General features: G+C 41.8%; 1 protein-coding gene across 1 annotated transcript; it reads left to right on the top strand.

The window, feature by feature from the left end:
- Positions 1-40,288: 40,288 nt before the first annotated feature.
- On the top strand, positions 40,289-58,966 carry LOC112253799 (pseudouridine-5'-phosphatase). The gene is made up of 4 exons (XM_024425793.2): positions 40,289-40,449; positions 41,057-41,275; positions 42,793-43,022; positions 56,602-58,966. The coding sequence occupies exons 1-4, from the start codon at positions 40,383-40,385 to the stop codon at positions 56,776-56,778; spliced, it is 693 nt and encodes a 230-aa protein (XP_024281561.1). The 5' UTR covers positions 40,289-40,382; the 3' UTR covers positions 56,779-58,966.
- Positions 58,967-72,089: the final 13,123 nt, after the last annotated feature.

The following is a 72,089-nucleotide window of genomic DNA, read 5'->3' as shown; positions in this document are numbered from 1 at the left end:
TAAAATAGAATAAAACATGTATTTCACAAGCTGCGTCTTCATACCTGATTACATGCCAATGCATTGATTACTGTGGTGTTCCCAAAATGACCCTATGGGGGGAATTGACTGTCTGACTCTCTAAAATCTCTTTTAGGTGTTCCTGTAGAGCAGTGGTTCTCAAACTTTTTATAGTCCCGTACCCCCTTCAAACATTCAACCTCCAGCTGCGTACCCCCTCTAGCACCAGGGTCAGAAAACTCTCAAATTTCGTTTTTTTTTTGTCATCATTGTAAGCCTGCCACACACACTATGCGATACATTTATTAAACATAAGAATGAGTGTGAGTTTTTGTCACAAACCGGCTCGTGGGAAGTGACAAAGAGCTCTTATAGGACCAGGGTACAAATAATGATATAATAATAATCTATAGTTTTGCTCTTTATTTAACCATCTTACATATAAAATATTACTTGTTCATCGAAAATTGTGAATAACTCACCACAGCTTAATGAGAAGGGTGTGCTTGAAAGGATGCACATAACTCTGCAATGTTGGGTTGTATTGGAGAGAGTCTCAGTCTTTTATAATTCTCCACACACAGTCTGTGTTTGTATTTAGTTTTCATGCTAGTGAGGGCCGACGACGCCAGGCTCTGTTGTAACCGGCCGAGACCGGGAGGTCCGTGGGGCGACGCACAATTGGCCTAGCGTCGTCCGGGTTAGGGAGGGTTTGGCCTGTAGGGAGGTCCTTGTCTCATCGTGCACCAGCGACTCCTGTGGCGGGCCGGGCACAGTGCGCGCTAACCAAGGTTGCCAGGTGCACGGTGTTTCCTCCGACACATTGGTGAGGCTGGCTTCTGGGTTGGATGGCGCTGTGTTAAGAAGCAGTGCGGCTTGGATGGGTTGTGTATCGGAGGACACATGACTCTCAACCTTCGTCTCTCCCGAGCCCGTATGGGAGTTGTAGCGATTAGACAAGATAGTAGCTACTAAACAATTGGATACCATGAAATTGGGGAGAAAAAGGGGTCAAATTCAACAACAAAAAAATAAAATCTAAATGGACTGTTTGAAAATGTGTATCACATTTGTATTTGGCGTACCGCCGACGGCATTCCACCTACCCCCAGTTTGGGAATACCTGACGTAGAGTAACTAGTTAGAATAAAGCCTCATCATTGTGGGAGAGAGTGGGTTCCACTATACTTTTGGATGTAATCTCATCTTTATTGAAAACAGTCCCAAAAGATTGGGTGCATATTAACTTCTATTTATGTGTAAAACAGCAGTTATATAGGCTACTAGTGGATATCATCTAATTTGACTATAAAAATACTAAACAAGACAATGCTCAGGGTATATCAACTTGTATTTTCCAAATGACAGTTCTTGGTGGATAAATGACTGCTATAGAAAAGAGGGAATTAGAGGTCGGAGATGGAGGATGTCAGCTCGTCCTCTCACTACAGCTGTTACAGAGAGGGGGAGAGGAGTCGGGATGTTCATTTGTCCCGTGTGGCTCAGTTGGTGGAGGACGTCAAATGCAACACCAGGGTTGTGGGAGCGATTCCCACGGGGAACCAGAACCAGAACCTCACTACTGTATGTCGCTCTGCATAAGAGCATCTGCAGAACAACTAAAATGTCAAAACAAATGTTGATGTTAGTCCTCTCTCTCATTTTCCTTCGTTTATGCGTTCCATATAAATGAGTTTTTTTTCTTCTTCTTCGTTCCCCTTCTCTGAGAGTGACTCATACAAGCCCTAGATCATTTTTAGAACATCACAACCCATTAGTGTCGCGGAAAGCCACGCCCACCTGTCACTGACTGGCTAAAGAAGCACAGACATTCAGAAAGGTCTTTCGAGTAGAGTGAGCTTTCGGATGCGTATAGACTACAGATGGTGTGTAAATGGATGGTGGACAGCCAGTCAGAATATAAGAGAATACCCAGGGCCGTGATTATCAGAGCTCTGCTGCTGATGCAACCGAGTTCACGTGTTCTGTTTTTATGAGTTGTAAAGCTATAGCTGAGGATGACCTTGAGGGGGGCAGAAAAGTGTGTGTGTGTCTGTGTGTCTGAAGAGTCTTTGGGTGTGTGTGTGTGTGTGTGTGTGTGTGTGTGTGTGTACATGTGTGACAATGTGTGTGTCCAGTTTTTACAGCTTCTATCTATCCTCTTTTACATAAGCCTGCCATGTTTGGACTACATACTCTTGTAGTCACGGCAACACAGGCAAACCGATGAGAAGTGCAGGCAGAATCCCTCATCTTTGGAGAGACATTTCAAAAACATATGTTGTTGTTCTACACTCTTAGATAAAAGGGTTCTTAAAGGTTCCTGCGGGTGTCCCCATAGGGTTCTCCTGAATGAAGCCTTATGAAGCCTTATTGGGGACAGCCGATGAAGCCTTATTGGTTCCAGGTAGAACTCTTTTGGGTCCCAATGTAGAGTCCTCTGTGGAAAGGGTTCTACATGGAACTCGAAAGGGGTTGTTCAAAGGGTTCTCCTATGGGGACAGCCGATGAACCCTTTTTGGTTCTAGAGAGAAAAAAAGGTGCTAAGCGTTTACATGCTCTTCTATTAACCAATCATTGTTCTTTCAGGTTACCAAGGACAAGGTCTACAGTATGTTGGGTTGAGCCCTTGTCAGTTATCTGGGTGCCTTAAGTCAGCTATGTCGTTAGCAGAGCCGTACAGACAGCCATTGAAATAGTACCATTTGAAACATTTGTTTACAATTCACGAGTTCACTTCATTTTGACAACTCGTCATGTAGACATAGTGTTGTTAAATTACAGTTAATGTCTCTCTCTCTCCGGTCCAGTGACCTGTGATGGCTCCGTTTCATCTTCACTACATAAAGACTGATGTTTGCGAACAGTTAACTCATCACTCCTTATCCGAGCGCATCTCCTGTAACCGAGATTAATTACAAGAGGCCCCTCGTCATCAAAACTAGGGTGCTCCAGTCACAAGTGATACATCAGCTATGTACATGCCAAATATGGCACGGCCATGACAGCATACGTCTCCCTTGTTTTCTCTGCACTACTCTCCTTCTTCGCTGCAGCAGATGGAAAACAAGTCTTGCGACGCAGTCAGTAATCCTGTTGTCTGCCTCTGTGCTGGTGTGCCAGAGCCTGGTGCTCACACAGAGGGAGATGTACCTTCAATTATTGATTGCGGCTATTACCGACCACACCTCTGCCGGGTTCTTTTGGAAACAACATGGGTTAAACAGGCCGCCTCCAAAAAGGACCCACAAGACCAGCTTGTTGTTTTTGAAGACATTAGCATTGTAGATTTGACCTCGGGGAGCCACCCTAACACCTGTCTAGTGATGCATTAGCACCTTGAAACAACATTTTTGTTTTTCAGAAGACAGCTACATTTTAATGGGTTTCTCACTCAAAGGCAAGCAGCTAGGTGCCAGGGCTCAGACTCAAGGTCATGCATTGGTTCAGCAGTCCATTTTATTCTTTTAGTTTGTATGCAGAAAATATCTATGCTCCAGCAAACACAGGCCTAGGGGCATCAGGTATGGCTTTTTTTCCTTTGCTAACATAGGAAGCAAACGCTCCATTTTAATGCTCCATTTTAGGCAATATTGTATAAATATGTTTTACTGTCCTACTCCTAGTTGCAAGGGTTTGTTTAAATAATGCTAGGAGATAGACAGTAGGAATTTAGAAGCTCTCGTAGAGGACAATGAATGATTTATTTATGATCGAACAAATTAGTTTCTTTGAATGCCAAACGACAACAGTTGCAGTCCTTGATGTCGCCTATATTTTTTTATTTTGCAGCTTATTATAGTTTAAGAGCTTCAATCTAGGTTTTTTAAAGGACGGGCTGGCCTGCCTGCTCTGCCCTGCATCCTCTGATGAACGGCGAATTGCAGGTTCCCATAGGCCATACCGTACCATCTGTTGTTCAGCCGTGGAGTGGAATGGGGGATGGGGACTGTACTACATTTTGCCTGCCATCATTTCAGGTCCAGCATAGCACACACACCCAACTCCAGTATGCCTATTAGGTGTGCACCGTGGTGTGAAACAAGCTTTTGCACCTGTCGAAGTGATGCTCCCCTCCATCTCCAACACCCCCCCTGGGACACGCCAAGGTGAGAGAGTCTCTCAGAGTCCTCCGGGAGTGAGCTCGCTCACAAAGAAAACATTGGAATACATTTGGAACACAGACGTGTAAGTTATTTCTTTATACGGCTTCTCCCCGCCTCCTTTGCCACCACCAGTACGTTGTACTCCTCCAGCCTACCACTTCCGCGAGTCAAGCAGGTTTGTTTTCTATGTCTAGGCTACCGCAGCAAGGTACCACCAGACTACTGTTGCAGGGCCTCTTCTAGCCCACCACCAAGCTCATCTTGCAGTCATGATACACCACATATCTCTGACCCTGATACCATCGTTGACTTGTTTAATCATTGAAAACAAAAGGCAAGATGGTTTCGAAAGGAATTCCGGAAGGGTGGGTCCCCCCCTCCAATCCATTTCTCCCCCTCCCCTCCAATCCATTTCTCTTTTTCTTCTCGCCAGACTGCTGGAGTAATGAGGCGTATTAAGTGGCTGTTCCCGATAAAAGGAGAACACTCAGAGAGCGTTTAAGATCCTGATCTCATTGACAGAGGGTTAGGGAGAAGTGTTGAGCCCAGATTTGGGATCAGAGATAAAGCTTCAGCTTTGATCTGGGGACGGGTCTTCTCTCTCTAAACTCTGGCACCGGTCGTGGAAGGAAGTAGCCATTTGCGACCACCCCCACTCACAACACAAGATGCACGCCACGCTCCACTATACTGAGAATAACACTGCTAGCAAGAAGACAGCAAGAAAGATTGACTTTGCTAGTATATTATGAGACTGATCTGACAGAGCTGTCTAAATGTGCCGTATCATTATTAATGATTTGTGTGGTTTTTACCTGACCTGAGGCCATGATATTTACCCATCAGATCCTACCTTTGGTCCTTTTAATTACTGTGTGTTCCAGTCTCATTAGACCCAAACGATCTCACACACCACCGCACATTTGTATGCACACATTATTGAGTGGGATAGGGTAACACTGCCATCCTAATTAGGAATCAGAGTGCACCAAATGACACACTATTCCCTTTGTATTGCGCTACTTTTGGCCAGGGCAGATAGGGGTCTGGTCAAAAGTGGTGCACTATATATAGGGAATAGGTTGCCATTTGGGATACAACCAGTGGCAAGAAGCCTTTAAAGTATTATAGATTTTTGTAAGTCGCTGCTGTGTCTTTGATTTCGGGGCTTGTCAAAAAATGCTGCAGAGGAAGGTTCCCCCCCCACGGACAAATCTTGTGAACGATGATCGAAGAAGAGTTCATTTATGCAAATAGTCAGTGGAATGCCTCACCTTAATTACTGTGATTGAAACAGTCAGTGAACCTTCTCTCTTCACTGTCTTTTTTGTGTGTGTGAGACCAGTGAAATATATTTACACAGCGTTAATGGCAGGCCCTAAGACAGATCAGTGAAGAAGGGTATTATTAACCTGTTGGCTTCCAACTAATCATATCACTGGTCTAACTGCACCTTTTTCGACACACTCAGGATGTGCATGCCAAATTGCAGCCTATCCCCCATAGGGCTCTGGTGAAAATAAGTGTACTATATAGGAAGTAGGGGGCCATTTGGGATGCAAACGTGGTCTTTTAACCCTCACATGTAGGACATGCCTTGTTTTACTACATCCTATACTACATGTTTTACTACATCCTATTTTGAAGGCCATTCCCTGTAACCTACACTTGCACTCAGTGAATACTCACAAATCCATTTAAATTGAGCCCAGTTCAAATTCAGGATGACACTCCCTCACACTGCCCCCGCATCCTAGAGTCCTGGCTAGCACTCACAATAATGACAGTCTGTCTGACACTTCAGTACACAGGATACACACATGCATGCATGCACACACGCACACACACACATACATTGCAAAGGGAGGATGTATTACTGGAAATGTTTAAAGTTTACCAGTAAACTACCAGAATTTTGGTAGCTTTCAAGTTTTTGGGAGGAATTTTATAAGATGGCAGTAATGACAGTTTTTGGTACTTCCGATTATCACAGGTGTCTGTAATTATCTCTGGCCCTCTGTGTGGCCTATCACATGTGACAATATAGACAATAATAAAATAAGATGATAAAAAGCTGTAGAACATTATCCTATATATAAACCATCAACTTAATGCATACCATTTTGTGCCTTTTGCACACAATGTATATAGACTCTTTTTTTCTACTGTGTTATTGACTTGTTAATTGTTTACTCCATGTGTAACTCTGTGTTGTCTGTTCACACTGCTATGCTTTATCTTGGCCAGGTCGCAGTTGCAAATGAGAACGTGTTCTCAACTAGCCTACCTGGTTAAATAAAGGTGAAATAAAAAAATTACAATTATTTTCTTTTTTTAAAACCATTGGGGTTTAATATGAAGGTTTCAGCATGGCATATCCTTTATATATATATATTTTTTTACACACTTTTATATATTTGTCTATGCCAATATGTCTTTCTTGTTCATGTTTTGACACCAAACTGGTGGCAGTTGTAAAAGGGTCAATAGTTGGAGGAGTTGCAGAGTCCCTTCAATATAATGCCATTAGATGCTTTTTAAAATATTAATTAGGCTATTTTCAATATAACAAATGAATAAATGTATATGCATGCATTTTTTAAATTCAAGTATACTTTACCAACGTTACCATAGATTACAATAATCATTACATGTTAATTACTGAAAGTGAAGGTAACTTTGGTAAATTACAGCTACCTTTGAAACCCTGCACGCACACACTCACACACGCACGCACGCACACACACACACAGTGTGTGTCTCTCTGAGTCATGGTGGGGAGAACTGTTACACTAAAGAGTTTGAAACTCAGAATGGGTGTGTGTTACTGTGTTACACCTCAGAGAGTTGGTACAGAAGCCAAAGCTGTCAGTTCAGACACCTTTTTACTTTCTACCGTTTCCACAGTGGCTGCCTTCAGTGGACATCGCCCAGGAAATGTATTTTGAACTCAACCTGTCTTGGCATATAGTAGGATGTGTGTGTTTGTTCGCACCCAATAAACATACCATCTGTGCTTCTATGGATTTCGACATTCAATTGTGTTTCCACAAGGGTAAATCAATGAATCATATGTACACACATTTTCTCCAAAGTGCCACTGCATTAGGTTTATCTTTTTTGACGTCGGCAAGGCGTTGGTGAGAAACACTCCGGCAGGCAGCGAGCCTTCACTTAAGTCCTCCTGACGTTCAGGCAAACAGGAAATTAATTCAGATGATCAATATTGCCATTGACGGCTCAGGAGAGACCTGTCGTATAATATACTGTATATGCTTTCTCCCTGCTGAAGCCGCCCGCCACCTAAACGCAACACGCACACACACACACACACACACACACACACACACACACACACACACACACACACACACACACACACACACACACACCATGCAGCAGCAGCATTGTGTAAAGTTGACAGCGTGTTTTTTACCCGGATGATGTGGCAGACAGATTGCATTCACTGCTGTAAATAGAATGTGGAATAGTGCAGCCAAAGCAGGCCTGACAGCCAGACCATCTCATGTCACTGTGTGGTAAAACACAAACACAGCCAGGCACCACCGGTCAATATCAGCAATACATAACAATGTAGTGTTTCAGACCAAATCCACTCACTTCTCCTCAAAACAGTGCAACTGCAGTATTGGAAGCATGTCCACCACAACTCAGATTGTAAGTGTTGTGGTTGAATGACATACGTTAAATGTGAAGTTACCTTACCTTTGGAGATCAAACTCATCTCGTATGCTAAGTGGGCTATTATGGGGTGTTTTTCACGTGGGAGGCGGCGTGATGAGGAAAATAGTGGCTGACACGTTGTAATGACATGACAGAGACTATCATTACGATACTTCCTGTGATAAATTAGTGCTGAAAGCATAACCAACAGAAACAAAAGCCTGCACGTCCATAGATTTAAAAAAAAAATTGTCTCTCAAGATCTTAGGCGTAAAAATCTGTTCAAAACCATGGGGACTATGGTGTGGGGGAGGAGGAGGGGTGGCAGGGAGGATGGGGATGAGGGTTGGAGGAGGAGAAGGTTTGTGGAGGAATAGGATGCTGTGCTATCTTGGCAACCTCTGAGATCACAAGCTAGCGAGGCCTTGGTGGACCTGTGTGCCCGACTGTGTTTCAGTTGCACCTACAGTATGTCGGACGGGCTTCCTACTGAAGGACAAGAGCAAAGTAGAGGAAGGACAAGGAAAGGGATATAGCCTTTCTCTCTATCTCTGATTATCCCTCTCTCCTTCCCACTCTCTTTTTCAAATTGATATTATATAATGGTATCGATCGTGTCTGGGACGATACCGTGTCCAGTCACATAACGATCGGCTAAATTTATAATCGGGTAAATAAATCATTATTACTAGACTGATTTGGCTAATACGAAGTGTCTGGTTCATTTAGTTCTCATTCTGTTGTATTACTTTAGACGTCAGAAAAGATTACCTGTACTTTCTTCTAATTGGTCCACCGTTCCTGTTCTGTTATTTGTGTTGACCTTGCAGCCGACGGTACTGGCAGTAACCAAACTATCAGGTGTAGACTATTTCTATTGGGAAATATATCATCTCTGGTTTTGCCACTAATACAACAAAGGATGTTTCTTGCATCAGATAAGGTACAAAATAGTATGTATCCAAGGAAGTCATATATTGAGCAAGACAAAGACCATAGTGTTATATTTAATCATTGATTGGCACTCCTTTTGGTCAGATTTAGTCCCCCCCCCCCAAAAAAAAATGAAAAGGCAAAGAATAATTAGATCTAAAGTCAAGACTGTCTTCTGTAGGCTGTGGATTATACACTTGTTTTTGGATACTGCAAGCTTTCCCTCTGCCTTTCTGAGAAGGAGCTGTGCAACTGCAATCCTCATTCCCTGGTATTTCCATCCCCTCCTGAATGAAGAGAAGATCCTTCAGCCTGTCCGTTGTCACGCCCTGACCGTAGACTGCTTTGTATGTTTCTATTTTTCGTTTGGTCAGGGTGTGACAGGGGTGGGTATTCTATGTTGTATATCTAGGTGTTGTGTTTCTATGTTTAGGCCTGGTATGGTTCCCAATCAGAGGCAGCTGGTTATCGTTGTCTCTGATTGAGAACCATACTTAGGCAGCCTGTTTTCCCACTATGGGTGTGGGTAGTTGTTTTCTGTCTTTGTGTGTCTGCACCAGACAGAACTGTTTCGTTTGTTTCCGCTTTGTTGTTTTTTTTGTTCTCGTGGTCAGTTTCTTTATTAAATTTACCATGAACACGTACCACGCTGCACCTTGGTCCTCTTCAACCTTCTTCCACCTACGACAGACGTTGCGTAGAAGGATACCATTGGTTCTGTGTCCATGGCCATATAGATCAAACTTATGGCAACTATAAATGCAACTGAGATTCCTAGAGATTCCTGTATTATTGACAGAACTTAATTTATTCTGTATCTACAGATCTTGCAGCGGAAGGGAAACCCTAGGGAGAAGAGTCCTTCATGTACTACATCATTCAGCTATGCAATGTTCTTGGCTCAGATGATCTGTCATCAAATATCTAATCATTGCCTCTTAATTCAGATGGCTCATGAAATATGCATTGCGGCAACTTTGGAATGGAGAGTGAAATGGTGCTCCCTGTTTGGCTTGAAATCTGGGCCAGATTTCTACAGCCATCTCGGCAAGAGCCAAAAGATTGAGCCTGCCTGCCTGCCAGACCAATGGACGTACTCTAGATGGCACCGACACACATCAGAACTTCTTCCTTCCTTCCTTCCTTTCTTCCTTCCTTTCTTCCTTTCCTCCTTTAGCCAATTTGTTTGTAACACACACACATGAATACGCACGCACACATACGCACACACTCACACACAACATTGTGTGCAGTGCGATGACATTGAATTAGGCACTGCTGGACTGCCCTCCACTGATGGTCTGTGGTATACATTCCTGTATTAGCTGTCCACCCCGACTGTAAATACAAACCTCTCCAAAGTCCGAGGAGGGATTATTTATCCATTCTCCGGGGTTGTGCCCCCAACTGGCACCCTATTCCCTACATATGGCACAACTTTTGACCAAAGCCCATATGGCCCTGGTCAAAAGTAGTGCACTATATAGGGAATAGGGTGCCATTCGGGATGTGGCCATGTGTTACATGGCCCAGGGCCCAGAATATGGACGCTAAATGTTGCTTCTGCTTTATTGTTGACGGATGCATAGTCACCCCCATGCACAGAAATCTGCAGTAAGCAGTGTTGTCTCACTTTATAGATGGCCCACTAGCTAATACATTCTACGATGTTCTCACTCAGTACTCTGAGGTTGTACAGAACATATCAAATTTAATTTGCAAAGCGTGGCTGGTAATTGGTTTCCTTCTACGCGCATCTATCAAATGTATCAAACTGCCCATGGCACACAACTGTGATATTGCATGAAAACATGGGTATGAAGCTTTAATATTGCTACATAGTTCAAGGGAAAACATCCCCAATTGGCTCAAATTGTGATTGTTAGATCCCTGATTCATTAGGTTCTTGTAAGTTAAGGAGGACGAGGATAACGATGTACCATTCTGAAAAATAAACCGTGTTTGAATGCTAGACGTAATGTCAGGCTAACAGCTGTACCGAACAGAGGTCTATTGATTTAACATAAGGAGCTTGGTGTTATCAATTAGTGGGTAGATCACTGGTATAAATAGCAGTTATAAATTCATCCAGCTTTTGAAATTCCAATTCTAATGTACGGGCCTATTTCTAATACCCTTGCCTATTGAGAATGGTGTGAGTAAGGCTTTTGCTAGTCACATTTCATCTTGAGATCCTCCATTAAATGTTAACGTGAGAGAGGGTTTGAGAATTCCTTGGCGCTGGTAATACTGCGTGTTCTATGATATGCTGTCCCTGGGATCTGCTCATGGTAATGTATAACTCACTCAGTCACCATGGGAGAGCTAGCTGGATGATCATATTCATGTGCTTGCATGCATGTTAAATACATTGGAAATGCGTAGTGTTGGGGGCTTGGAGCGTTGCCTATAAGTGATTGAAGAACCACCATGGTCGATTGTAATGACGTTTTATCTTAAGAGGGATTTTTATGTTTTTGTTTTTGTTGTGGAATTGCCTGTGCTTCAAAACCGAGCTTCGAGTCTAGGAAGTGTTTTTGTTGTGTACTGTATAAAGGCGATCCTGTATCAAAATTAAAACATTCATATGATACATTGACGAGATACATATCCCAACAGTTATCATCAGCTAGTTGCGTATGTCTCAAATGACTTAGCAAACTAACAGAGGGCGATGATATAATATATTGCTCACGGATATCTACACAGGCTATAGGCTTTTTCATCACACCTCAAGATGAGACCGCAGAACCAGAAGAGACTTGAGAAGGCAATTGGACTGGTGAGCGAGCACAACTAGGGCAACTGGCAGGCTATTTGCTATTCCATCGGTGGGGAGGAACTAATACAGAGAATAGTTTGGGAATAGGGAAGCACTTTAGAAGACCTGGTCCCTCAAATGAAACAACCTGCCCACTGTGTAAGTGGAGCTGGTTTAAAGTTCAGTATAGGTCGATAGCTAGCACAGTGCGAAATTACCTCCTCTTGCCACTGGCTCGCCTTGCACCACACACTGATATGTCACTTAGAAGTTAGCTGAAGGGAAGGGGAGGGCCAGGAAGAATCCTGGACGACGCTTGGAGGTCCCCCACACCCGTGTGATAAAGCCTCCTGACATTCAGCGCTTCTAAAGGAAGGCAGGGAGAGCATGAGAGTTCTTTTCGTAAAGTGCCAACGAGATTGAATGTCTGTCTGGACAGCACAGAGAGAGCCAAGTCAGTTACTAGAGGACTCTGGGGAGAAATGTTTTTTTATCGATTACAGCCATCCTCCTCTTCTCCTGACTGAAACCATGAGAGAATAAGAGGGAGCAAGAAATGGGAAAGAGAGAGGGGGGGGGAGAGAGAAAGAAAGAGAGAGAGGGGAGGAAAGAGAAAGAGAGAGAGAGATGGGAAAGAGAGAGAGAGAGAAAGAGAGAGAGATAGTGGTGCCACCTCAGCTCAAAGCATTGTAAATATTGTGGTTTTCAATGGTGTCTGCTTAGACTATACTAACTCAATAGCAGTGTATTGCTGTCATTTAATCTCATACCAGGTGGTCATGGGATGCCACTATGACAGGAAACACAGTACAACGTTTCCCTCGTGAATTTTTTCTTCTTTCTATAAATATGTTATTGGGAATGTATATATACATTTTTTATTTACAGTAATCCACCTAACGTGGATAATTGAGGATCTGTAATATATTGAGCTTAAACTATCCTGTAAACCTTTGTTTATAATATTAGTAAGAACTTTTATCTGTGTATCCCCTTTCATGCAGCAGGTAAAAGCGCTCTCTACACACTGAAAAAATATCACTGGATCAGAATGTACAAAATATATTTCAAAATGCACAAGCAGATGCTAATTGTTTTAACGTGGGTGGAAGTGAGGTAAGTGGCACATCAGTGAAAACATCAGCCACACAACACAGTGCGGGGGAGATGCAGGAGCATCACTGTTATTCATTACAGTAGCACTATCACATTAAGCCCACCGTGTTCTTTGTTTTAGAGGGAACTGTTCATATGGTACATTGTTAGTTAGGACGACTGTTCAAAATTACACTCATCTTCAAGCCTTAATAAGGTAATGGCAATGGACTGTTCTCGTGAGTATAAGTCTTACCATTGTGTAGAAAACCTGTTAAAGTGCAGTGGATAATGCTTACATCCTGACATTATTACTGAATTGAAATGGTGCCATTAATCAGTTTCTTTTTAACTTGCAGTACAAATGAATTAACCGTGACCTTCAGAAACACAGCACATAAGGAGTGGTTTGAGTGTGTAAGGAGGTGTCCCAAATGGCACCCTAATTCCTTTTATAGTGCAGTACTTTTGATCAGAAGTAGTGGACTATAAATGAAATAGTGTGCCTTTTGGGACACAATCTAAGTGTTTTCTGGGCCTCTCACCAGTAGCATCTGTTCTTGTTAATAGGCTACTATATAATTCACTATTAGCAGAGTGACCAGTGTATAGGGTGACAACCAGAGACCAAAACTCATGCACTGTCATGCCCTGATCTGTTTCACCTGTCCTTGTGCTTGTCTCCACCCCCCTCCAGGTGTCGCCCAACCTTCCCAATTATCCCCTGTGTATTTATACCTGTGACCTCTGTCTGTTTGTTGCCAGTTCGTCTTGTTTGTTCAAGCTTACCAGCGGGTTTTTCTGTCAGTGTCTATCGTTTCCCAGCCTCTCTTTCCTCGTCCTCCTGGTTTTCGACCTTTGCCTGTCCTGACCCTGTAACCCGCCCGCCTGACCTCTCGGTCCGACCCTGAGCCTGCCTGCCGTCCTGTACCTTTGCACCACCTCTGGATTACTGAACTCTGCCTGACCCTGACCCTAAGTCCGCCTGCCGTCCTGTACCTTTGTCTTACCCTGGATGTTTGACCCCTGCCTGCCTTGACCTGTCGTTTGCCTGCCCCTGTTGCTACAATAAACATTGTTACTTCGACAGTCTGCATCTGGGTCTTACCTTGATCCCTGATATGTTCGACCTCTACTCGGAATGTTAAATAAGGGCACAGGCTCCCCAGAGCAAATGAAATGGGCACACACACACACACACATACACACACACACACACACACACACACACACACACACACACACACACACACACACACACACACACACACACACACACACACACACACACACACACACACACACACAGCAAGTCAAGTGTGTTTGTACGTGTCCCACACACACACATGCACATAGGCAAGCAGGCAGGCGCACACACACAGAACTACATGCAAAGGACACACACGATACACATGCTTTGATGCTTCTCTCAAAATAGACTCGTACCCTACACCTTTAATATGCGGTGCTACATACGCAGACATCAGCAACATTCAAGCAAGAGAGAAAGAGAAAAAGAGAGCAAAGAGAGAGTGAGTGAGTGAGTGAGTGAGAGCAGAGAGAGAGAAGGAGAGCAGAGACAGAGAGAGAGAGATAGACGGAGAGCAGAGAGAGAGAGGGAAAGCAGAGATAGCGAGAAAGAGAGCGAGAGCTCTGTTCATGTTAATTGCTGCGGCTGGATGCTTGACAGTGACGTATAGCCCGGTGTAGGCCAGACAGGCCTGGGAACTGGGATTGTTGATGGTAATTAGATAAGACCATTATTATTATTATTGTTATAATGCTCATGCAAAGGCCCTGTGGGGCCACATACTGTACAGTCCAGCACTCACCATCATGCTTCAAATGACAGGCAGTATGCAGATGGACAGAAGGAGGGGGAGTGGAGGCCTGGAACGTTCATTTCCATCTCCTCACAATAAATACAACTTTTGCTGAGTGGTAGGCTAAGGATGCATCCCAAATGGCACCCTACTCCCTATATAATGCATTTCTTTTGAGCAGGGCCCTATCAGCCCCCGGTCAAAAGTAATGCACTATAAAGGCAATAGGGTGCATTTTCATAACTTGCCGATGACTTGTCTTTCTGAGCCATACATCCTAACACCTTGAATGCAAGAGGAATCAGCTTTATCCATGGATTGCTTGAGAGGCCTGGCTTTGTGTAAATGTATGTTCAAGTCTTAGTCTGGTGATTGATGATGGGTTGATGGGTTGCTGTTGTCCTCATGTATCTTTCATGCCATTTTTCAAGGAGAGCCTTCACCACTCAACATTCCCCTTGAGTTTATTTTATGGTCCTATTAATCACTCTCTCTCTCTCTCTGTGTCTATGTCCACCCTTAATCACACACACACACACACACACACACACATATTTACAAACACACACACACACACACACACCTCTACTATGCCTCTGAAACTCTATTACAGTTTTTCTCAATCGCTAAAACACTAAAACCCATTGGCTGAACAAAGTTCTCAGTTGCCTGGACTCATTTAGCTAATTATGCAGTCTGTTGTCAATACCTTAAACCATTTCACATGGTAAAACACAGTTTTCAGATCTCACTTAGACTTTTCAGCAAAACTCTAAACACATTCTCATTCTCAAAACACATTCTGCACTCTAATGCATATGTCATCCATACTGGTAAACACAAGGGGCAACAATCAAATACAAATGGCGAACATATGTCATTGATTGAACACAACCACTCAAAATGGATTGAACCTGTTTCAAATGATGCGACACAACCAATATAAGCCAGTTCAGAGAGCAAACAGGTTGTTGAAGGTGGGAAGGAGAAAGTCTGAGAATGGATACTGAAGTACAGTGCATTGTAGGCTGTATACTGTACAATGGACAAATTGTATGGCCCTGAACATTGCGCTTTCCATTTATTAACAGTACTGACTGCTCAATAGATTTTGACTGGTTGCAGGTTCATATCAACAAAGAACAAGAATTAACAGTATCACAGAGACAAAGGACAAGTTTGTGAGATGCAGGGTACAGTACTGTAAAAATAGGGGTACAAGGAGGAGGAAGAACAAAAAACAAAATTGCAAAGCAGAGTAGTAATTTCTTATTAATTTTGAGCTAATGTGATAGAACATGTTTTCATTCATCAAAATAAAAAAAATGTAGATTAAAAATGTACTTCTCCCTGAGAATTGTATGTTTTGAACAATGTGTTTTCTATTTTTCGGTATATTGTTTACTGACTGCTTGAGAGTGTATATCATTTTGATCACTTTGTTTATGATTTGACAGCAGTGTTGGATTTTGAACACAGGTAAAACTGTTTTGAGGCGAATGTTTCATTTTGCAAGAGGAGTCAGAGGTTATGTAAATAGTACTTGAAGATGAGCTTTTGTGTTTAATGTTTTCAGGAAATGGAGCAAGGTTTCAGAAATTGTGTTTTAGCAATTGAGAAAAACTGTAATATACAGTTGTCCTACCCCACTGGAAGGGGGGGGGTCACATTGTTCAATTCTACTTGTGGAGACAGCAGTGGCGATGTGTGTAATTCCATGTTAGTGTGTTAAGCTTTTGTGCCCTGGCGGCCGGCAAGGCAATTATACTATAGAATAGATTATATTTAGGGTGGAAAAAAAATACACTCCCATTATCATGTAATCTAGCTAACACAAGTTCCATTTACTCTAGGCATTAGCCATTTATCATATTTACAAATCCCCCTATGCTTTTTTAAAAGTAATTCATTAAATCTAGTGGTTTAAACACTTTGTAAGTGTCATGCCGTTTGTTCAATAGTTAAATAGAGGTTTTTTTTTCAGTTAATCTCTTTCTCTCTTCCATTTTCTCTTTCTTTTATTTAGGCCCCCTTAGCCAATGAAATGATCCACTTATGACAAGACAATGAATCTCTCCGATAAAAGATGCAGCAACGAAGATCTGACTCTGCAATGTCTAATCACTGAAGTGTAAATAAGTGAACTCGTGTTACCAGACTGATACATTTAGTTATGGTAGATGTAATGAGGCAGACGGGTATCAGATGAGGTTTTGTAGTTCCAGTTATTAAACAGTGGGAAAGAAATACATGGGAATCAGCTAATTGAATAGATTCTTAAAAATAAAATAAAAAACGTTTTAAAAATGTATCTAACACATGGCTGGTCTACTATACCCCCCCGATCATTGTATCTGCACATTCGTGATTGCTCTTTACAATAGAAGAAAATGATCACATCACTTATCGTAAATGGTCTCTGACCAACACATTTCTGAGGGACCATTATGTTCATTTGATGCTGTACATAATGTATATTAATCAAATTGTTGGTTATTATTTGATCCCTTACCTTCCTTCAAACACAATAAACATAGCCTTGCCTTTTGAGTTTTGTTAATCGTTTCTAATTAGAACCATAATATTATTATTCCTGCACACCACATGGGGCATAATTTCAACACATTACATTGTGCCCAAAAAACCATGGGCTATTGTGATTTCTCAACAAAGCTTTTGGACATCTATTTCCACCAGGACATTGGTCTGCGGCCGGTGTGCTGTTTATTTATTGTGAACGATAAAAGAGAGCGAGGGAAGTCAACGCTTCACGGATAGGCAAATAGCCAGGACAGATGCAATGACGTACGCTGGTGTGCCCAACAAAGATATGAATATTGGATTGGAGTGCTCAGGGGTCGGTGCATGTCATCCGTGACAGGCACGTAAATCAAGTGGACTATCAAGCAGACAGGGAATGTATTTGGAGAGCAGTGGACTGAAACCACTGTTTGTACTGTACAGAGTTAGCTGCAGTGGTCTCTCTCTCTCTCTCTCTCTCTCTCTCTCTCTCTTTCTCTCTCTCTCTCTCTCTCTCTCTCTGCAGACTTTCAATTAAGCAGCTTTCCCCTGCATTTGTAGTACAGTACATACCCACTACTCACTCTCAATGACGTGAGTCAGATTGTACACCATGTTGACTTGGCACAATTACAAGAGCCGTCATCTCTGTGTACCAGCAATGACTGGCAAGCTATTGGGACTCATCGTAGAAGCGATAACAATAATGTCAAGTGTGCTATTCCGACAACAGCAATCTCTGAAAACAATCCGCACGGTGGTTGTTACTCAGGGAAATAATATCTTATGCTGTTTCATGCAATATGTCTTTATTCACATTTTTGTATTTTGTTGAGAATGTAATTCAGCCCACATGTACAATTGGTAACTTCTCCCATTGCTTGAAACCAATAACTTCTTCTGCAATTCTGACCAATAGTGTTTAAGTGAGCCTTCGAAGCAGTGGTTTAGTCTAACTTTATAAAGGAAATTGACATCCTCATTGGACATATCCCTCTGTGAGATGTTTTTGTTTCAGTGACAGTTGTATTGATTTGGCTGCATTTTCAAAACAAAACACATACCTTGGTCTTTCATAGGGTGGCGTCTCAATTAACACCCTATTCCCTATAGGACACTACTTCGGACTAGAGCCCTATGGGCCCTGGTCAAAAGTAGTACATTACATGGGGGAATAGGGGCCATTTTGGACACAGTCGGGGGCTATTCTTGAATAGCAACATACTGTAGCAGAATCCACTATACTACCCGTGGCTCTATTAAGGAATGAAACAGGTTGCACAATAACTAAAGCCACGTGGGGAGAGTTCTGTTTACAGACATAATACACAGTCATATTATCCATCCTAGGGATTCCCCTTTGTGATTGAAGTCACCTCAAAGCGCTCAGGTCCGTTACAGGGCGGCATGTTCTGATTCCACATTGATTCAGCAAAACAGACATCATCACGTTTAATTCCCTTCAGAGTAGCATTGAGAGAGATCTGTGTGAGACGACTTCAGTCGACAGCACAATGGCACCGATGATCATACACTTACAGAAAAAATACAGGGATTTCACATGTGAATACATGTGAGGTATTCCAAAAACATATATTTTCACATGATTTCACATGTGAAATTTTATGTGATATCATGTGGCTTTTCTGTACGAGTAATGACTATGTCCAGCCAAAAAGACGAGGTACAATGTGACATAAATTAGTGGCGCTGTAGAGAAACACAGTGTTTACATCCGAATTTAAACCCTGTTCTCTATGTAGTGTACATAGGGCTCTGGTCAAAGGTAGTGCATTATATAGGGAATAGGGTGCCATTTGGAACACAACCAGTGAGAATTGATTATTGTCCTCTGAGAGATATAGTCAAAGGTGGGATTAATTTCTCGTGAACAATGTCATGTCAACTTCATGTCAATTGTTTGACTTTCCTTAAGTTTGGGAAGTATGCAATGATTATCATTATATGACTGGTTGATGTTGGAATGACCAAAATATAGACCTGCATTTTAGGTGTGCGGTTGATAGGTTAGCCTGTGTGGGTATACTTCTGACAACCAATATCAATGTAAACAATGGTTATTTTTGCCTGAGCAGTTACTATTTCAAATAATTTATTTTGTGTCCTTGTAGACATTGTAAACAGACAGGCAGCAGGGCATAGAATATTACCGTTGCAAGACTCGTCTATCTAAACTGAGCGTGAATACTTGGTCACACCAGCAGTTGAAGCGTCCCTCGAAGTTGAAACACTTCCTGTCGACACAAGTTGACAGGTACAGGCTTTCGTCTACGTCTGGCCAGAGTAAAGAAAATGTGAGTGCTTGATATCTCAAAAGTCTAAAGACGCTGGCAAGGATTAACTCTTCACCTTGAGGAACTGCCTTCATCAATAGGCTACATGACGTGGATCTCAGTGATGTGATGATGTAATAGCGAGTGATTCTGACTGTGGGCCTCAAAGTGTTAGAGTGTGTCAGACCTGGCTTGTAACCGTGGTAACCGACACTGACACCTATTTACTAAAGGGCAATCATCTCAGCGTCTCTGATCTAGGATAAGTTTAGATTCCATTGAATAAGATAACATGGACGGGGGGAGACCTGATTCTAGATCAGCACTCCTACTCTGAGATGCTTTATAAATACGGGTTTGTAACCAACACTGGCACCTGGGCTATTTACCTCAGAGGACGGGTTCTCTCTTCTTGATGATGCATTTCCTGGTGTGTCTACTGCTTCCTGATTTGACATTCGGGGGATCTGGGGAAGATCTGAATACTTAATTGCGCCGCTGTGAAGGCAACAGAGACCAATTACAGACAGTCCTGCGGTGCGTTTGAAATCTATAAAACCTTTTGTCTGTTTAGTTATCTGGTACTTTTATTTTTAATTTTTTACTTAACACTTTTTTTTCTTAACTTCTTAAAGCCTTGTTGGTTAAGGGCTTGTAAGTAAACAACAGTCTACACCTGTTGTATTCGTCGCATATGACTAATAAAAAGTTATTTGATTTGATACTAAAGGACATCAATAATAATAATGGCATGTCTGGTGGGATAACTGTGTGTGTCAGAGTTGTGTGCAAGTTGACTATGCAAACAATTTTGGATTTTCAACACATGAATGTTTCTTATGAAAATAAGAAGTGATGCAATCAGTCTCTCCTCAACTCTCAGCCAAGAGAGACTGACATGCATAGTATTTATATCAGCCCTCTGATTACAATGAAGAGCAAAATGTTTTGCTCTGTTCTGGCCAGCTGCAGCTTAACTAGGTCTTCCCTTGCAGCACTGGACCACACGACTGGACAATAATCAAGATTAGACAAAACTAGAGCCTGCAGAACTTGCTTTTTGGAGTGTGGTGTCAAAAAAGGAGAGCATCTCTTTATTATGGTTAGACCTCTCCCCATCTTTACAACCATCTACAGTGGGGCAAAAAAGTATTTAGTCAGTCACCAATTGTGCAAGTTCTCCCACTTAAAAAGATGAGAGAGGCACTGAAATCTAACAGTACAGCTCCCACAATCTTCTTATTGTCAATTTCTTTCAACCAATCATCAGTCATTTGTGTCAGTGGAGTACATGTTGAGTGCCCTTCTCTATAAGCATGCTGAAAGTCTGTTGTTAATTTGTTTACAGAGAAATAGCATTGTATTTGGTCAAACACAATTTTTTCAAAAAGTTTGTTAAGAGCTGGCAGCAAGCTTATAGGTCTGCTGTTAGAACCAGTAAAGGCCACTTTATCACTCTTGGGTAACTACTTTTTTATGCATGAATACAATTGCTCACTGTTCGTTGTTGGCATTTCCTGTCTAAGTTTGCCCACTTTGCCAATTAAATAATCAATAAAAAAATTGGAAACATCAAATGGTTTTGTGATGAAAAAGCCATCTGATTCGATGAAAGATGGAGTTGAATATGTTTTTCTGCCCTTAATTTCATTTAAAGTATTCCAAAGTTTTTGTCCATAATTCTTTAAATCATTGATCTTGGCTTCATAAAAGTTTCTTCTTCTTTTTGTTGAGATTAGTCACATAATTTCTCAATTTACAGTAAATTAGCCAATCAGATGTGCAGCGAGACTTATTAGCCACTCTTTTTGCCCCATCTCTTTCAACCTTACAGTTTTTCATTTCCTCATCAACCCATGGAGCCTTAAAGTTCTAACAGTCAGTTTCTTAACAGGTGCATGTTTATCACTAATTGGAAGAAGCAATTTCATAAATTCATCAAGTGCAGTGTCTAGATGCTCCTCATTAGTCACATCAGACCAACAAATATTTTTAACATCATCCACATAAGAGTCACAGCAAAATCGTTTGTACAATCTCTTTTTCAGGCCCAGCTGTTGGAACTTTGGCTTTCCTAGATATACAGTAGCCCCTATATTGTGATCAATGCATCCAATGGGTACGGATACAGGTTTAGCACAAAGCTCTACAGCATTAGTAAAATTGTGATCGATACATGTGGATGATCTTGTTCCTGTAGTGTTTGTAAACACCCTGGTAGGTTGATTAATAACCTGAACCAGATTCCAGGCACTAGTTACAGTAAGAAGCTTCCTCTGGGGAGGAGAGCTTGATCAAAACCAGTCAATATTCAGGTCCCCAAGAAAGTAGACCTCTGTTTACATCACATACACTATCAAGCATTTCACACATATTATTTAGATACTGACTGTTAGCACTTGGTGGCCTATAGGAACACCCCAAAAGAAAAGGCTTTAGATGTGCCAAGTGAACCTGCAACCCCAACACTTCAATAACACTTGACATAATATCTTCTCTAAGCATTACAGGGATATGGCCCTGAATATATACAGCAACACCTCCCCCATTGCTACTGTATCATGAAACAAATTATCTAAGTGAGTCTCAAAAATGGCTAATATATGAATGTTATCTGATGTTAGCAAGTTATTGATTTCATGAACCTTATTTCTAAGGCTACATATATTAATATGGGCTATTTTCAGGCCTTTCCTGTGTAGCTTATCAGAGACAGACATAATACTGAAAAGAGCAAACAAATCAAGAGAAAAAATATACATTCAGCAGTCCATTAATTATTGGTGTGTGTGTGTGTATGTGCTGGGCTTGGCTCTCATCCCTTCCAGGCTTCTGTGAGGGAGGGTAGACAATGAGCCTGTCATAGCGGATGTAAGCAATGTCCCCACGAGCTCTGACAGCTTTCAATGGCTGGGATCAGTTCTTTCCTCTTCGCACAGCTTCAGGATAGTCCTCGTTGATGAAGATATACGTTCCTCTCAGGTTCTTGGCTCTTTCCAGAATAGCTACCGTGTCCTTGAACCTCAGGAACTTGACCACTATCAGCCTGGGCCTATCACCTCGGCCGGTGGTGGGTTTTCCAGTCCTGTGGGCGCGCTCCACCTCAATCTTCCTGTGGTCCATCTTCAATTTCTCAGAGATCATTTCGGCAGGATCAATGGAAAGACACAAGCAGTCCCAGCAACTGATGCCAACTGCGTTGTGGGATCCAAACACAGAAGCTAGCTATCTACCAGAGACCAAGATGAGAAGAGCAGGTTCTCAAGTCTTTATTCACCAGTGTGTATAAGATGGAATAAGAATAGTTCTACCTCTGTTATCCTGCTAGTTAACCAGATCAAACTCTTAAACCTCTTCTCCACCCCAGCCTACAGTAACATTGCCACAGTCTTACCATAAACCCTGTAATTGAAAATCAAGAGAAGCCAACAAGTGAAAATTGGTTGCCTTGATCACCATTATTATCAACAGTGTGTAAATTAGAGCACACTTCAGTTTCAAGTGCTTATGGCCTCTGTGTGGCTAATTAGGCTATGTAAGGGGAAGAGGAAGAGGCTGAAGATGCTCCACAATCATTTGTATCATGCAGGCTTTTCTTAATGACTGAACAGTGAACAGAGTAAACTATTTATGCTCCCCAAATGGCACCCTAGTTCCTATTTAGTGCACTACTTTTAAGTAGGGCCCATAGGGTACTGTATATAGGAAATAGGGTGCCATTTGGGAAACAACTAATGTCTAGTGGTTCTAAGTGGAAGTCATCTGATCATTATTATTATTCTGTGATTCAAACTTTTTCATTTATGTATTACAGCGGACCCATTTCCCCAATGGTATAGTATACTATGGCAGTCACAGGAGGCTGCTGAGGGGAGGATGTTTCATAATAATAGCAAATGGAGAAAATGGAATGGCATCAAACACATGGAAACTCTGTGTTTCATGTGATTTGATACCGTTCCACTGATTCTGTGATTTGATACTGTACCACTGATATCGTTGTCACGGCCATTGGAAGAACTGGACCAAGGTGCAGCGTGGTGAGCGTACATATGATTTTTAATAGAAAAGACGCAGAACAAAACAATAAACACTACAAAACAAACCGTGACGCTAAAGGCTATGTGCCATGAACAGAAACTTCCCACCAGAGACAATGATAGACAGCTGTCCCTGATTGAGAACACTACCCTGCCAAAACATAGAAATACAAATAATAGAACATAGAATACCCACCCTAAATCACACCCTGACCAAACCAAATAGAGAATCTCTAAGGTCAGGGCGTGACAATCGTTCCATTATCACATTAAGATGTCCCCAACCTCCTGTAATTTTTAACAGTTGATCAGACTGAAAAATAGTATCGTTTTCATTCGACACAGCATGTCAAATTTCTAATGTTAGGTGTAGCCTAGGCTTCTGCAACATTTATGCCATGAGTTTTTGCTTGTGTCTGTCCGGTGTTATCATCTTTGCTAAATAAATACCCTTGCTAAATATATACCGAAGGAAAGCGGAAAGCCTACCTGAGCGCACTTGAAAAAATGCGATGCGTCAACCTCTCTCTTTCTCTAACTTTTAATGGATGATGCGATGGAAGCTAACAAATCATTCGGAATTGTTTTCGACATCCCATCGACATTTCCGTGTACCCCAGAGAATGGAAGGGGTTCTTGAACAAAAAGTTCACAACATTTTTGGCAGAGTTGGCCATTCTCTCCGAGAAAACTGCACACTGGTACTGGCAAAGTTCGATATGTTCAGCAAGTAAAGCATCGTAACGTGCAATTACCTGCAAGCTCCTTATAGTTGCCTTTGTTAACGGAACTTTCCCTCTCGTTGTGTCCTCTAAAAGCAAACCCTTGCATGCCCTGCTTTTGTTTTTTGTTTAGCTGAACACTCAATGTTCTTCAGGTCACTGTACCTACCTTTCGACCAAGGCTCAGACTTTCCAAAGAGCATGCAAGGCCAGCAATACAGGCTCCCTGTTAACCAGCTATACTTTTGATACCAGTTGGTATTGAATGCCCTCACCTTTTCTTCCTTCTTCATGAAACTGATCTCAGGCAGAGGTTGACCCTCGCTTTTAATGCACACATTTTCCGTGTACCCCAAAGAATGGAAGGGGTTATTCAACAAAAAGTACACATTATTGGCACAGTTGGCCATTCTGTCAGAGAAAATTGCACACGGGTGCTGGTAAATTTAAACTCCCTCCAGTCCCTCCTGCAGCAAACCACCCCCACAACATGATGCTGCCACGACCGTGCTTCACGGTCAGGATGATATTCTTTGGCTTACAAGCCTGCCTCTTTTTCCTCCAAACATAACAATGGTCATTATGGCAAAACAGTTATATTTTTGTGTCATCAGACCAGAGGACATTTCTCAAAAAAGTACAATCTTTAGGATCTCTAGGATACAGAACACGTCTCCTTCCTGAGCGGTATGACGGCTGCATGGTCCCATGGTGTTTATACTTGCATACTATTGTTTGTACAGATGAAGGTGGCACCTTCAGATATTTGGAAATTGCTCCCAAGGATGAACCAGACTTGTGGAGGTCTACAATTGTTTTTCTGAGGTCTTGGCTGATTTCTTTTGAATTTCCAGTGATGTCAAGCAAAGAGGCACTGGGTTTGAAGGTAGGCCTTGAAATACATCCAAAGGTACACCTCCTATTGACTCCAATGATGTCAATTAGCCTAACAGAAGCTTCTAAAGCCATGACATCATTTTCTAGAATTTTCCAAGCTGTTTAAAGGCACAGTTAACTTAGTGTATGTAAACTTCTGACCCACTGGAATTGTGATTAAATAATTTGTCTGTAAACAATTGTTGGAAAAATTACTTGTGTCACGCACAAAGTAGATGTCCTAACCATGTCAATAATTGAGTCTTTGAATGAAGAGATGAAGATAAAACGGTCCACTTTGAGTGTTTTTTGCATCTGACCGTGCACCCCCTCCAGTACCTCCCGTGCACCCCAGTTTGGGAACCACTGTATTATGGTGCAAAAGTAATGTTTTAAATAACTACTGTGTAGGTCTATTCCTGTTCTATAAATCAATTATATTCGGCTGTACAAAGATGAAAATCAAACTGTCAGTTAATAAACAGCACTGCAAAGGCCTACAACATAGGAGTAGTCGGCATAAAAGTGAGGGGAACCAGAGGGTTATTTTTCCCCCCAAAGCAAGTCCTAAAAATGTAGCTCTAACTTTTGAACGGTTGGAGCTATCAGCTATTATGACCCTACCACTGAAAGCAAACATATTCCATTTCCTTGTACGATGCTCACAAGCCCTGCAGGTCTCGTTAGAAGGGAAAGTGACACAACCGCACTTGAAAGCAATGCAGATTCTACACACACAATTTCTACCTGATGATCTTCAGTGACGTTTTTGTGAACTTTCCAAAACCATTTCAGTCACTTTGTGATGCAAATAAAAAATGTATCAAATCATTTCACATCTTTTCTTATTAGCCTTATGAACTACTTGGTTGCAGGTTTTAATCTGTGCTAGAATGGCCATAAACTGAAAAAGAAAATAGGGATATCGGTATCGGTCCGCAATCTCCACATTCGTGCACCCCTTATTGAATGTCCAAAACCAGATAGAAATGATGTAGGCGATCACAGCTTTGAGTCGTCATGGGTATGTCTGTATCAGCTTTACACTTCTGGATTTGGGGATTTTCTCTCATTCCTCCTTGCAGATTTTCTCAACCTCTGTTGAATTTGATGGGAGCAGCAGTGAACAGCAATCTTCAAGTCTTTCCACAGATTTTCAATGAGATTCAAGTCTGGACTTTAGCTGGTCCACTCAAGGACTTTCACATTCTTGTTCTGAAGCCATTCCAGCATTGCTTTGGTTGTGTGCTTTAGGTCATTGTTCTGTTGGAACGTAAATCTCTGCCCTAGTCTAAGGTCACTTGCACTCTGTAGCAGGTTATCATCAAGGATTTGCCTGTATTTGGCTCCATTCATTGTTCCCTCTATCCTTACCAGTCTTCTAGTCCCTGCCCATGATTAGAATCTCCATAGCATGATGTTGCCACCAACATGCTTCACTGTAGGGATGGTGTTAGACAGGTAAAGAGCTGTGTCTGGTTTTCTCCAGACATAGCTCTTTGCATTAACACCAAAGAGTTCAATTGTTGTCTCATCAGACCACAGAATCTTTTGCTTCATGATCCCAGTCTTTCAAGTGCCTTTTTGCAAACTCCAGGTGTGCTGTCATGTACCTTTTTCTCAGGAGTGGTTTTCGTCTGGCCACTCTCCCATGAAGCCTAGATTGGTGAAGTGCTGTAGAGACTGTTGTCCTTCTGGCAGGTTCTCCCATCTCAGCCAAGGAACTCTGTAGTTCTGTCAAAGTGATCATTGGGTTCTTAGTCACCTCCCTGATCAAGGTCCTTCATGCCTGGTTGCTCAGTTTGGTTGAATGGCCAGCTCTAGGCTGGTTATATTTTTTGAATTTCATAATGATGGAGACCACTGTGCTCTTGGAAACGTTCAATACTCTAGAAATTGTTCTATACCCTTCCCCAGATATACAGTGCCTTCAGAAAATATTCATACCCCCTTGACTATTTTATTACCCATCTACACAGAATACCCCATAATGACGAAGTGAAAACATGTTTTTAGAAATGTTTGCACATTTATTGAAAATTAATACAGAAATATTTAATTTACTTAAGTATTCACACCCTGAGTCAATACATGTTAGAATCACATTTGGCAGCAATGATAGCTGCGAACCTATCTGTGTCTCTAAAGCCTTGTTCATGCTGAAGACCTTAAGAAAACGCTTAGATGTAAAGTGCCCTGTTTAGGGGACCTGCGTGGTTCTCGTCCCAGGTTTCCGACCGTCTATTTCACTAATAAATTGATCTGTGGACAATGTAGATAGAAATGGCATGCATTGAGAAATAATTATCTCTGATTCCCACAGGACACAGTAGAATATTTTCTGAGCCTGTGTAAATTAGGATGTGAAATCTGAAAAACCTTGAAGCTATCACGTTTCAGGAGAAGACCCAGATGCAGACAGTATCGAAGTAACAAAAGTTTATTACTAGAACAGGCCAAGGGCAGGCAGAGGTCAGTAATCAAGATCAGCGTCCATAAGGTACAGAACTGCAGGCAGTCTCGGGGGTAGGCACCTGTAGGCAGAGGTCAATCATCCAGGGTGGTGTGACAAGGTACAGAATAACAGGCAGGGTCAGGGCAGGCAGAATGGTCAAAACTGGGGAAACTAGAAAAAGACAGGAGCAAGGGGGAAAAGCTGGTAGGCATGACGAACAAAACTAACCGGCAACAGACAAACAGAGAACACAGGTATAGATATACTGGGGATAATGGGGAAGATGGGCGACACCTGAAGGGGGATGGAGACAAGCACAAAGACAGGTAAATCCGATCAGGGTGTGACAGAAGCTTGCATGTCCTTCCTACCATTTCATTCGCTCCTGACTGAACCCTATGTCCCAAAGCACATGCCTGCAATCGTTACATCCTAGCACAGCAGGAGAGAGGGGTTTCATCACGGTACCACATTCAGAGATCAATTTACAGCCATTCATCTAAAGTAATTACTCAATTTATATAAAAAACATTGTTTTTCATAGATGGACAATACTATGAGATGAAAGGTGGGTTCCCAACGAGTTCAGGAAGCCAAGCTAGAGCTCAGTGAGACATTCACAGCAATGGGGGCAGATGTTTCGAGCAAGATAGACCTTTAGAAAATATGCACATTTTCTCTAACACTAAACATACTAATATGTATTTTACAGTTATAAGAAATGGTGAAATTTTATAGTTAGTCATTTTATAATTTGATTATACTATATTTAGAAAGCATATAAGTCATTTCAAGCCTTAGTCATACAGTTTTGTTTAATAGGGAATACATCAAATAAAATATATCATATTTTTATCATATTTGTATTGTGTACTTGAGCTCGTGTCCTCAAAAGTGACTACACTGCAGCAATTTATAACTATTTTTACCAGAAAGGTGAGATTTGACAATTTCTTTGAGTATCTAGCATGAATTACTTTTGGGGATTAAGTAGACATTTTCCATTACATTTAGTTACATTTCACTGCTCAAATCAGTTTTGTTTTTCAAATCTGTTTTGGAATACTGACTATCCAAACAGCAAGTTACAAGTGACCAAATCAGACTTGTGTGTTCAGACACAAATTCAATTTGGTCACTTGTAATTTGCTGTTTGGACAGTGTGAACAAGGCTACGTTGGTTGTCATAGTAACAATGTGTGTGTGTGCAGTGGTGTAGGCTGATTGGTGTTGGTGCAGTCAGAAGTTACGTAGCAGGCTCAGGTGACAACAATGCCTGCTGTGGACTTTTCCCAGCTGCTTTAAATGTTCAAAATCAAAGTGTAAAAACATTTTTAAAGCCTCAAAGAATAAGATGGTAACTGTTTAGCTTTCTAACAAATTCAGAAATGTATTTGTAAACAATTAACAAGCTAGTTCGCCACCTATGAAGTGGTTTGAAATGTGGCTTGAAATATCCTATTCCTTGTACTTTTTGTTTGTTTAGTCCTCTGGAAAAAGAACAGATTCGAATAGGGATATGCAAAAAAATTGGTTTTGAGTCACTTCAAGCTGCCAATGTGAAAATGGCTTAAGAGCTTTGAACACCTGGATTGTGCAATATTTGCACATTATTATTTAAACAATTCTTCCAGTGATCAACAAATTGGTTGTTGATCATTGCTAGAGAGCCATTTTCAAGACTTGACATAGATTTTCAAGCTGATTTAAGTCAAAACTGTAACTAGGCCACTCAGGAACATTCAATGTCGACTTTGTAAGCAACTCCAGTTTATTTTGGCCTAGTGTTTTAGGTTATTGTCTTGCTGAAAGGTGAATTTGACTCCCAGTGTCTGTTGGAAAGCAGACTGAGCCAGGTTTTCCTCTAGGATTTTGCCTATGCTATTCCATTTATTTTTATCCTAAAAAACTCCCTAGTCTTTGCCGATGACAAGCATACCCATAACATGATGCAGCCACCACCATGCTTGAAAATATGAAGAGTGGTACTCAGTGATGTGTTGTGTTGGATTTGTCCCAAAGATAATACTGTATTCAGGACACAAAGTTAATTTCTTTGCCATTTTTTGGCAGTTTTACTTTAGTGCCTTATTGCAAGCAAGATAGATAGCATGCATGTGTTGGAGAAAAAAAGTTCTGTACAGGCTTCCTTCTTTTCACTATGCCATTTAGGTTAGTGTTGTGGAGTACTGCAATGTTGTTGATCCATCCTCAGTTTTCTCCTATCATTAAACTCTGTAACTGTTTTAAAGTCACCATTGGTCTCATAGTGAAATCCCTGAGATGGTATACTTCCCTTCCAGCAACTGAGTTAGGAAGGATGCCTGTATCTGTTTGTGGTGACTGTGTTTATTGATACAGCATCCAAAGCGTAATTAATAACTTTACCATGCTCAACGACACGTGCAAAACTCATTCCATGGAGGGCCAAGTGTCTGCGGGTTTTCGCTCCTCCCTTGGACTTGATTGATGAATTAAGGTAATTGATTAGTAAGGAAGAGTACTTAAGGCCAGGCATCACAGGCTAATAGAGATTTTTCCCCTTTACTCTTATCAGACTGAAACTACCAGTTGAAAGTATACATAAATACAATATATTTTTGCATTACAAGTTGTATTATTATTTATTTATTTTTAAATTAAAATATGCAAATGAGGCAAAACCTGTTGTTCAATTTAAATGTTTGAATATGAAATTATTCGTGATGGGATGAAGTGTGATTTTAGCTTCTAAAATGTGAGATTTGGGTTTTCATAAGATAGGGCTCTGCTCAATCAGTGGCCCGCGCTTGTGAAGAGATATGGGCTATAAAACTTTTCAAACATGCCCTCCTCTCCCTTCCTATATAAGCCCTTGACGACAATATAACCTCCTGTTCCGAGGACGTGAGGACGACGGTCTGATGTCAGAATGGTTCAGATAATAACTACAGAACGAAGCCAACATCAGCGTGAGCTTTGGTTGCGAATGGTATGAACTTTGAACTATTATTCACGACAGAAGTGATACCTCCTAGCTGTTGAGTTAGCAACAGCCGCTGCAAACGAGGGTTAGGAAGGAACAGACAGAGTATCCCGTCTATCACACAACGACGTTACTACAACGTATCTAATTGACAACCAGAGACATTCTTCAAAGGACTCAGTTGGGCAACACGGCCTTCCATCTACCACCAACCTACGGAAGCGCAGCTCAGAGTAAATATTTATTGCATTTTCCTTTTCCAAATGGCGGTAATTTAGAATGCATAAGATACTGTATTTACGATAGCACAGCTTCGCCCTTTGTTCCTCAGTCTTCCCGCTCTTTCACTCAAACCCAGCCCCTTTTCTTTTGTGTAACAAGCTGTCATATCTGTTCCGTCCGCTAGGGACGTTTTCCTTTATGACGTAATTTGTAATCAAGTTGGTTTAATTATGTGTAATTCTGTGTGATTAGTTAGGTATTTAGTAAATAAATAATTAAACCCAATTTTGTATTGCTGATTCAACTTGTTAGCCAGGGTTCGTGCAGATAACTAAGAATTTACAACTTTCAGATGACACTGAATTAAGATGATGATTAATATTGACTGCTATTGATGTAAAATATTACTAGGTCTTTAAGATTTTATTCGGAAGATAACAGCTCTATAAATATTATTTCGTGGTGCCTGACTCTCTAGTTAATTACATTTACATGATTAGCTGAATCAGGTAATATTAATTACGAAGAAATTATTTTATAGAATAGCATGTCATATCACTTAATCCGGCATAGCCAAAGACACGACAAAATCAAAACGACACAAGATATTTAAAAAAAGCCTTTGTAAAAGTCTGACTATAAGACCTAAGAACCTGTGTGTGAATAATGTGAAAGTACGTTCTTTGAAGACAGAAAAATTCATTGGCTCATGGGAAACGTCATTTTGAGAAAATGGACGATAAAGATAGGCTAATGCAATTAAAATGTACTTTCCATAACTATGACCATTTATGTCACATTAATTCATCTCTTATTCATGTATCACTTCTAAACTGACAAATAAACATCCAATAAACATTTTACAAATACATTAGCACATTTAACACATTTGTTTCAAGCAATAGAGCATATGCTTTGAATACTGGTCTGTTGGGTAAATCTGCAGTTTTGGGTAAATTATCAAATCACTTTGCTCAATTTCTCAAATACAAGGCTGGTGTATGGCTGTTGAAATGTGCATTAATCAGCTATGTCTACCCCATATGTAAAGCCCTCTTTGAGTTGTTGCTGGTGCTGCTTTACTTTCTTGACCGTGTCCTGGGACCTGAGCCGACTCTTGGCACACTCCATTGAAGCAGCATCAGCTCTCCCGACACGCCTCACATTCTCCTCTCTCATTGCTTCCAGTGCCACCAAAGTGCTGTCAAGCCACAATTTGTCCATCACATTTGATATAGCAGTGGCTCCCTTGTTGAACAGTGGCTACTGCCATACTGGCTGTTGCGTCAATGTAGCTTTTGCCCACAAAGACAGTTTTGGGGCATCATGACCATATTACAGAGTTCAGACATTAATTTGCATTCTGGGTTCCTCTTCTTTTGAGGAGGTTATCATTTGACATCCTATGATAGATATCTAGGTACCCTTTTCTGTGCAACCTCTCTATTCAAAAATGTATGGCCTCTATGGTTTTTGTGACTGGGTGGATCTTCACTATTTTCTAGGGCTCGCTGGTACCAGCACCAATGCACACAACTATCCCGTAGTCTGAAGTGAATCCTCTCTTATACCAAGTGCCATTAAATTATACATGAAGGTATATATCCTTTGGCAACTCTGTTAAGTCTCGGTCTACTGTATCTGCGTATGCTCTTCTAATTAGCTATGCTGGACTCTCCATTGACTGTAGCCCTCTCTATCACTCTGTTCATTCACTTTGAAAACATTTGCTGGAACAAGGAAATAAATATTATTTCTACACAGCAAGTCACCTGACAATAATGGGCTACTCTCCCTTATTTACCTGACATGAGCTGAGAAGCAAGAAAGGAATCCCTAGGTCTTTGATTATTTTCTTTAGAGCTACATAACAAAGATCGTGGGCTGGAAGAACCATTCTCACATTTATATCAAATGCCACATCTCCCCTGCAGCCTGGGGGAAGTGTAAACACTCCTAAATGCATCACGATCACCTTCACAATGTGCACATTATATCATGACAGAATCCCTGGTTGCTGGGGTCTATGGTGATTTTCAGTCCAGTGTTTAGATACTTAGGGCAAATCAAATAATGTACAAGTTGGTTTAATTGTGACGTGTGGAATAAAAGCTACTGCTGGATGCTGTCTGGTTGATCGTTGCTAGCTCTCATCTTTATCTCAACTCATTTGCGTCTCACTGCGCTGCTGTCGAGTATCTCCTTTTCCTCCTCTACTTGCATTTTTTCTTTCATTCACTGCTTTTCTTGCATTGGCTAACTGAGTTTGCTTAATTTTATTCACGTACTGTAGGCCTTTTTTTCGAGTTTCTCATTTTGTCTCTCTTTACTGGGATTCTTCGCGGGAGATATTATCAAACAATGAAGTGCTGCGGGGCACATGAGACATTTTAACCAATCAGGTTACCGGAGAGGGCCTTTAAATGCCAGTAACCAATTGGATGTCAGGAAATGAAAATATTTTAGCATGAAGCATTACGTCTACAAATGATATAGCCATGTATAGACAAGCTAACGATATGCTTCGAAAAACAAGCTTTTGAATGATATATGATTCAACATGGAGTTAAAAATAAAATTGCGGTCGAAGTTCTACATAAAACACGATAACAAGAACGAAATGCATGCTAGGTGTAGTTCAAGGAGTTGGGATACAATTATACAAGTTAAGTATTTATATACTATTGCCGATTTATTTGTACATTTTATGAAAGTATGAAGATTTTGTTGCAAAATATCCAAAAATCTGAAAATTGAAAGATGGAAGCAAAATCACATTTTTTGCCTGTGGTGCCGGGCCTTTGCAAAACTACTTTAAAGTAGTACTTAGTAGTTTTGGGGGGTATCTGTACTTTACAATGTATATTTTTGACTACTTTTACTTCTACTCCATGACATTCCTAAAGAAAATTAGCCCTGATATTTTGAATGGCTACCAGGACAGGAAAATGGTCCAATTCACACACTTGTCAAGAGAACATTCCTGGTCATCCCTACTGTCTCTAAATTATGTCTGAGTGGTGGAGTGCGCCTCTGGCTATCCGTGAATTAGACAAACAAAACAATAGTTCCTCATGTAAATTAGAAAAACTAAACAATCATTCAGTCTGGTTTGCTTAACATAAAGGAATTCGATTTTTTTTCTATTTAAAAAAAAAGTTTGATACTTATGTATTTTTTAGCAATGCCATTTACTTTTGATAGTTAAGTACATTTAAAACCAAATACTTTTAGACTTTTACTCAAGTATTATTTTACTGGGTGACTAACTTCTACTTGAATACTTTTCTATTAAGGTATCTTTACTCTTACTCAAGTATGACAAATGTGTACTTTTTTCCACCACTGGTAAGGAACTCCCCTCGCCTGGTTGTCTAGGTCTTCATTTAAAGGAAAGCCAAAAAACAGCAGGCACTAGGCCCTCCATGGAATGAGTTTGACACCACTGCTCAAAGGGATATTCAATGGCTAACTTTTTTTCACCCATCTACCAATAGGTGAACTTCTTTGCGAGGCATTGGAAAAACCTCCCTGGTCTTTGTGGTGGAACCTGTGTTTGAAATTGACTGTTCGACTGAGGGATCTTACAGATAATTGTAGTCATTCAACAATACTTTTAAACACAGTCCATGCAACTTATGTGACTTAATAAGCACATTTTTGTTTACTCCTGAACATATTTAGGCTTGCCATAACAAAGGGGTTGAATACTTATTGAGTCAAGAAATTTCAGCTTTTAAATGTATTAATTTGTAAACATTTAAAAAAAAAACAACATAATTCGACTTTGACATTAAAGGGTATTGTGTGTATGCCAGTGACAGAACATCTCAATTTAATCCATTTTAAATTCAGGTTGTAGCAGAACAACATTTGGGAAAGGTCAAGGGTTGTGAATACCTTCTGAAGGCACCGTATGCCTCACCACAATTCTATCTTTGAGATCTACGGAAAGTTCCTTGGTCTTCCTGGTATAGTTTCTGCTCTGACATGTGCTGTCAACTGGGGGACCTTATACAGGCAGCTGTGTTTCTTCCTAAATGATGTCCAAACAATTGAATTGACCAACTCCAATCAAGTTGTAGTGGCATCTCAAGGACGATCAAAGGAAATTGAATGCACCTGAGCTCAATTTAGAGCGTCACATCAAATGGGTGTGAATAGTGACACAAATGAGATATTTCTTTGTATATTATTTTCAATATAATTGCAAACATTTCAGAAAACATGTTTTCACTTTTGTCGTTATGGGGTATTGTGTGTTGATGGGTGATGAAAACAGTTTTTTAATCCCTTTTCAATTCAGGCTGTAACACAACAAAATGTTGAATAAGTCAAGGGGTATGAATATTTTCTGAAGGCCCCGTACGTATTTCGAAATATCTGCTTTGGCCTCGTGGTTAGAGTCCACCCTGAGATTAAAAGGTTGGGGGTTCGATGCCCAGTTGAGAATGGGACCTGATGCCTCTTTGCTTGGCAAATCAAGTCAAATGTTATTGGTGACATACACATGGTTAGCAGATGTTAAGGCGAGTGTTGTGAAATGCTTGTGCTTCTAGTTCCGACAGTGCAGTAATATCTAACAAGTAATCTAACAAATATTGACCAACAGAGCATCTTTGAATAGTCCTTTTCACATGCACTGCAAAAACAAACAATTGTTTTTATGTTTTAGTCTTTTGTGTGGAAAACCAACCAAATAAAGTTTCTTCAATAAAAAAAAATGCTCTCTTTGAGGCTGACATTTTATTGGTAAAAATATTCACACCCATTACATTTCCTATACTGTCCTTAATACATCACTCAATCCCCCCCCCCCCTATTTTTTCCTGTGTTTTAGGAAAGAGAGGCCATGAGTAATGGCAAACCTCAAAGGCCCAGTGCAGTCAAAATGCAGTATCATAGCAAATGTTGTATCATATAGTACAACAACTGATCATTCAGATGTTAATTCCTAATAGTTGCTGGTTTAAAATACAATCAAACAGGACATTTTATCAGCAGATTTTGGAAGTACCCTTCCCCTTCCCGCTAAGACCACTCCCAGACAATCATAGTGACATTCTTGCTTGAGAAATAGCTTTTAGCAACAACAAACAACAATGTTAATTTTTGAATGCTTTAAAAAAAAAATGTATTTGTACTTTTTACCCCAATTGATAGTTGCAGTCTTGTCCCATCGCTGCAACTCCCGTACAGACTCGGGAGAGTCTGGTCGAGAGCCATGTGTCCTCCAAAACACGACGCTGCCAAGCCACCCTGCTTCTTGACTCACTGCTCGCTTAACCCAGAAGCCAGCTGCACCAATGTGTCGGAGGAAACACCGTACAGCTGGCGCCAGGCTAGCCACAAGGAGTCACTAGAGCGCGATGGGACAAGGACATCCTGGCCAGCCAAACCCTTACCCTAACCCGGACGCCGCTGGGCCAATTGTGCGGCGCCTCATGGGTCTTCTGGTCACGGCTGGCTGCGACACAGTCTGGGATCAAACCCGGGTCTGTAGTAACGCCTCTAGCACAATGCAGTACCTTAGTCCTCTGCGCCACTCGGGAGGCCTCCTTTTGACTACTTTAATGGAAAACTATTAAAGTAAGGTACTTAATTGTTACCCAGACGTGATTTGATATTGAGATAAAAAAATGAAAATGAATTTCCTGCATTTTAAAGGCCCAACGCAGATCTTTTTATCAGGGGGAGGCCCCACACAACAGTGTCAAAATTGGTCGCCCCAATGTTCAAAAACCAACTACGCCCCTGGCCTGCAATGACATTTATTTTGGGTGAATGAAATAGGACAATAACTTTGGTATAGCTTATACTACAATAAGCTTGTTAAATAACAACGAATTTAGCAAAAATAAATGCAAATAAAATAAAGCAACATTTTATTGGTCATGTACACATATTTTGCAGATGTTATTGTGGGTGTGGCTAAATGCTTATGTTCCTAGCTCCACCAGTGCTGTAATATCTAACAATACAAAACAATACTATTTATGCTATTTATGCTGCAGTAGTTTATGTGTCGGGGGGCTGGGGTCAGTTTGTTATATCTGGAGTACTTCTCCTGTCCTATTCGGTGTCCTGTGTGAATCTAAGTGTGCGTTCTCTAATTCTCTCCTTCTCTCTTTCTTTCTCTCTCTCGGAGGACCTGAGCCCTAGGACCTGAGCTCCAGGACTACCTGACATGATGACTCCTTGCTGTCCCCAGTCCACCTGGCCATGCTGCTGTTCCAGTTTCAACTGACCTGAGCCCTAGGACCATGCCCCAGGACTACCTGACATGATGACTCCTTGCTGTCCCCAGTCCACCTGGCCATGCTGCTGCTCCAGTTTCAACTTCCACCTGACTGTGCTGCTGCTCCAGTTTCAACTGTTCTGCCTTATTATTATTCGACCATGCTGGTCATTTATGAACATTTGAACATCTTGGCCATGTTCTGTTATAATCTCCACCCGGCACAGCCAGAAGAGGACTGGCCACCCTTCATAGCCTGGTTCCTCTCTAGGTTTCTTCCTAGGTTTTGGCCTTTCTAGGGAGTTTTTCCTAGCCACCGTGCTTCTACACCTGCATTGCTTGCTGTTTGGGGTTTTAGGCTGGGTTTCTGTACAGCACTTTGAGATATCAGCTGATGTACGAAGGGCTATATAAATAAATTTGATTTGATTTGAATACATCCATATCCAAAAAATGTAAAGAAAGGAATGATGAAATATATAAAAATTAGAATGAATCCCGGAATATAAATATACACTCTATGTACAGTATATGATGGTGTGTATAGATATTATGGACAGTATATGAATAGAAAAAGTGTGTACAGCAGTAGTTATATAGGATGAGCCTCGACTAGAATACAGTATATATATATTTATAAAGTGTGTAAAAGTATATAAACATAATTAAAGTGTTCATTGACTATGTACATAGGGCAGCAGTCTCTAAGCTGCAGGGTGGAGTACTGGGTGCTAGCCGGCTAGTAACATGACCTGGATATAGAAGCTGTTTTTCAGTCTCGGTCCCAGCTTTATTGCACCTGTACTGTCTCCTACTTCTAGATGATAGCAGGGTGAACAGGCCATTGCTCGGGTGGCTGAGGTCCTTGATGATCTTCTTGGTCTTCTTGTGACACCGGGTGCTGTAGATGTCCTGGAGGACAGGCAGTGTGGCCCTGGTGATGCGTTGGGCTGAACGCACCACCCTCTGGAGAGCCCTGCAGTTATGGACGGTGCAGTTGCCATACCATGCAGTGATACATCCCGACAGGATGCTCTCAATGGTGCATCTGAAGAAGTTTGTGAGGGTCTTAAAGGCCACGCCAAATTTCTTCAGCTTCCTAAGGTAGAAGAGGCGCTGTTGCTCCTTCTTCACTGTCTATGTGGATGGACCATTTCAGGTTGTTAGTGATGTGCATGCCAAGGAACTTGAAGCTTTTGACCCTCTCCACTGAAACCTATTGAGGTGAATGGGGTCATGCTCCCTCTGCTGTCTCATTAAGTCCATAATCAGCTCCTTCTTTTATTTTCCTAGCACCACTCCAACAGAGCCCTCACCTCCTCCCTGTAGGCTGTCTCGTCATTGTTGGTAATCAAGGCCTACCACTGTTGTGTCGCCTCCAAACTTGATGATTGAGTCGGAGACATTCGTGGCCACGCAGTCATGGGTGAACAGGGAGTACAGGAGGGGGCTGAGCACGCACCCTTGTGGGGACCCAGCGTAGCGGAGCTGTTGTTGCCTACCTTTATCACCTGGGGTTGGCCAGTCAGGTCTAATCAGGGTTTTCCCTCTGCATTAGAGTAAACTCCCTCTGAATTTTCTACCTCTACTATGGTTTCATGCCTGGCCATTGTTGAACACTTACTCATCAAGGATATGGCTGAGTTCGTGTTCGCAATAGGTCCTCTGCTTAGCTTTCCCCAGAGCAAACTCTATTGATCTTAGCTGCTGAATTTGCATTTCAGTTCACTTTTCCTCATTTAAAAGGGTGACTGCAAATATCTCGCAGAGGCCAAAAAATGACGGGGGAATTGCAGCGAAGGTTGATACCAATCAGTCGCCCAAAATTAATGAGCTTATCAGCATAATGTAAACAGTGCAGATGTTAATTGCTTTAGACCTTCCCCTTCTATGCAAGTGTCATGTTTGTATCAGCAAGGTAATACAATGATTAGATAAATACAATTAACTTCAGTCTAAAATGTAGGACTGTGAGAAAAAAGTGGCAATTTAATTTTACTGGCCTATAACTGTATAGCATAAGGCTATAAAGAGTATCAAATGGTATGATTGCAATATATAGTAGGTAAATACATTATAGCAAAGATATGCATGTCAAGTTATGTAAATCAAATATTTAAAAAATGTTAAGGTGCCCCGACTTTTCTTCTTCCCTTACAGTGCTCACTTTGTGAACGATTTGGTAGAAAGAGAATTGAGTGTTCGGTCTGAAGCAATTCACAAAAAGACACAAAGTTCTGAAACACAATTGGTAAAGAGAGCCAAACTCACTCTGAAGGACTCAAACAAAAAGTACGTCCCAAATAGGTATGGGCCAGGCCCTGGTCAAAAGTAGTGCACTATTACAGGGAATAGGGTGCTATTTGGAACCTACACTTCCTCAGCTCCTCCCAATTAGACCTGAATCCATAGCCTCATTAACTCGCCCAGGTTGGAGGACTCATTCCCCCGATGTCTCTTTCTCTCACCTTAACAAGACAAACATTGAGGATCCAATTATTCTGTAAAATGTGTTACTAGAACACAGGTCCACAGGCTGTTAATTTAATCTGCAACAACGAATCCACCTGTATGGTGTGATATAGACTACCACCCTGGAATAAGGATCAATAAACCAACATAGTCCATTTTAATGAAAAATAATTAGGTTAGAATCGGCCTAGACTAGAGTCAGGGTTAGATGTTCAGCTAGCTTATATTTATTGATGGTTTGCTTTAGGGGTGGTGTGCTTTAGGATTGTCTCTGATAGTCTAATGAAGGCTAGGCCTTGTGATGATGAGCCAATGACGGCCAAAAAAGGTGCATAGTAATTTACCTTTAGTTAAAAAATATTTAAAAATCTCAATATGAAAGTACAGTTTCCAAAACTGTATCACAAGCGAGGATTATTAACGTGTAGACAGAGCGCTGGGACTGTACACATTGGCATTGATGAACGAGAGCTCATGGCCTCCCCGAGCCATCACCACATAATGCTCAATACTATTTTTATTACACTATGCTAATTAATTCAGGAATCAAATGAAAATATAGCCAATATTTGATATTTTAAATGCTGCCCACAAATAAGTATTGACAAGTGAAAAGTAAGCCTACATTCAACAGTTTACATCAATGGTTTAGGTCCAACACTGCGTTGCCTGTTTGAATCAACATTTAACTTCACATACAAAATATTGTACTTATCTAAAAAATGAACAAATACATACATGTGTTTTAAATGTAGCAAATCACATTTAGATTAGGCCTACTACATTTCTGTAGATAAGTGGGATATTATGAGACTAATTCTTCTGAGTGAATAGGCAGAAGTGGCTTCTGAGCATAAAACTACCTTGCCCATCAGCCGTTGCAAAATGTTGGCCGACTAAAGAATCACCATTTATTTGCCTTAGCATCATTTTCGTAAATCTAAATTGTAAGATTACTAAATTGTTTTGATATTGTGTGATGTAAACAGGTTCATCTACGTTCTAGAAATGAATAAAATCATCCATTTAGTTTACTACTTGATAGTTAACTTGAACTGAGACTTTGGTATCAGTTGTCCATCTTCCTACTAAATATAGCTAACGTTAGCCTGCTAGCTAGCTAGTGCTTCGCTTTCAAGATAGGATTTTGTCGTTGTGTTGGCAGCTACTGTAATTATGTCTACACAATCGATTTTTAAACCGGTGACCCATGTTCTTTTCGACATGGATGGATTATTATTAGGTTATTAATATACACTTTCTATTTGCATTTGAAACGATGGAATTATACATGCCGGAACAAATTGACACAAGGCCTAGCATTCAGTAACAGCTCATCATGTGTGTCAACCATGGTGAAGCAAAATTAACAGTAACGTTTGCTAGCTATCTGTAAAGGAATCTTTCTACAACCATAACATTCGCTAATCATTTCCATGTGCTGTCTTGCATAGTCTTCTGAATGTCGTGATTTAAAGCTAGAATCCTTAGTTAAAAGCCTCTGTTTCAGTAAAAAAACTGAGGGGATGGGTGTGGATAAATGTAACCACTCAAATTCATAGAAATATGAGGTTCCAAGGACTGACCATCCATGATATCAAAATTATAGATTTAGCCATTTTTTGAAGCTATACAGTTTGTTAACATTTCTGTTCTTTACAAAACTTCTAGTAAACAAAGCGTATAATCTGGGTTCTGATGGGGTATGACAGTTGAACTAAGCTCATTATATTCAAGAATCAATGGATATATATCATAAGTCCAAAACTTGATGTAGCAACTAAGGATTTTAGCTTTAAGTTAAACGTGTGGTGATAACACTTTTATTTTGCTCTGTTTTGAACTTGCAGATACAGAGAGGCTGTACACTGTGTCATACCAGGAAGTATGCGACAGGTTTGGAAAGAAATACACCTGGGACGTGAAGTCTTCTGTGATGGGAAAGAAAGCTATGGAGGCTTCCACCATTATACGAGACTCCCTAGAACTACCAATGACACCAGAGGAACTTCTCAGTGAGACTAGAAAAATACAGGAGAAGATATTTCCTTCAGCTCAATTGATGCAAGGTAGCTAAGGTGTGTGTGTGTGTTACAGTTGTAGTGTGGTATAGTTACCATAACATGAACAAAATAGTTGGTTCTCACCTATGAAATATGAGTCTCTGAGTTTGTTGACAAACGAACTGTAATCCCATGTTTTCATTACTGTGTGTCCTGTATACATAGGAAGACTCTACACTATGTTCAGAGTGCTAGTGCCCTCAAATTCAACTCTGGACCTTTGAAGCCAGTTCCACTGCATTATTTTAATTGTTCCCATCTAATCAGGAACAAATTTAGACCAGGGACACCAGGTGTGTGCAATTAATTATCAGGTAGAATAGAAGACCAGCAGGGTTCAGACCTCATAGCGTAAATTGAGTACCCCTGCAATAGGGCATGAGTTAGAGGGAGTGTGATCCTGGATTTGAACTGGGCTCAATTTGTTTGGATTTGTTAGTATTTACTGTGTGTAGGACAAACCAATGATGTGTACTATACAGTACCAGTCAAAAGTTTCTCATTCAAGGGGTTTTCTTTAATTTGTACTATTTTTTACATCCTCTTCCATGCTTCACAGTGGGAACCACCCATGCAGAGATCTGTTCACCTACTCTCTGTCTCAAAGACATGACGGTTGGAACCAAAAATCTCAAATTTGGACTCAGACCAAAGAACAGATTTCCACCGGTCTAATGTCCATTGCTTGTGTTTCTTGGCCCGAGCAAGTCTCTTCTTTTTATTGGTGTCCTTAACTGTAGTAGTGGTTTCTTTGCAGCCATTTGACCATGGAGGCCTGATTCACACAGTCTCCTCTGAACAGTTGATGTTGAAATGTGTCTCTTACTTGAACTCTGTGAAGCATTTATTTGGGCTGTAATTTCTGAGGTACAGTTAACTCTAATGAACGTATCCTCTGCAGCAGAGGTAACTCTGGGTCTTCCTTTCCTGTGGCGGTCCTCATGAGGGCCAGTTTCAGCGCTTGATGGTTTTTACGACTGCACTTGAAGAAACGTTCAAAGTTCTTGAAATATTCCGTATTGACTGACCTTCACGTCTTAAAGTAATGATTGACTATCGTTTATCTTTGCTTATTTGAGCTGTTCTTGCCATGATATGGACTTGGTCTTTTACCAAATAAGGCTATCTTCTCTATACCACCCCTATCTTGTCACAACACAACTGATTGGCTTAACTGCATTAAGAAGGAAAGAAATTCTACAAATTAACTTTTAACAAGGCACATGTGATAATTGAATTGCATCCAAGGTGACTATCTCATGAAGCTGGTTGAGAGAATGCCAAGAGTGTTCAAAGCTTTCATCAAGGCAAAGGGTGGCTATTTTGAAGAATCTCAAATATAAAATATATTTAGATTTGTTTAACACTTTTCTGGTTACTACATGATTCCATATGTATTATTTTATATGTTTGATGTCTCCACTATTATTATACAATGTAGAAAATAGTAAAAATAAAGAAACCCTTGAATGAGTAGGTGTATCCAAACTTTTGACTGGTACTGTTTGTCTGTGTGTAACCAGGAGTGGAGAATCTCGTCCACCATCTCCGTAAACACAATGTGCCCATCGCTGTAGCGACAAGCTCAGCAGGCCTGGCGTTTGAGATGAAGACCAGTCAGCACAAAGCCTTCTTTGACCTGTTCAGCCACATCGTCCTAGGGGATGATCCCGATGTGAAAAACAGCAAACCTCAGCCTGACTCCTTTTTGGTGTGTGCCAGCAGGTTCACTCCTCCTGCACCTCCGGCCACGGTAAGAGGGACAGGCGAGTGAGAGGGACAGTAGCCTACAGTGGGTAGTGGAGTAGACTATTACCCTATTCTTGTTGCCTCATGAAAAAATAAGCTAAGCATAAAATAACCAGCCACGATAAGAGGGACAGATGAGTAAACACGCTAAGACACTCTCATACACACCTAGTAAGTTTGGAGGGGGAAAGCAGCCCGAAGGTCACCAATTCTTACCAATCATAGCTCAGATGAACGATACGAAGAGGGACAGGGTAGTGGACAGTGGGCTGGCACAACTTATAATGCTGAAAAAGAGCAACCCCTAAAAGGTTTTACACCAATTCAGTTGTTAAGATGTTTTTTTTCCGTTTGTTACTTAGTATATTCGTTCGTAGACTAATCATTGAGCAGATTAACTAAATTGTTTTTATAGGAACCTGTGGAATTTCATTTATACCTCCAAGAAAGTGGGTTAACTCTTAAGCCCATAACCAATTCTGTTGTTAGGAAAGTTACCAAGGCTAATGTCGTCCTGCCATGCTTCAATGCCCCAGCTTTCACCCGTTCCTAAGAAACGCCAAAGGAATTATTAGCAAGACACTGACTGACCAACTGACTGATCGACTGTAGCAGATCCAAACCAGGCTATCGAAAGTGTAGGCCTTATTTATAGGACCCTGTGGACTTTCATTTATTTACACATCCAGAAAGTGAGGGAAATGATTAAGCCTATAACCGACTTCATACTCTCTCATTCATTTCCATTTTCAATGCCAATGTTTTGGCTTATTAAGGGTAGCTGTAAGTAACAGGTCTGTGCTGTCAACACCAGCCATGAAAATCCCCACAACACTGAGGAATCACACGGTGTACATTGCGAATGGCACCCTATTCCCTTTTATAGTGCACTACATTAGACCAGGGCCCATAGTGCTAGTGCACTATATAGGAAATAGGGTTCTGCTTTTGACGTAGCCACTACCATGTTTATCACCTTCCATGCCTGTTTTAGCAAACCCACCTATGAAATATGTCTACAATCATTAGGGTTAGAAGACTACATAAATATTCAGTTAGTTTTGCAGAGCTATCAAATGGAAAAACCCCAAAAAGGAACCCAAAAAGAGAGGTTAATAGCTTTGGATTTGTTGTTTTCCTTTTTTGAGGTAAATTAATCTCCCTAACAGGTGCAGGGCTGTAGATTTCTCTGCAAATGGGTCTGCAGCAGCAGCCTTCGTTAATTGTCGGCCTGTTTTTGAAAAATCTTGGCGGCTTCCAAACATCCCCAGTTAGGACTTTGGTTTTTCTTGATGAGATGGAACTGCGGGTGAGAGGGGAATCGGTTCAGTGTTTAGTGGAATAACGAATTATGATGCATCACTCCCTGGCTCCTCTCCTCTCTCCGTGACAGTTTTGCCTAAGCACAGAAAGAGAGAGAGAAGTAGGGAGGGAGGGGACAGATTGCGATTCAGGATTGCAAGGAGGAGACAGGAGAAAGACAGAATGCAATAAAAAGAAAATGGGAGCGTGTATTAACATTGTGTTCGCAGCTTCTCTCCTACCCCCAGATTAGTGGAAGCAGGGATGAATTTACAAAGAGTTTAATTAATTGTAGTGAGGAATTTTACAGAAACTCCAGCGAAGACAGTTGTAGGTGATACATTTGAGTTGTATTTTTGTTGTTGTCCTTTCTTACCTCTAAAATGTAAGCATTATTTTAAGCTTTCAGTACAACTGTACATATTCAGTCATGCAGTGGAATTTCAAGTAATTTTCTCAGGATGCATTTTTGTTCTGGTGCTTAAAAGGTTGCTGTTTATATCAGCGTTATTGGGAGGGAGATTTCCTGGAATACAGGCATGAAGTGACGTGAGGCATTTTGAGGGCTCTGATGATGCTATGCAACACTGGAGGTAATACGCATGGCAGACTGCTTAAAACCCTCTCACAAGTAAGTAATGTGCCCAGCCCAGTACTCTGTCTCTATGGTGACCAAAGGCAAGGAATTAGTTCTCCACCTCTTCCATTTTTCACTTTCTCCCCAGCACTAAAAAATACTATGAGTGAGGGAGAAAGGGAGGGAGATAGAGAAAAGGTTTTTACTAAAGGTGTGCACTCAGCCTACCAGCTAAGATTAATGAAACATAAAAATGAAACATGAAAAAGCTCTAGTTCACATTCACATAGGATGCGTCCCAAACGGCTCTGGTCAAAAGTAGTGCACTTTGTAGGGAATAGGGTGCAATCTGGGATTTACATTGAAAGACAGGGAGAAAAGTAATCCAGCTACCATTAAATCATGAATTACCTTACACCAAGGAAAGGTTTATAGCACCAAATACGGTACAATTAGGACATGAAACCTTATTTGAAAAGGGAGGCACCGAGATGTTTCAGAAATACCCAATTGCGTCCCAAATGATGATATATATTCCCTCTCCATGCACTACTTTTGACCTGGGGTCATAGGGCTCTGGTCAAAATTAGTACACTGTATAGGGAATAGGGTGCCATTTGGGACCAAGTCACAGAGAGGCTCACACAGAGGGTGTAAAGAGTCAGTACAGAGACAGTATTGGCTCTGGAGCTTGGATCTGTAGCTAGCCTATATAATGATGCTACAGCAACAACACAACGCTGATTTAGGGACAGCCAGTCGCCTCGGCTACACCCCCATATTTTATGGGTGTTTTAACTATCCGGACCCAGTGGGCCTCTCTGCTGTGCAGATGCACCAACCACATAATAAATGGTAACTGCTGCTATAATCCCAAAATTGACATATTATTCATTATTTCTCGACCATATAGTCAATATCTTTTCTTTTATTCTTCAATTTAGCTATCACAGTGATGCGTTTGTGGTGCCCAGTGTGTTTGGTGCTGGTGGATTGAAATGGTCAGGGACTAAAACAGGCTTGATCTATCTATCTGAATAGTTAAGGCCGTGCTATTCTACAGCCCTAATGATGTTCCTTATGAACAGACAGTCCCACGTGCTTTGACGGAGAAGGTACAGTAGGGCCTCGCTGCGAGTCCCCCCCCCCCACCAAAAAAAACAAGTGTTTTTTAATATCAGCTCTATGGAATATTCAATATTTGAGCTTTGAAGTTCTCTGCAAAAATATTATGGACACGGTGGTGCTTTAAGTGGTCAGAAGGTCAGTCCTTAATACCAGTAGATGTAATATCGCTTGCCCTATACTCCGCAGTAATGTGCTTGTTTGGGTTTTCATATCTGGTGCTGCATTTTAGTGGCCTAAAATCCTATGAACTCCCATTCCTTTCAGAGACACAATATATTTTATTTGTTAAAGTGCTTTATGAACACAGACTTCATGTTAGTGAAGCCTGTTGGGTCCTTTTCTGTCCACACCAAATCAGGAACGGGGAGAATACATTGTCAGCGAGTTTGTCTGAGTTTATGGGGAGCTTTAACAGTATTGATCACTCCTTTTTAATTCTGTTGGAAAGAAATGCCAACACTGGCATGGAGATGTAAGATTTACGGACAGACACTCGGTCAATGGGGAGTTTTATAAGCTCCCAGGGAGTGTCACAGTCACAGCCGGTAGACAAGTTAAAGGCTATTTCCTGAAGGACTTGTCCACTGTAGTATCATGGTTTGTTAATCATTTTCTTATCTGGAAGGTAGTTGTGTTGTGGGAGAGAATTGACTTCACTCAATCATCAATAGGTATGTCATTACCTTGACCTTCTATTTCCGCAATTTCTAGATAACGTGACCCTTACCTACGGTTATTTATGAAGTCTACCTGTTCCATAGCCTGTATGTATCCTAAGTCTTTCAAAACATAATCTCTCTCAACAGATTCAGGGCGCTCCGCAAGCAGAGCGGCTGTTAGAAGAGACTATTCTAAACCTAGTCTTTGTCTGAGGAAAAGATGAAAACGTGTCCCCACTCAGACACCAAATGAAAGCTATTCTGCTCCTGTCTGCCATCTGGCCTAGAGTGACAAACGTCTCCATGTGATTTTCCTCGGGTTGACCAAACCACTCATTAGCCTTGTGAACGCAGCCCTCTGGAGGCCAATAGATTGCCCTTTTATGCATTTACACTGTGCCCTCCAGGTCTGCATCCCAAATGACACCCTATTCCCTTTATAGTGCAAACTTTTGAGTGCACCACAGAGCCATATGGACCCTGATCAAAAGTCGGGCACTATAAAGGGAATAGAGTGCCATTTAGGACCTCCAGATTTTTAAATGATGGCCTGCATTTCCTGTTTCCTGTGTATAACAAAGTACCCCGTAACACAGATGAGGAAAACGTTCCTGCATATCCTGCAGTTAGCCTGCCCTGGGCTTAGAGATGGTTTAGAAGATGTAGCAGGCTATCTATCACTGTCTCTTCACTCACTCAACAAACCACGTTGCAGGCCCGAATATACACACTCGCACAAATCCTTACTGTGTGATGTAGAGGTCGACCGATTAATCGGAATGGCCGATTAATTAGGGCCGATTTTGTTTTTGGGGAGCCGATTTGCCGATAAAAAAAAAATGTTTTTGGGGATTTTATTTTTATGCCTTTATTTAACTAGGCAAGTCAGTTAAGAAGACATTCTTATTTTCAATGACGGCATAGGAATGGTGGGTTAACTGCCTTGTTCAGGGGCAGAACAGATTTTCGCCTTGTTAACTCGGGGATCCAATCTTGCAACCTTACAGTTAACTAGTCCAACGCAATAATGACCTGCCTCTCTCTCGTTGCACTCCACAAGGAGACTGTCTGTTACGCAAATGCAGTAAGCCAAGGTAAGTTGCTAGCTAGCATTAAACTTATCTTATAATAAACAATCAATCATAATCACTAGTTAACTACACATGGTTGATGATATTACTAGATATTATCTAGCGTGTCCTGCGTTGCATATAATCTGACTGAGCATACAAGTATCTAAGTATCTGACTGAGCGGTGGTAGGCAGAAGCAGGCGCGTAAACATTCATTCAAACTGCACTTTTGTGCGTTTTGCCAGCAGCTCTTCGTTGTGCGTCAAGCATTGCGCTGTTTATGACTTCAAGCCTATCAACTCCCGAGATGAGGCTGGTGTAACCAAAGTGAAATGGCTAGCTAGTTAGCGCGCGCTAATAGCGTTTCAAACGTCACTCGCTCTGAGCCTTCTAGTAGTTGTTCCCCTTGCTCTGCATGGGTAACGCTGCTTCGATGGTGGCTGTTGTCGTTGTGTTGCTGGTTCGAGCCCAGGGAGGAGCGAGGAGAGGGACGGAAGCTATACTGTTACACTGGCAATACTAAAGTGCCTATAAGAACATCCAATTGTCAAAGGTTAATGAAATACAACTGGTATAGAGGGAAATAGTCCTATAATTCCTATAATAACTACAAGCTAAAACTTCTTTCCTGGGAATATTGAAGACTCATGTTAAAAGGAACCACCAGCTTTCATATGTTCTGAGCAAGGAACTGAAACGTTAGCTTTCTTACATAGCACATATTGCACTTTTACTTTCTTCTCCAACACTTTGTTTTTGCATTATTTAAACCAAATTGAACATGTTTCATTATTTACTTGAGGCTAAATCGATGTTATTGATGTATTATATTAAGTTAAAATAAGTGTTCATTCAGTATTGTTGTAATTGTCATTTATTACAAATACATTTTTAAAAATTGTCAGGTTAATCGGTATCGGCTTTTTTGGGCCTCCAATAATCGGTATCAGTATCGGCGTTGAAAACTCATAAATCGGTCGACCTCTAGTGTGATGTGTTAGTTTCAAGTATTTTCTTGCTACGGTACCATTCATCAAGTTTGAAAATGCATCACTCTGAGACGGACAGTTTGATGAATGAACACGCTGCACTACCTACCTTATTGCATTAAGCTCAGGCCAGAATGGCGTCGGAACAAAACGAGAAGCAGAATGATCGTTTTATTTACCCGACAAACAAAACGTACACACTGCTCTGATTATATATGGAAGGGAAAGCGACTGTACAAAACACTGTTATTTTAGCGAATGGCTGTGTCACTGTGACAAGCCCCGTCTTAAAGCCGTGCGAAAGTTAAGACACACCAGGCACTCTGGTGTTGACATAGTTGGTTTGCCTTGTCGTGTCAGACGTTGACAAAGGCGACAAGTGAAGTAATATGTTGGAGCAGAGGATGAGCCTCTTTGAGATCTAACACCTGAGGAAAAAGGATAATGATTTGTTGAATGGATCACTGTCAAACAACGGTGTGTGTCAAAAGTCCATTCAAAATATGCTATTTAAAACAAAACAAAAAAATCTCTCCTGATGTGTCCTTCCAGGAACATGAAAATGACACGATAAAATAGAAAATGACACAGTAAAGGGAGTATTTAGTAGTAGTATTTATTGGGATCCATACAGGAAAAAAACACAACTAAAATACATAATATACATAATCTGCCTCTGTCTCACGAGATGTCTCCTGCCCTATGAGCCATTCTGGCTCAGACAAGCCAAGGCTTGTTCAAGGCCACCCACCTACATTATTCAACACATAACACAGTGTAAATTACAATCCAAAATATATCAAAATGGCTCTCTTCACAGTCCCTTTTGTGCCATAAGGTGTTCTTCTATCTGTTTTTGTTTCTTTAAATCGTTTTTTTTATGGCTTTCTTGAGTTACCTGAGGTGGCAGAGAGTTCCATATAGTCATGGCTCTATTAATACTGTGCCTTTCCCAGCCTCTGTTTTGGACCTGGAGACCGAAGAGACTTCCTGGTTGCATGTCTCCTGTTGTACCGATGAGTGTCCGAACTGTGTGCCAACTGCTTGAACAGACAGTTCAGTACCTTCAACACAACAATATCTTGCACAAAGACCGATAGTGAAGCAGTCAGTCTCTCCTCCACTTTGAGCTAGGAGAGACTGACATGCTTGTTACTGACATTCACCATCGGTGTACATCAAAATGCAAAACGTGCTGCTCTGTGCTGGACCGACTGTAATTGACCTATGTCTCTCTTTGTCGCACATGACCCCACGACTGGGCAGTAGTCCAGGTGCGACAAAGGCCTGTAGGACCTGTCTGGTCGACTGAGATATCAAGAAAGCAGAGCAACATCTTATCATGGACAGACCTCTTCCCATTTGAGTCACTATTGAGTCTATATGATTTGACCATGATGCCGTAGCTTGCTATCTAGGGTTACGGCCAGCAGTTTAGTCTCCTTAAGTTGCTTAATCGCCACGTTTTTCAATAATAGATCTGGAGGAGCTTTAGGGTTGAGTGAGTGATTTGTCTCATAAATGTTGCTTTTGTATATATTTTTATATTTAGCACCAGCCTATTGCTAGATGCCCATTCTAAAACCTGACTGATCCCTGATCCCTTATTGATGTCACTTGTTAAATCAACTACGCGCAGTGTAGATGAAGGGGAGGAGACAGGCTAAAGAAGGATTTTTAAGCCTTGAGACAATTGAGACATGGATTGTGTGTGCGCCATTCAGAGGGTGAATAGGCAAGACAAAATATTTAAGTGCTTTTGAATGGGGTATGGTAGTAGGTGCCAGGCACACCGGTTTGCATGTGTCAAGAACTGCAACGCTGCTGGGTTTTTCTACACTCAACATTTTCCCATGTGTGTCAAGAATGGTCCACGACCCAAAGGACATTGGAGTCATGGGCCAGCATCCTTGTGGAACATTTTTGACACCTTGTAGAGTCCATGCCCTAACGAATTGAGGCTGTTCTGAGGGCAAAAGGGGGTGTGCAACTCAATATTAGGAAGATGTTAAGAATGTTTTCTACACTCAATGTATATTCTGTGGAAGGTCAATAATAGAAACAGAAAACAATGTCCCAAGATGACTGCCTTGCGGTACACTGCACTCAACCGAATTTGCATAAGAGAGGTTTCGATAAAATAAAATACTATGTTTTATTTGATGGGTAACTCTCTATCCATGATTGAGAGGATGCCTAACACTTACAGTTGAAGTCAGAAATGTACATACACTTAGGTTGGAGTCATTAAAACTATTTTTTTCAACCACTCCACAAATTTCTTGTTAACAAACTATAGTTTTGGAAAGTCGGTTAGGACATCAACTTTGTGCATGACACAAGTCATTTTTCCAATATTTGTTAACAAACAGATTATTTCACTTATAATTGACTGTATCACAATTCCAGTGGGTCAGAAGTTTACATACACTAAGTTGACTGTGCCTTTTAAACAGCTTGGAAAATTCAAGAAAATGGTGTCATGGCTTTAGAAGCTTCTGATAGGCTAATTGACATCATTTGAGTCAATAGGAGGTTTACCTGTGGATGTATTTCAAGGCCTACCTTCAACCTCTTTGCTTGACATCATGGAAAAATCTAAAGAAATCAGCCAAGACCTCAGAAAAAAGATTGTAGACCTCCACAAGTCTGGTTCATCCTTGGTAGCAGTTTCCAAACGCCTGAAGGTACCACGTTCATCTGTACAACAAGTATTAACACCATGGGACCACACAGCCGTCATACCGCTCAAGAAGGAGACGAGTTCTGTCTCCTAAAGATGAGTGTACTTTGGTGCGAAAAGTGCAAATCAATCCCAGATCTTCAGCAATGGACCTTGTGAGGATTCTGGAGGAAACAGGTACAAACGTATCTATATCCACAGTAAATCGAGTCCTATATCGACATAACCTGAATGGCCGCACAGCAAGGAAGAAGCCACTGCTCCAAACCCGCCATAAAAAAGCCAGACTACGGTTTGCAACTGCACATGGGGACAAAGATTGTACTTTTTAGAGAAATGTCCTCTGGTCTGATGAAACAAAAATAGAACTGTTTGACTATAAAGACCATCGTTATGTTTGGAGGATAAATGGGGAGGCTTGCAAGCCGAAGAACACCATCCCAACCGTGAAGCACGGGGGTGGCAGCATCATGTTGTGGGGGTGCTTTGCTGCAGGAGGGACTGGTGTACTTCACAAAATAGATGGCATCATGAGGAAGGAAAATTATGTGGATATATTGAAGCAACATCTCAAGACATCAGTTAGGAAGTTAACGCATGGTCGCAAATGGGTCTTCCAAATGGACAATGACCCCAAGCATACTTCCAAAGTTGTGGAAAATGGCTTTAGGACAACAAAGTCAAGGTATCGGAGTGGCCATCACAAAGCCCTGACCTCAATCCTATAGAAAATTTGTGGGCAGAACTGAAAGTGTGTGCGAGCAAGGAGGCCTTACAAACCTGACTCAGTTACACCAGCTCTGTCAGCAGGAATGGGCCAAAATACACCCAATTTAGAAGCTTGTGGAAGGCTTCCTGAAACATTTGAAGTTAAACAATTTATAGACAATGCTACCAAATACTAATTGAGTGTATGTAAACTGCTGACCCACTGGGAACGTGATGAAAGAAATAAAAGCTGAAATAAATAATTCTCTCTACTATTATTCTGACATTTCATATCCTTCAAATAAAGTGACCAACTGACCTAAGACACAGAATTTTTACTAGGATTAAATGTCAGGAATTGTGAAAAAAAAGTTCAAATGAATTTGGCTAAGGTGTATGTAAACTTCCGACTTCAATGATAGTCTATCAAAACACATCCCACAATCTTCTTACTGTCATTTTCTTTAAGCCAATCATCAGTCATTTGTGTCAGTGCCGAGCATGTTGAGTGCCCTATATGAATGCTGAAAGTCTGTTGTTAATTTGTTTTCTGTAAAATAACTTTTGAGCCCCACTGTACCTTCCTCTCCTCAGGGTAGCCTAGTGGTTAGAGCGTTGGGCTAGGAACCAAAAGGTTGCAAGTTCAAACCCCCGAGCTGACAAGGTACAAATCTGTCGTTCTGCCCCTGAACAGGCAGTTAACCCACTGTTCCTAGGCCGTCATTGAAAATAAGAATTTGTTCTTAACTGACTTGCCTAGTTAAATAAAAGGTAAAATAAAAAAATCATCTGCGTGTAGATTTGGTAGACCCAGCTTTATTTCCCTGGTCCATGTGTAGGTTGAGTAGAAGGTTATTGGGTCCATGTGTAGGTTAGTAGAAGGTTATTGGGTCCATGTGTAGGTTGAGTGCGTATGGTGACTGTGACCTACGGTTCTCTGCTTCTCCATCTGGGTAAAATGTCTCATCTAATGAGTATTCCCCCAAGGACTGACCATGCTGCCAGGTCAAGTCTGTGTGTCAGATCCAGACCCTGGTCTCTGTTTACAATAGCATAAGCCTACTGTCTAGCAGCAAGCCTACGCACTCGTCTACCATAACATAGAGGCCATATTATTCAATAACATAACACACAGTACATATGATTCCATCATATAACATACACTACGTGATCAAAAGTATGTGGACACCTACTCGTCGAACATCTCATTCCAAAATCATGGGCATTAATATGGAGTTGGTTCCCTCCTTTGCCGCTATAACATCCTCCACTCTTCTGGGAAGACTTTCCACTAGATGTTGGAACGTTGCTGCGGGAACTTGCTTCCATCCAGCCAGGTCGACACTGATGTTGGACTATTAGGTCTGGCTCGCAGTCGGTGTTCCAATTCATCCCAAAGGTGTTCGATGGGGTTGAGGTCAGGGCTCTGTTAAGGCTGGTCAAGTTCCTCCACACCGATCTTGACAAACCATTTCTGTATGGACCTTTCTTTGCATGGGGGCATTTTCATGCTGACACAGGAAAGGGCCTTCCCCAAACTGTTGCCACAAAGTAGGAAGCACAGAATCATCTAAAATGTCATTGTATGCTGTAGTGTTAGGATTTCCCTTCACTGGAACAAAGGGGCTGAGCCCGAACCATGGAAAGCCCCATACCATTTATTCTTCTTCCACCAAATTTTACAGTTGGTGATATGTATTCTAGCCGGTAGCATTCTCCTGGCATCCGCCAAACCCAGATTAATTCGTAACGCCAGAGTATACGTCTCCCTCTCCCTTGCTCGAGTCCAATGACGCCGGGCTTTACACCATTCCAGTCGATGCTTGGCATTAAGCATGGGGATCTTAGGCTTGTGTGTGGTTGCTCGGCCATGGAAACCCATTTCATGATGCACCCGACAAACAGTTATTGTGCTGAAGTTGCTTTCCAGATGCAGTTTAGATCTTGGTAGTGAGTGAGGACAGACCATTTTTTTGCACTCGGTGGTCCTGTTCTGTAAGCTTGTGTGGCCTACCACTTCGCGGCTGAGCCGTTGTTCCTCCTAGACGTTTCCACTTCACAATAACAGCACTTACAGTTGACCAGAACAGCTCTAGCAGGCGCGTAATTGACGAACTGACTTTTTGGAAAGGTGACATCCTGTATCGGTGCCACGTTGAAAGTCACTGAGCTCTTCAATGTTTGTATATAGAGATTGCATGGCTGTGTGCTCGATTTTATACACCTGTCAGCAACAGGTGTGGCTGAAATAGCCAAATCCTGTCCACATACTTTTGTATATATAGTTATTTGGATTTAAATCACACAGCATACATGTGACTCAGTCACATGACATGCGTCCATATGATTAAAACTCATAACTGTCCATAGGATTCAATCCCATTCTCTCTGAGGGAAACTTTTCTCTCCTTGTCTTAAGTGTCCCGTGATAGTCCTGTAAACAACTAAACGTCCTGGTCCGTTCTGCTGAAATAGCTGCTGCTGGCTGCCAAGCAGGCCCTGGATCTGCTCCATAACAACACTATGCTATGTTCTGTCATCTCCCCTTAATACACCGTTGTAAAGGGAGTGTATGTGACGTGCTGCTGAGCCGGCTAATCACAGTAGTCTTGGCACCAGCCACTGTAGTCTGATGTGCGTCCCAAATGGCATCCTGTTCCCTACGTAGTGCACTACTTTTGAGAAGAGCCTGGTCAAAAGCAGTGCACTATGTAGGGAATAGGGTGTCATTTGGGAGGTATCCACACACACACACTGAGTCTCCCACTCTTCTTGTGTTGCGGCAGTCACTGCCTTGGGTACACTGTGAATACAGATTCAATTGGTTCTGATGAATGTTGCATGTGTTTGGGTGTATGCCTCGGGACTGGTTGTTAATCTTCCATGGGGCTGGCTGTTGGAGGCCTGCGTGGCGAACGACTTTGGGTTCTCTGTCTGTTCTCCGTTCACTCTTCCCAATGCATGGTATAGCAGGCCGGTAGTTGAACAATAAAATATGGATTTTTTGAAGCAAACTTCCATGGTCCTAACAATGAGTAGGAGAAAAGACACTTGACCCTTTATAAAGGCAAATCACCACCCCAGTCTCTCTTTGCTGCAGTGACTTGTAGCCTGGTCACATATCTGCTTGTGCCCTTGCAAACTCCATTGCTCATTGTCAAGCCAAACATGTTTGGCATGACAATGAGTGACAAGGAGTTGGCATGATAGCACAAACAGACTGGCACTCAGGCTATGTGCCTTCCTCCTGAGCTAACATGGAGCTGCAGTGCATTTGGGTCCTGTTTCCCTCTCGTCCATTACAATGCAGCCATTGAACACTGATTAAATGTTCATTTTCCAGCCTCATTGCCTAATTCAGAGTCTTTATTGCCCCTTGATTGGAAGCAACTATCTAGCTAGGGCCTCTCGGTAGCCTTGCCGCTCTGTGTTTCCATATTTATTGTCCCTCTCCTAGGCTACTTCTAGGCTGTGACATCACAAGAGTCAATTAGTCAAATCTTCGAGAGACCTCGAGTCGGCTTCTATTGTTCCATCTGGGAACCTTTTTATTAGGTTATTTTAGTTCCATTTGAGAATTGGAGAAGAGACTGACTGGTAGTTGTGGTTTAGGGCATTTCCGAAGCTGCTAGGTCAATCTGGTACAATTAAATTACATTGTCTGTCACCATTAGTGTGTGAGGTAAGTCAAAGGCAAATTGGAGGGAAATCACGTAGAACATTGCAGCAAATAGTGTAATTTTGTGATTATTTTTGTGCACTCATTCAAATTATAGGGATTGATTGAACCTTGAATTAGGTAGAGTGGTGGGAGACGTCTTTGGAGGGGGTGTTTTGTTTGAAAAGCTAGGAAGCGTAGCTATTGAGGTTCAAATGCGCAGGATGTCGGAAGTTCCCAATGAATAAAAGGAAAGCTCTTGTCACTCAGTTCTTTGTACATTCTTCTCCACACTGCTTCCATATTGGCTTCTCATTTGTATGCTGCCTCTATTCATGCAGCTGTGACGCAAAAGTAAGAGTCATAAGCATACTGTGGGTCACCTCACCTCAACACGAGTTCTTCAGTGTGACTGCCTTCCTCTGCTCTGTTTTCTCCACCAGACACTGAGTTGCAGTTCATAGTTCTAGGTCCAAAGTCCAAGACTTTGTGCATTGTGCATTGTGCTGTGCCAATAGACTGGACTGTTTTATGTTGTGGTTGCATAATGAGGCATCATAAACCTTGTCATACTTCCTCTATTTAAGAAATGGATAACTTCTGGTACTTCTGGTATTTTGCCTTCAACCTCCTGTAGTGGACACACTAGGTTATAATACGTAATTGACTGTATAGCAGAATTACATGAACTATTGTTCACTTCATTATGCTCCCATGTGAATTTATAAATCCTATTGTCTCCTTTCACTTTTTATTTAGCACTGTATGACATCCAGCGCCTGCTTGTCTTGTTTCCTCTCTCAACAGTGCCTGGTGTTTGAGGATGCTCCTATGGGTGTTAAGGCCGGCCTGGCGGCTGGGATGCAGGTGGTCATGATCCCTGATGACAAACTGGACCGAGGCCTTACCCAGGAGGCCACACTGGTCCTGAGGACCATGGAGGACTTCAAACCAGAGATGTTCGGCCTGCCGGCCTATGACTGAGCTCCATCTCCGCTTCCTGCTCAGGGCTGAGAACCTCCAATCCACCCCTGCTTTTTACCCTCCATCTTCACCATTTAGCCTGATCAAAGCAATGTAATGATGCTAATCACAACGATCACAATGCTGATCCAAATTATGCAATGCCTGGGAATTTGATTGTTACTTGGAACTGTGATCAAGTTGTTGTTAGTCGAATATTAATATTTTTGCTTTGGCCAAATAATGAGAACGGCTGAGAATAATGGTTGAATTGTCAACATAATGAGAGGTCATTTTTTTGTCTGAACCTTTTACACAGGTTGGTATTGTAAGCAACTCGCTGCCGATCAGTTTAAAGGCTTTTTTGTGATTTGGGGTGCATCCTAAATGGCACCCTGTTCCCTACATAGTGGACTACTTTTGACCAGAGTCCAACACAGTCATTCTAGGTAAAGATGTATCCGTCTCTGAGTTAATGTCCTTGAACAGATTTCATAACCAACTGCAGTTTAAGCTGTTCGATTCTCCCTCTTTTCCCTGCTTCATACCATTTGCCACTCTTCTTTGAGCGGGGCCTATTGAAATGCCAAAGACACTTTTCCCAGCTTGGATGTGTAATCCAATAAAGATGGTGAGAGAAATCTTCAGCTCTTTCATCTTCACTCATGTTTGCCTCAGCAGTGCTGCTGGAATTCACATGTTCTCTCTTCCCTGAGAAAACCCCTGAAACGAGTAGAGTTTCTGAGAGCTAATGCAGAGCCCTGTTCCCCCACCTCCCTCAGGCTGTTGAAATAGGATTTCACTGCTGTAGTATCCTTCCATCCACTATACGTCTTCCCCCTCCCGGCCTCCATGCATCCCTGGCCTTTCATCCTCAACTTGGGCTAATCTCTGAGGCTTTTCCTCCTCTCCTCATCACTCAGCCGTTTTACAAGTCATTTAGCCCCTCATGCCCTGAAGTGTGTGTGTGTGTGTGTGTGTGTGTGTGTGTGTGTGTGTGTGTGAATATCCACTGAGTGTACAAAACATTAGGGCCATGACAGACAGACCAGGTGAATACTATGATCCCTTATTGATGTCACTTGTTAAATCCACTTAAAATCAGTGTAGCTAAAGGGGAGGAGACTGTTCTGAGGGCACAATGGGGTGCAACTCAATATTAAGAAGGTGTTCCCAATGTTTTGTACACTCAGTGTATATGCATGTGTGTGTCTGTACATTATGCATGTATGGGTGTGTATTTATGCAATAAGTGTGATGGTGTTGGAACATTATGTCTGGAAAATGTAGTCAGATCAGGGTATGAATGGTTCATAATGACCAATGCCATTTGCCACAGTCTAAAGGAGTTATATTTTGCTATTTTAAAATGCATTTTCTTTGTATCAAATAAGTGAAGACAGAGACATTTATTGTGGTAAATGGTAGAAGTAGCTCAGTGCAGATACAGTATTCACGAGTATTGTTGTAAAATGCACATGGAGTTACCAAGTGGGCATTCAATATGCATTTTCTACTGCGTTTCTGTAAAAATACACTGAATAGTCCATCTCAACATATTGCAGTTGCTATTCACAAAGCATATTGTCCTTTTTGTTGGGACATAATAGCTTTTTCTCTTCTCTTCTGCTAGCATTCATCCTCCCCCTCAAGGTCTATGACTATGGTGAGCAGACAGAGGTACTTGGTCCGCCCAGGAGCAGCCTATTGGCTACGTCTCTCATCTGGGCAACCAATCACCATCAGTTTAGTCTGATGATCCAGCCACTACATGCATAGGAAAAGCACTCTGCAATAACTGATATCAGAGCTTACTATTCCACCTGTAATGCTAGTCCACCTGACTGCTTGTGACTAGAAGGGCCCCAGTGGCTCCTCTCTCTCCTAGGAAATTAGCAGTCTCTTCATCTACTGCCAATAACTATTATTTTATCCCTCCCTACTGACATGAAACAGAGAGGAGAGCAAGTGAGGGAGGGAGAGAGGCTAGCTAACATGTTTCTCAGGCCCGTCTTCACATCATGCCGTGGAGGGCAGAAGAGGGACGGTGGACCCCCATTCATTTTCATCGTCAGTTGGTTTTCTATGCAGGATTTTATCAGCACTCAGACCAGTGTCACTGAACAGGGGAAGTTTGAAAAACAGACATTGTATTGAATGACCTCATTTTAGAATGTTATAATAAAGCTTTTCTTTTGTTTTCATCCTCTTACTGGCTGACAAGCCCACTGGTTGAAGCTCAATGAGAAAGCTCCTCTGATAACGGCAGACAGTCCTTGTACATTTTCACTGTCATTCGGACTTCACTGTCGTGCATTATCAAGACATATACAGTATATGGTGGCTTTCATTAAAAAAAGCAGAAAGCAGTTCATGTCTTTCCTTCAGGGATGTAGACTCATCTTTAATGTGATAAAACACCTGAGAAAATGAAAGCAATGGATTAAATAGACACAGAGACTTGTGCATTATTGCTTTGGGATATAGCAATGGGTTTTCTCTAGACGTATGACACACAAAAGTAATTGGTTTCAGTTATTAATAGCAGCAAGGGCCAACAAACTGTTTAGGGTAAACATTTGGGCTGACCATATTCACAAAGTCCATCAGAGTAGGAGTACTGATCTAGGATCAGCTTCCCCCTCTTATTTGTTATGATCTATAAGGCAGAACTGATTCCTTCTCTGAGACTTTGTGATTATGGGCCTTGGTCCTCAAGATTTTTCTTATCCGAAAGTTCCAAGTTTGTATGGAACAACATAGAAAACCATTAGTATGCAAAGAGCAGTTCAGCGGTTGGGGAAGCCATGTGCCAAGTCATGAGGCTTGGAAATTAAAAGAGTTTATCGAAGTAGCATTCCTGTGATAGTGATAAAAAATGAACTCCTCTTTGTTTGTTCGTACTAGCAAGTAAACTCAACAACAACTAAAAAATAACTGCACCGTGTGCAATGAGGGTCACCCCCAAGACGACGTCAAAACAGATTTGGTGTGCAGTTCTTAAGCAAAAACAGCATCTACAGTATGCCTATCTTCGGAGTGCAGGCTGCACTTGAGTCGGCAAAAGAAGGGAGCACAAAAGAATGCCAAGATCTGATTGAAGAACTCTCTATGGATGCAACTGATCCATTTTCATATTCCCACTCTTAAGTCTACAGCCTTAAAGAACAAATCCACCCCAAAAATATAAACTTGGCAAAAAAAGAAAGGTCCCTTTTTCAGGACCCAGTCTTTCAAAGGATAATTCGTAAAACTCCAAATAACTTCACAGCTCTTCATTGTAAAGGGTTTAAACACTATTTTCCATGCTTGTTCAATGACCCATAAACAATTAATGAACATGCACCTGTGGAATGGTCGTTAAGACACTAATAGCTTACAGACGGTAGGCAATTAAGGTCACAGTTATGAAAACTTAAGACACTAAAGAGGCCTTTCTACTGACTGAAAAACACCAAAAGAAATATGCCCAGAGTTCCTGCTCATCTGCGTGAACGTGCCTTAAGTATGCTGCAAAGAGGCACGAGGACTGCAGGTGTGGCCAGGGCAATAAATTGACGGACAGCTGACCGTCCTCGCAGTGGCAGACCATTTGTAACAACACCTGTGGGACAGGTACAGGATGGCAGCAACAACTGCCAGAGTTACACCAGGAACGCACAATCCCTCCATCAGTGCTCAGACTGTCCGCAATAGGCTGAGAGAGGCTGGACTGAGGGCTTGTAGGCCTGATGTCCTCACCAGACATCACCGACAACAAAGTCGCCTATGGGCGCTGGACCAGACAGGACTGGCAAAAAGTGCTCTTCACTGACCAGGGCTGATGGTCGGATTCGGGTTTATCGTCGAAGGAATTCTCATGATGATGCGTTTTACATCATGGTACATTATGCATCCTCATGATGATGCATTTTACATCATGGTACATTATGCATCCCCATGATGATGCGTTTTACATCATGGTACATTATACATCATCATGATGTGGCAAGTTACAATTTCCTTTCAATCTGTAGACTTGTGATAATGGAGAGAGAGCAACCATAGTGAGTTCTTTAATCAGATCTTGGCATCCAAAGGATCTCGTGGAGCTCGGATCGAGATATGAAAGACTCCTCTGGCCAGGAGGAGCCAGTCTTCTGTAGCAGAGGATATGGAGATGAGTGCTTTGCAATTTCTACAAGACCCAACAATCTTTCAAAGTTGCAAATATATCGGGCTACACCTCATGGTTTAATGCATTATTGTATGATGAGAGAATACGTTATTACACGAGCAGGTAGCTTGTTACAGACGACAATGTCGCGTACACGTTTGTGTATGCAAGGAAACAAGAAATGTATGTTTCAAATAGAACAATGAAAGACTGATTAATCCATTTGAAATGAAGTATAATGGAACTAGAAATGTTCTTCCTTCCCCGGTTTCTCCCTCCGAGTCCCTTGTGCTCTTCTGGGATGTGAGAGCAAACATGGAACATTTGGTTTTTCATTTGAAATACACTGCAACATTCAATCTAACCATATCAAATGTTAATACTGTCGTATGCTTGTAATTTCAACCATGCTGCACAGACTAATTCATCATGTGAAGTGATTCATTATTTAGACTTGAATCACACTCGTTTGATTGTTCCACCAGATCATAACAATAAGATAGTGTGCATCCCAAATGGCACCCTATGTTTCCTGTATAAGGCACACATTTTGACCAGATCCCCGGTCACAAGTAGTGCACTATCAAAGAAATAGGGTGTCATTATGGACGCAGGCATAGAAATAGGCTGTATGTGTAGTCATTTTCACGTGTGGGTTGAAAACAAAGACCAAGGAAGATGAGATGACACATATAGCTTCAGATATTATAGTTGAGTAGTCATCACAGCTCACAGTTTGCTAAATCTCTGCGTCGGAGGATAGAGTTGAAGGATGTGCCATGTGTTGCATCTTATATGAATGTATTCAATCATATAATACATGGCAACAACACATCTCCTTTTCAGAGTTCACAAAATAACAAACACCCACCCTGAAGCCAAGAGTAAGGGCCTGATTTTCGTGTCAGTTACAAATTAAAATAAATCCTTGTCCAGTAGATGCAGTGGTGTAAAGTACTTAAGTAAAAATACTTTAAAGTACTACTTAAGCTGTTTTTTGGGGGGTATCTGTACTGTACTATTTCTATATTTAACAACTTTTACTTCACTACATTCCTAAATCAAATAATGTACTTTTTACTCCATACATTTTCCCCTAACACCCCAAAGTACTAATTTCATTTTGAATGCTTAGCAGGACAGAAAAATGGTCCAATTCAGGAGAACATCCCAGGCCATCCCTACTGCCTCTGATCTGGCGGACTCACTGGTCAGCCCTACTGCCTCTGATCTGGCAGACTCACTGAACACATGCTTTGTTTGTAAATTTTGTCTGAGTGTTGGAGTGTGTCCCTGGATATCCATAAATATAAAAACAAGACAACGGTGCCATTAGATTTGCTTAATATAAGGAATTTGAAATGATTTATACTTTTTCTTTTGATACTTGAGTATATTGTAGCAATTCCATTTACTTTTGATGCTTAAGTATATTTAAAACCAAATACTTTTACTCATGTAGTGTTTTACTGGGTGACTTTCACTTTTACTTGAGTCATTTTCTATTAATGTATCTTTACTTTTACTCAAGTATGACTATTGGGTACTTTTTCCATCACTGAGTAGATGTGACTAACGATTAATCTCCGATGTATGACATTGAAAAACGTGCATATCACATTCTGTGTTGTGGAACATGTCTACTTATGAGTTATACAGTAGTTAAGTACACACATTGTTAACAGAGGATTTCTTCTTCAGATGATCGATGCACCTCTCCTCTCTCTCCTTAGCTCAGGAACACTAACACAGAAACACTGAAGTGGGCTTCAACCGTCACAGTGTCAAAGTAACGAACCAGTGCTAGTCTCACCGAGGAGCCCCACAAACAGTCTTCGCTCTGTCTGGTGGTAACGAACCAGTGCTAGTCTCACCGAGGAGCCCCACAAACAGTCTGCGCTCTGTCTGGTGGTAACGAACGAGTGCTAGTCTCACCGAGGAGCCCCACAAACAGTCTGCTCTCTGTCTGGTGGTAACGAACGAGTGCTAGTCTCACCGAGGAGCCCCACAAACAGTCTTCGCTCTGTCTGGTGGTAACGAACGAGTGCTAGTCTCACCGAGGAGCCCCACAAACAGTCTTCGCTCTGTCTGGTGGTAACGAACCAGTGCTAGTCTCACCTAGGAGCCCCACAAACAGTCTTCGCTCTGTCTGGTGGTAACGAACCAGTGCTAGTCTCACCGAGGAGCCCCACAAACAGTCTTCGCTCTGTCTGGTGGTAACGAACGAGTGCTAGTCTCACCGAGGAGCCCCACAAACAGTCTTCGCTCTGTCTGGTGGTAACGAACGAGTGCTAGTCTCACCGAGGAGCCCCACAAACAGTCTGCTCTCTGTCTGGTGGTAACGAACGAGTGCTAGTCTCACCGAGGAGCCCCACAAACAGTCTTCGCTCTGTCTGGTGGTAACGAACGAGTGCTAGTCTCACTGAGGAGCCCCACAAACAGTCTGCGCTCTGTCTGGTGGTAGTGCTAGTCTCACCGAGGAGCCCCACAAACAGTCTTCGCTCTGTCTGGTGGTAACGAACGAGTGCTAGTCTCACCGAGGAGCCCCACAAACAGTCTTCGCTCTGTCTGGTGGTAACGAACGAGTGCTAGTCTCACCGAGGAGCCCCACAAACAGTCTTCGCTCTGTCTGGTGGTAACGAACGAGTGCTAGTCTCACCGAGGAGCCCCACAAACAGTCTTCGCTCTGTCTGGTGGTAACGAACGAGTGCTAGTCTCACCGAGGAGCCCCACAAACAGTCTTCGCTCTGTCTGGTGGTAACGAACGACTGCTAGTCTCACCGAGGAGCCCCACAAACAGTCTGCGCTCTGTCTGGTGGTAAGGAACCAGTGCTAGTCTCACCGAGGAGCCCCACAAACCGTCTGCGCTCTGTCTGGTGGTAACGAACCAGTGCTAGTCTCACCGAGGAGCCCCACAAACAGTCTGCGCTCTGTCTGGTGGTAAGGAACCAGTGCTAGTCTCACCGAGGAGCCCCACAAACCGTCTTCGCTCTGTCTGGTGGTAACGAACGAGTGCTAGTCTCACCGAGGAGCCCCACAAACAGTCTGCGCTCTGTCTGGTGGTAAGGAACCAGTGCTAGTCTCACCGAGGAGCCCCACAAACCGTCTGCGCTCTGTCTGGTGGTAACGAACCAGTGCTAGTCTCACCGAGGAGCCCCACAAACAGTCTTCGCTCTGTCTGGTGGTAACGAACGAGTGCTAGTCTCACCGAGGAGCCCCACAAACAGTCTTCGCTCTGTCACGAACGAGTGCTAGTCTCACCGAGGAGCCCCACAAACAGTCTTCGCTCTGTCTGGTGGTAACGAACGACTGCTAGTCTCACCGAGGAGCCCCACAAACAGTCTGCGCTCTGTCTGGTGGTAAGGAACCAGTGCTAGTCTCACCGAGGAGCCCCACAAACCGTCTGCGCTCTGTCTGGTGGTAACGAACCAGTGCTAGTCTCACCGAGGAGCCCCACAAACAGTCTGCGCTCTGTCTGGTGGTAAGGAACCAGTGCTAGTCTCACCGAGGAGCCCCACAAACCGTCTTCGCTCTGTCTGGTGGTAACGAACGAGTGCTAGTCTCACCGAGGAGCCCCACAAACAGTCTGCGCTCTGTCTGGTGGTAAGGAACCAGTGCTAGTCTCACCGAGGAGCCCCACAAACCGTCTGCGCTCTGTCTGGTGGTAACGAACCAGTGCTAGTCTCACCGAGGAGCCCCACAAACAGTCTGCGCTCTGTCTGGTGGTAGGACTAGATCCCCTATCTTTGCATAGAATCAAATACTCACAACCCCCCCCACCCCATCTCCATATCCTCCTCCAGAGATCTCTCGAAGAAGACGCCACATTAAAAGCAATGTAAGCAACTGAAATATAAATATGCATTTAGGGCTGAAATCCATTTAAGCGGTTTAAGCAGTGCAGCAAAGAGTGCTCTGGGCGCCGTTAAAAGGGCCTCTGGCATCTGAATGTACAACACGTCAGTAACACCGGGCTGCCACCTACCCCTGATATACTGCATTATGGATGTGCATCAGTTTGCCTACTGTAAGCTCCACTCAACATCTATCAACACACACACACGTTGGTGGAGTGTGTGTGTACCCGGACACACATGCATGTAGACTACACATGTGCACGCATACACAGAGGTTTCACACACACACGCTTGCTATACAGTGGTTCTGAATTGTGTGTGAGTGTTCTACCACAGATCATATGTGCTGTACAGTGTGAAAATATAGCAGGTCGCTAACGGTATTGTATGCACTCCCTTCCCCTGGGACCTGGGGTAGACAGTAAGTGATGCCCCCATAGCCTGTCTGTCTGATGGGCATGCAGAACACAACTCTGCTGGCTGGACAGAATGAACAGACACACACACACACCAGAGATGTGGGAGATAGTCGCTGTCCCTGGTGCTGAAATCCCAGAGGATCTTAGGTGTTGTCCAAGGTTCAAATTAGTTTTATCGGTTGATGATTTTTTTTGTCTAAAATTTGTTTCATTAAATATCCAAACAGATTTATAATAGAATGTATCTATGAAAGAACAAAATGAGTCCGCTAAACCTCTGAACAAATGTACTTTTATTAAAAAGAAGAAACTGAACCATAAATGTAATTGATGTTGGAATGAAGACATAGTAGACTACTTGAGTTTCACATTCTGAACAGATTGAAATACTTTAAATTATTAAACCTGGGCCGTGACAGTCAAGGAGGCTATAGAATTCAGCTGAAATATGCTGAAAGAAATCATGTTTTCTATACTCCCTTTAATGTTGTGTTGCATTTGTTGGCTCAACACATCAGCGGTTCAAGGATGCATTTCAGCAGCAAATGGCAAACGACCATTTGTGCAGGCAACGGCAAACAAATCCATCCGTGACCGTTTGACAAACACAGATCATGATTGTGGGCATTCCAATTGTCACCGTTTCCCTATATAGTGCCCCAGGTCAAAAGTAGTGCACTATGATAGGGAATAGGGTGCCATTTGGGATACGGCCCAATGTGTTTGGTCTGAATACGAAGTGTCTCACTCGCTTCCCTGGGAGTAAACAAAGCCTCGTCAGTGTCACTGACACAGAATGGAGTGTGAATGGAGTGTCTGTGACTCTGAAAGGGGATTTGACATTGAAACCAGAGCGCTGTATAGGAACTTTCTGTAGGAGCACTGGATGGTCCTGGCTGCATGTCTGTTGGTTTATTATGTAACTTTTATTTGCATTGCGGTCGGTCTGAAAGGAAGGCAAAGGATAGAAAGGACACAGTCCTTTTGTGTTGAGATGTCGATGGAGGATTTGATGTGACTCAGAGTCTCGAGACTGAATGAATGTCCCAAGGTGACATCTTTTGAACGGATAATGTCACATAACAGGGTTGACGAGCAACAATTCAAGATGTTTTGATATAGTGTTTGAGTGCACCACTTTCAACATAAATGTATTCATCCCATAGTTATGGATAAAAATGCTGAATCAGTTCAATTGTATAGATTAGTTATTTATTTTAAAGCAGTAAAATGTTTGCCTTGATGTTTTAATATAGACAGAAATAATAAAAATAATAATAATGGAATTGACGATAAATGAACATATTGATTTTTATTTGGCTCAAACTATAAATCATTATGTCTAAACCTTTGCCTTCCCACACGGAATGAGCTGCCAGTGTTAAATGGGGATGAACTGGTAAATCAGTAGGCCTTACTCCAAAGGTCCTGAAATCATTTTTAAGGGTATGTACAGTTGAAGTCGGAGGTTTACATATCTCTTAGCCAAATACATTTCCTGACATTTAATCCTAGTAAAAATTCCCCCTCTTAGGTGAGTTAGGATCACCACTTTATTTTAAGAATGTGAAATTACTGTGGATATAGATACTTTTGTACCTGTTTCCTCCAGCATCTTCACATGGTCCTTTGCTGTTGTTCTGGGATTGATTTGCACTTTTCGCACCAAAGTGCGTTCTTCTCTAGGAGACAGAACGCGTCTCCTTCTTGAGCGGTATGACGGCTGCGTGGTCCCATGGTGTTTATACTTGCGTACTATTGTTTGTACAGATATGGAGATCTACAATTTTTTTTCTGAGGCCTTGGCTGATTTCTTTTGATTTTCCTATGATGTCAATGCAAAGAGGCACTGAGTTTGAAGGTAGGCCTTGAAATACATCCACAGGTACAATTGTTGGAAAAATTACTTGTGTCATGCACAAAGTAGATGTCCTAACCAACTTGCCAAAACTATAGTTTGTTAACAAGAAATTTGTGGAGTGGTTGAAAACGAGTTTTAATGACTCCAACCTAAGTGTATGTAAACTTCCAACTTCAACTGTACGTCTAAGAATATTCAATCAAATAAACATTCTGTCAAGGCCAAATCTGAGTTAATAGGTCTGTATAAATACCTAATATGAATATCTTTACTTTAACTACCAGGGATTGGTTCATACTCTCTGTTTTTACAGTATGCTACGTGATGACTGAGTGCACCACAGGACCTCTGATGGCCAGGGTCTAAGGGGAGGAAATAGTTTTTAGTATGTGGTACATGCAGGTGTTTTGAAATGTCAGGGCAGGTTTGAGTAAGATTCTATTGCTTTCCACATAGAAAGCTGCCCTTTGAACAGTGTGACGCTGTGCACAGTGGAACTTTAGAAACAGAAGCAATGTCTCAGGTAGTGGCAGTTATGTACAATTGATACATAGTGATATTTTCTCGAGAAATAGTCACTGAGGCACAACGTAAGGCTGTATAAAGGCTACGGGACTGCCTGGCTGTGATCCCCCTGTGTCTGTCCGGCCCAGAGCTCGTTCCTCGGCGGTACACCCTGACAAAACGGAATTATCACAGGGATAAGTTAGCGGCCGTCCCTGATGGTGTGGCTCGCCAGGATGACATTTTTCCTTGGCCTCTTGTTCTCGCCGCAGGGGACTCAACCTCCCGGAGCCTCTACCACCCACTCCCACCCTGCCATAAACGAAACAGTTAGATTTGGAAAGAGGGAAAGAGAGAGAGAGAGAGAGAGAGACAGAGATGTATGGAGGGGAAGAGAGGGCTTATGGGTCTTTCTATAAACAATGGGGCTAATGTGTGACATTGGGAAACATTTTTCAAAATGTTTCGAAACAAAAATGTAAATTATTTTTATGTAGTTTCACTTGGGTACTTGTGCAAATTGGCCCATTACTCCAGCTATACAACAACATAGGACTAGGACTGTACATCCTTTAAGCAGGGTTTATACAGCCTTTGGCAAGTCAAATTCAAGGACTTTCAGGGACTTTTTCAAGCACTTAATTGTAATTTTCAAGATTCTCAATGTTATACAGTATTGAAGTTGATATAATTGTACATATAGGGCCTAATACAGAACCCACCTTCTACCCCCAAAAGCATGCAAAAAGTGTTTTTTACCACTTTTATTCAAATGATTATTACATTCTAAAATGTGTGAGAGTAATGTGGACTTCCTGACTAAATAGATTGGATGCCTGCATGGCGTTTTTTCTGTAGGCTAAAGTCATGAATAGCAGTAGTATTCATCTCACCATTTCAATCTCACTATCGCTGTTTTTATAATGAGAACGTTACCAAAAACCAGTTTCCTTTTTTAATGAAAGGATTTGTATGTAAAGCCAAGTTGAAGCCAACATTAGAATTTGAAACAGCCGGAAACAAATGAAAGTGGCACAAAAACTGATCAAAAATGTTATCCAGGATCATTTAAGGCAACAGGAGAATTATAAAATTGGCTGCAATAATTACAAGGACTTTTCAAGCAGGCTACTTCAAGCCCCTTGTATTGCAAGTGTAACATGGAAAACACAATATATTTGTCATGTTATTTCATTACATTTACATTACCAGATCATAGTGGGAATGAGCCCACTAGGCTATGTAATGTGTTGTCACTATATAAAATAATTCAAAGGAATAGCGCTGGGTGTTACGCAACAGTCTATCCTACAGAATTGCGCACAGTAGACCTAGACCTCGGTGTCCAATTCAAGGCACAAAAACAGGAACTCATTACCTTGATGCTTTCTCTGTTAAATCTAACGAGACCCTGCTGCAAGCCAAGCAGACAACAGAGGATCAACATCAATTCGCTAGGGATATTAGATCCAACGTGGATCCAGGCACAACTGTCTTCACCAGGATAACGAATTAGACAGCAAAATATTCTGCCCATTGCTTGCAAACAGATTTTTTTCCAGCACTTGGGCTGCGGTCAAATATGGTGTAATTGCAGATTGCAATTTGGGGCGTTTCTTCATGTGGGTGTGTCATGCTAACAGGAAATGCCTATTGATACCTGCCATTGGTCAACTCCTGTCTTACAATACTGATGGTTTCTCAACACAAATGATTTGTTTACAAAGCAGTTTAGGATAACTAATGTGGCAGGTTAGGATAATTTGCGTAACAGGTTAAGTGAATTAGTGTGGCACGTTAGGAGTCTGAGGTTACGAAAATGGGTACGGTTAAGCTTGGTTACAATGCTACAGTTGTCAACAACTGTTGTCTCCAACATGAAAGAAACGGCCATGGACCAATAGCGAGCATCAATGGGAGTAACTTGATATCAAGAAACGCCTATATCAGAAAACGCCCCTAATTGCAGTGTGCAATTACACCCTTCTCCTGTTGTGTTATCACAACAGCTGTTCGTCACTTGCCTGGCATTCAGAAAATGTCATTTGTGTGCCCATGAAAACTCTTTTTTCCCTGTCACGTAAGGAGACGCGAAGTGTTATGTGGTTACCCTGCATTTCTGAGATCTCTATACAAAAAAACTGTCCAACAGCTTCTGTAGATCCAGGATTCTTACAGGGTTCAAGTTCAATGTCTAATTTAACTGATTAATGCTTAATATATGATATAACGTCAACTTACACTGCCATAAATGCAAGGACAGAAAAGTAATGTCTTATGTTTTGGACAAATCCGTCAAGACACCAACCATGATAAAGGGTTAAACATAGGTTTTAAATCAACTCGTGAATTTGATTGAATATATTAATGATCCCCATTATTTAATGTAATGACGCAATTTTTTGTTGTTGTTGCAGATTATTATCAATGACTTATCAACAAGTTGTCCAGTTTAGGAAATCCTCACTGGTACCCTAGTTCATAGAAAGACCCTGCCCCCCCCCCTCCCAATCTCTCTCTGCACACAGAAGGGGCAGGCTATCACATCACAGGGCGCTTACAGAATGGTTTTTAATGAGCCATCGGAAGAATTAAGGCTGATGTAAAAAATAAAATAAAAAAAAGCCCCGTATCCCCTAATTTCACCTCATTAATTAGACGGAAATTGCGCTCATCAAAGGGATCCTGGGAGCTTCCCTCTCTGTGGGAAACATGGTGGGGGGAGTTTAGTTCCAGGACGCTTAGTTTTCCTGCATGGATGCTTATCTAAATCCCCAATGGCACCCTATCCCCTATATATTGCACTACTAGGGCCCATGAGGCTCTGTTCAGAAATATTACACTATAAGGGGATAGGGTGTCATTTGGGATGCAGGCTAGTGTTCCTGCTTGGAGCTAGCTAGCCTCCAAACATGGGCCTAGCTCTACCACACAACACTAGGGGATGGAAACAACTGTACATTATGCACATACACCAGGTCATTTCACAGGTTTGGAAGGGAATTTTTTTAATTGATGAATAGACAAGATGAATAGACAAGGAGACACTATGTTAATTACAATGCCTTGACTTAGCTACTTGACTTGTTCCTTTTAGCTCCTTGTGGAGCAAAAGGCTTCAACAGTGCAACGTCCGTATGTTAAGAACATCAACCTATTTCTTCATTGCTTGGATCCAGTGGAGGCTGCTGAGGGGAGGACGGCTCATAATAATATCTGGAACGGAGCAAATGGATTGGCATCAAACACATGGAAACCATAGAAACCAGGTGTTTGATACCATTCCACTGATTCTGCCCCAGCCATTACCACGATCCCGTCCTTCCCAATTAAGGTGCCACCAACCTCCTGTGATCGGATCACTTGAAGTGAAACACACATAGGCCTACAGTATGTTTGGTGACGGTCATACTGTTCCACTCAACGCATCCGTAGAAAGTGTTCGGTTCATGTGAAGACGGCACATTCTGCTGCTGTCGCTCGCATCTTCCCGCACAGCGGCGAACATTCAGCCATGGATTCTAGCAGCTTTTTTAATTCAGCCATGTCCTGACTCACCAGAACCAAGGTCGTGCACACCCCCTCTCTGCCAACCCTTTATTTACAAAGGTCTGCTGCTGAATTTTGAGAAGTGCCACTGTCTACTGGAATTAAGTCAACACTGGCCAGAGGAATGGGTTGCAATTAGAGAGAGATGAAATAGAAAAGAGTGGAAAGAAGGGCAAGTTTGTTTTTTTTTAAAGGGGGGAAACCAGCACCAGGACAGACAGTATAGCGCTCCTCTTCAGATACTGTACATGAACAGAATACTACAGACATTTCAAAACAAACCTTTTTCTTTTCTCTGTAGCGCAATAATGGGTCTAATAATAAAGACGTAATTTCACGTAAACATTTGTTAACTTTTTAATTTGGCATGAACACAACCAGCCATGATGTTTTCATCATAGTGTCAAACAAATCACTTCAGAAAGTAGGCTACCTGCGCATGTTCATCCACTGTTTAGATGCTGGAAATAATTCCACTCGGGCCATTTGATGAATGGAAAGAGACATCTGTTACAAAACAAAACATTCAGTGATTGTCATTGGGTCTACACTAGGGCTCTCCTAACCTGTTCCTGGAGAGCTACCGTCTGTAGGTGTTCACTCCAACCCTAATACTCCAGAATATTATGAAGAGTGATCAGATGAATTGCAATTAATTGCAAAGTCCCTCTTTGCCATGTAATTGTTGTGAAGAAGGCTTCAGGGTGCCCAAGAAAGTCCAGCAAGTGCCAGGACCGTCTCCTAAAGTTGATTCAGCTGCGGGATCGTGGAACCACCAGTATAGAGCTTGCTCAGGAATGGCAGCAGGCAGGTGTGAGTGCATCTACACGCACAGTGAGGCGAAGACCTTTGGAGGATGGCCTCGTGTCAAGAAGGGCAGCAAAGAAGCCACTTCTCTCCAGGAAAAACATCAGGGACAGACTAATATTCTGGCAAAGCTATAGGGATTGGACTGCTATAGGGATTGGACTGGGGTAAAGTCATTT

This window comes from Oncorhynchus tshawytscha, linkage group LG07 (genome assembly GCF_018296145.1).
Source record: "Oncorhynchus tshawytscha isolate Ot180627B linkage group LG07, Otsh_v2.0, whole genome shotgun sequence".
Taxonomy (NCBI): Eukaryota; Metazoa; Chordata; class Actinopteri; order Salmoniformes; family Salmonidae; genus Oncorhynchus; species Oncorhynchus tshawytscha.
The sequence above is the reverse complement of the archived record's forward strand: the minus strand, read 5'-3'. Positions and strand labels throughout refer to the sequence as shown.

Coding starts and splice junctions, on each gene's coding strand:
- LOC112253799 (XM_024425793.2), top strand. CDS start 40,383: ATGTCTACACAATCGATTTTTAAACCGGTGACCCATGTTCTTTTCGAC. Junction 40,450..41,056: donor CATGGATGGATTATTATTAG/GTTATTAATATA, acceptor TTGAACTTGCAG/ATACAGAGAGGCTGTACACT. Junction 41,276..42,792: donor TTCAGCTCAATTGATGCAAG/GTAGCTAAGGTG, acceptor GTGTGTAACCAG/GAGTGGAGAATCTCGTCCAC.